The sequence below is a fragment of the Pinus tabuliformis genome, chromosome 8, assembly GCF_031772625.1.
Source record: "Pinus tabuliformis cultivar Carrire ecotype Pingquan chromosome 8, CPIR1, whole genome shotgun sequence".
Lineage (NCBI taxonomy): Eukaryota > Viridiplantae > Streptophyta > Pinopsida > Pinales > Pinaceae > Pinus > Pinus tabuliformis.
In genome coordinates this window covers 699,369,301-699,441,389 of record NC_142294.1, presented here as the reverse complement: position 1 = coordinate 699,441,389, position 72,089 = coordinate 699,369,301, and the positions used below count along the sequence as shown (strand labels likewise).

Below are 72,089 nucleotides of genomic sequence, written 5' to 3'. Positions count from 1 at the left end.
ATTAAATTAAAATAAAATATTTTGATTGTGAAATAAGTTCTATTTTTTGGGCATGTGGTATTGATAATCCATGGTATTGACCCATGGTATTGTAACAAAGCCTATTTGCATGTTAATAATATCCATGGTAAAGTGGGGTGAATATGGATGATTAAGAATCATGTCATATTGTTATAAATATTTTGAAAATGAAATAAGTTATGGTTTTTGGGCATGTGATATTGATAAGCCATGCTATTAACCCATGATATTGTAAGGAAGCCTATTCATAAGTTAATAAGAAAATCAAAATATAAAAAATTGATTTTAACTTTAATTCTTTATTATTAATTAAGCCAACATTTACATGTTTACACACATGGGGTTTTATATTACTTTCAACTTTTTATTTATTTCTTTTTAATATTATAATTTTTTGTTTATTACTTTCTTCTTTTAAAGATTATTTAGATTCATAATATTTAAAAAAAAAATTAATTGAATTTCCTAAATCTTTCTAAGTCATTCATCTATGACCATTTACATGAGAGGTAGTAGTAATGACTAATTTTCTCATGATTTTTGAATATTCCACTTAGCACTCGAGGGGTAAAGAAGTGGGATTGAAACTAGTGAAATGAATCACATAGTGTCCATCATCACTTGTGGGGCTTTCTTTTCCCTACAATCAAGCCCACTTAGTTTGCTACCCGATTTGCAAAACCCTAGCAAGTATTGTGCCTCTTGAACCATTCAAGTAGAGTTCCCCTCAACACTTAAACTATTTTCATTATTAATGTAACACTAAATTATAACGAACTTGATTACTATTAATAAATTCATATTAAAAATTATTATATTTTTCAAAAACATAATTTTTAATTCTAAAAATGATTTAAACAAAATTAATAATTCATATAAACTTTTAATATTTATAACAACCTAGATCCATCTTAACCATGGATCTCTCAAGTAGAGGGATTAAATCTCTTTAGATACAAACCTCAAATAGATTTGATCCCTCTCGACACTTGTTAAGATGGATCTAGGTTGGTTTATATATACACACATACTATATCTAGGCTACGTCCATCTCTCTCTCTCTCTCTCTCTCTCTCTCTCTCTCTTCCTTCCTTTCTCTCCCACCTCCCTTTTTCTCTCCCCCAAATCTCTCTCTATTTACCTTCCATCTCCATCACTATCTCTCCCCCATCCTTCTCTTTGTCCCTCTCTCTCCCACCCCCATCTTGATGTCCCCCCCTCTCTTCCCCTTCTCTTCCTCCCTCTATATGTTGTCCTCCTCTGTGTCTTCCCTCCTCCCCTCTCCCTCCTCGATTCTCCCATGCCACTCCCTCTCTATCTACCTCAATCTATATGTCTTCATTCTTTCCTCCCTTTCTCTATCCCCGCCCCTCCCCTCTCTTCATTCCTCTCTCTCCCTCTCTCTTACACCTCCCCGTCTCTCTCTCCTCCCCATTACTCTCTCTCTCTCTCCACCTCCATCTCCCTCACTATCTTCCTCCCTCTATTCTCTCTCCCCCCTCTACTCTCACTCTCTCTCTCCATCCATATGATGGATAATTTTCACTCTATGTAATCAATGATATATGTAATATCTAAAATATTTTACTTTTTAAATTTTTTATTGTGAAATGAGTTAGCATTGACCAATGCAAATTATAATGTTTAAATTTTAAAAATAAATATTTATTTTTCAATATTTAAGAAAAAAAAAATTCAAACATTTGATTGGACCATACTTTGAATGAGTTATTGCAGCCTTTGCATAACATAATACCATGTGGATAATTTTCTTACATATTTTATGCCATTACTTATGGATATGTTTGTAATATTCATGCATGTTTTTTTAGATATTTGTGTAGTGATTTTCTTGTTCTTAAGCTTTGTAGGAAAACCATCAAAAAATAAAATATTTGAAAATAACTTATACTCAAGTAAATAACATATCTACCTTCAATTATTTCCCATCATAATTTAAAAATCTTTACATAAAAAATGAATATGAATAAGATGCAAAAAATATATTTGTGTAGAAATACTAGTGGTTACTAGCCACCAAAATTTATGTTATATCTTCTCATTGAACAAACAATTTACTTATCCACTTCACATCTCAATTGATTAGTTAGTGCCAAAACAACACTATAGGGTAATTTATCTATCAACCAATGTTAATTTAGTATAATTTCTAACTTGAGTAAACACAATTAAAATATAACAAATTTAATTTAATTATTTTTATTATGAATTGAGCCAAAATCTAAATATGTATATTCTACCCTCTCCACTATACTCAACTCTATATTAATTTTAAATTTTTATTATTTTTTAATTAAACAACATATAAATATTAAATGTTTATATAAATATTTACACATAATGCAATAATTTATTTATATTTATTATTTAAAAAATAAAATAATAATTATATTAAAGTTTATTTCAAAATAAAATGAATTTATTATCAAGCTTGAGCTGTTTGTACACCATAATGTTGCATACTTGAATCTGAGACGACATCAACTAAACATAATGAAACTTAGAGCGATAACCTTAAATATGATATATTATATTTTAAATAATTTAACAATGTTTTGTTTGAATATAAAACTGGATCATAAATATCTCCTTTCATTACATAAATTTGGAAGAAATATATTTTCCTTTTCTGTGCATTGTATAGATTTAATTAAAATATTTTACTTAGACACACAGTCTAGTCTCGAACATAATTATTTTGCAGTTGTTATTATCTTAATTTTATTCATTCAAAATATAAAATTACATTTTGGATATGTGTATTTTTTTTTAATTAAAATAATTGTATTTCATAATCAAAACAAATTTACATGGTTTTCAATACATATCACACTTAACGATTCATAACCTAAACTGAAATATTTTAAAATCTCATTTATTTTAAATTAAAATAATTATATTTCATAATCAAAACAAATTTACATAAGTTTCCATACATATCACACCTCGCAATTCATGATATAAACTGAAATACCCTAAAATCCCAATTACAAAGTTCAAATGCTATAATTAAAAAAAGAAGCTACAGCCAGCTTGCCATGGTTTTCAATACATATCACACCAGCTTGCCGTGATATAAACAGAAATACCCTAAAATCCCAATTACAAAATTCAAACGCCATAAAAAATAAGCTTACCAGCTACAAAGCAGATAGCTACAACCACCTTACCATGCGAAACATAATTGCTAGCTTGCCATGGTTTTCAATACATATCACACCAGCGTGCCATGGTTTTCAATACATATCACACCTAACAATTCATGATATAAACAGAAATACCCTAAAATCCCAATTACAAAGTTCAAACGCCATTAAAAAAACTAAGCTTACCAGCTACAAAGCAGATAGCTACAGCCACCTTACCGTGCGAAACATAATTGCTAGCTTGCCATGGTTTTCAATACATATTACACCAGCTTGCCATGGTTTTCAATACATATCACACCTAACAATTCATGATATAAACAGAAATACCCTAATATCCCAATTACAAAGTTCAAACGCCATAAAAAAAAAATAAGCTTACCATCTACAAAGCAGATAGCTACAACCACCTTACCATGCGAAACATTGCTATGTCACCCAGCAATTCTGTTATCAACTGAAATACCCTTAGAATCCCAATTACATACCTCCAATTGTTAACGTGTGAAACTTTGTATTAAAATAAAATAAAAATTAATTTAAATGTTTCCATACATTTGAAAAGATTCGTGAAGCAACCGCTGAAGCACAGCTTCCCTTAATATGACAATAATTAACTATAAACTTCTCACCTCTTTACATAGATTTGAATAGATTTGGGTTAAATAACTTTCAAATCCGCACAAATTGAACCTGGGTCTTATAGTTCGCTGGAAGGGTTCGATGTTTATACAGCATGACTTTATAACTGCTTAAGCTTTTATAACAAATATCTTACTTTCTTAGCTTAAATGTTCAGGCTGCTAAAGAGGCTATTTGGCCACCAGCTGGATTACGCAGCGACAGATCACGGTACAAACAACATATTAATTCTACGTAACATTATTGGATGCTGAAAAAACAGAACACTAGGTCAATTAACAATGTAAAACAGATTCATTGCACTGAAATGGGCAGAAGAATTCATATATAGACAAATGTTGGAATGTGCCGACATCCTAAAAGACGAGAGATCGAATTAACGGTGGAAAACACAGTGACAGCATTAAAATAAGAATCGATGCGATATATTTATAGAGATGTTCGAAGGAAGCCCCGAGATAAATAGAAAAACTAAACATTACGAAGATAAAGATGAACTATAAATATAGAACAAAAAAATATAGATAATATTGATCTGGAAGAGTTTTCTTTAAACATTAGGAATCACAAAAACTTAAAACCAAACATAAACTAAAGTTTTCCAGAAATAAAGTGTGAGCTGGCATGAAATCAAAAGAAGATATCTTTGAAGACATTGCACCATTATTTACTTATAAAAAACCCACAACTCTCCCCCATAAGCAGTACCTGCATACTATGGCTTGCTGGTGGCTATGCCCCTTCAACCTCACAATGTACAGCTGGAAAATGGTCAGCGCGAGCCACTTCTTGTCGCTTGGCACCAGGAGCAGAGAGCTGTGTCTGGACACTTGAGAGACCACAATTGAAATGACCCACAATGGAACTCTGAGTAACCATCGCATCTCGGGGGTTAAAATTTATCATTTGAGACTTCCGACCCTTTCTATGACTGTGACAACGCCAAATGACACTCATCTTGGGTAGCAGGCTGGCTTTCTCTCTTCTCGAAATCAACTCACCTCAACTCATTAATTACAAAGATTTCTCAGTATCGTTGCAAGCAAACTACAACTCACACTCATGGCTCTGTTTTGTCCCGGTATATATAGAGCCTCCGAACATAACATTATCAGAGCTTGATAAGTTATATATATGCGGTCATGCTCTCTCTGTAACATAATACCTTACCATAAGCGACACCTAGCCCTGGAACTTGATGAGATGCAGCATATTTTATTTTATTCCTCCAAACCGGTATTTGACAAGTGAATAAAGGTACCCGTTATACATAATTGTATGTATTAATATGGTATTTTTAAGCCCATATCTACAGTGTCTACGTTAGGCTATAATGAACCACAGAAGAGGTGCACAACACTGTTGATGGTGAGACCTTCATTGGAGTTTTGTTATTCAACTGCCATTCACATACACTGTATTTAGAATCTGGATCGCTAATATCTATGGATTATTATTTTTTTATTGTTCAAATAGAATCCGGATTCCTAACATCTATGGATTATGATTTATTTATTATTCAACTTTGCTCAATGAGTTTGTTCAATATCGGGTTTGCATCAATTTTTTCCTTGGATTTCCGTCAACTTTTCATTATGATTTCGCATAGTGCTCAAATTCCCAATGCCCTTCATTATAATTCATTCATTATTGAACATTGCTTCACTATATTGTTCATTCATTATTGAACATTGCTTTACCAGATTGTTGAGTCATTATAATTGATTTATTATTGAACATTGGAATACAATTGTTAATTTATTATTGAACATTATTTTATTAAATTTTTTAGTCTAAAGGTTTATTCTATATCATAAGGGGTATGTGTAAGTTTGTCATTAAATTTGTGCCCATCTTAAATAAAGATTTAACATTTTAAATACTAATCTAATATGAGCAGAGAAGGATCAAATTTCTTCACATGCAATTTTTTTATGAGACAACATTATTTAAATGTTTTGTATAGGTTTTTTTTTTTTTTTTTTTTTTTTAATATTGTTTAACTTTGATGGACTTCTACTATGATGACCCACCTACATAGTTACACATTGTACTGAGATGTAGAATGAACCTTTAGGCTCAATAAAAATTATATTCTAAATATAAAAATTATGTGGCTATAATTAAAAAAAAATATGTTGTTAAGTAATTAGAAGTAAAATAAAAAAGTGTGAATTAGATGTATCTTATATTTTTCAAAAATATTTCAACAAAAGATTTAAATAAACTATTTGAATATCTATTTTAACTAATTTATATCGATATCAACTATATATATATTTATATATAGAAGAAAAAAATTAAGTTTTTATGTTAAATTTTTTATTTGGTCATGAAGAAATTTGATTCATCTACTTATGTTAGATGGGTAATTAAGATGGATCTAAATTGGTTTTGTAAATTAGGTCAATATGTCTGCTTATGTTGATTTAGTGTCACTCCAATTTTACTTTAATTTGACTAGTACTAAATCAATATCAACTTTTCTATGCAAATTTGCTTAGTGCCATATTTTCTTCATTATTGTGAGTTGGCAACTCCTTTCGGTTCTTTACTTTAGAACTTTCCAACTTTCTATTGTTTGCAAGTTGTTAGAAATTTTGTTGAATAATTTACAGACATATTGATGGCTATTCCCTACGAGAATTGCTATTATGCCATATAAGAAAATATCATCCTGATTTCAACCTCTTTCTCCTATTGCACCTATGGAAAAAGAGGGTGGGTTGAGGTGGACACACGAGGTCTCAAATATTTTATCTTCTGCTTGATTGCGACACTCATCACCATTTTTTAGTGGATTCCACACAAATAATATTATTGCATTTGTGCAATATTATTGCATTTGTGCAATATTATTGCATTTGTACAATGATTTTGCACAATAGATTTTCTGAATAATTTAAGATATAAAGAACATGAAAACACATTTTCAGAGGGACTTTGTACAATGAGAATGCACAATAGATTTTCTAAATAATTTAAGATATGAAGAACACGAAAATACATTTTTAGAGTGACTTATCAAGTGGCAAATTGTATTTTTTTTTTTTTATTTTATTTGGATGATTATATGGACTGCTGATTGAGAAGGCAAATTGAATTTTTTTTTTTTTTTGATGATTATATGAATTACTGATTTTCAATATGAATGTTCGTAATTTGATTTCTTTATATAGGATTAGAACAGGGGTTGAGAATGATTCTTACAGTATGAGAAAGATGTTATTTTTTGAAGTTTAAAAAATGTATTTTTTATTTTTACAGTTAAATTTATATGTATAAAATAAACAATTACAAATAACTAATAACACCAAAAATTACATGAAATAAGTAAGACTAACATATATGTCATATTATTATAATGTTTTTAAAATTAAATAAAATCATGAAATAAAAAAAAAAATCCCACTCCTTATCTTTAAGTGTTATCTTCCTCAATTTAGAGAATGTCCTAATTTGCACCCATCTCCCACATTGTCATTGCTTCCACATTTTCTTAGTGCTATCTAACTACACCATTGAATTAGCATATTTTACTCTAAAGTGCTACTTTTGAGACTCGCCCTTGTTTTTAAAATTTGACATATAATAACCTAATAAATTTTAACGCTCACAAATCTGCATCTAATGCAAAACAACAAGCGTAGAGAACAAATTACCATCATAAAATTTTCACTTAGACAAACGAAGTAAATTTTAAATTCCAAACGTGATGTTATCATTAGAGCACAGAGACATGTTTTTATTCCCTCAATAAAATCCAAGATATCATCAAAACATACGATTTTGTAGATTTGCTATGATTAATCAATCCGACCGCTCTGCCACCACTGGACTTGCCTTCAAGCTTTGATATGATGTCTTTCAGTGTCGCAAAATTTCCAAGGCCTCAACTACGAGTTAGCAAAAGATTCGAAGGATTCTTTATTCAATTCAATATGATTATTCAGATGAATATATGTTTTTGTAAAATTGTTATGATTATCAATCCGGCAATTCTGTCACCACCGTGCTTAGCACAAAAATATTGACATGATGATTTATACGCGCTCTCGCTGTACCAAAGAAAATGGCGCAATCTTCGTCATTATGGTTTAGAGAGCTCAAAGTGCAACTTTTGTGTCATTTCTGTCGGAGAATCTTGGGTAGGATCACGAGGCTATGGCTGCACCCACATATTATTTTACAAAGTCTTCGCCATAATATTTTACCCGGATCAGGGTGCGCTTTTCAAATCACGTGAGGTTTTCCGGCAAGCATGTTATCCATCCAATTGAACGCATATGCAGAATGTCAATCGTCGTAGAGCCCTGAATTTAAATTTATGTGATAGTAGATGTTGAGATAATTTCTCAGTTTGATGATGACATCTCTTTTGACTTTCAGATTTTAGAATATTTTGAAATCTAAACTTACATAAAAATGACCATTACACAACACTATACGCATTATACCAACCTAAAAATGACCATTACACAACACTATACGCATTATACCAACCTTACTGGTCCTATTCCAATATTCCTTTCCAATATGTATGGATATGGATACCAATGAACCAAATAGAATTTTGTCATGATCTTAAATATTTCATAAACCTTATATTTAAATTTATAATTTATAGCTTTTAAACGGATTGAATAAAATTTACTATTAACTCAGTGTCAAGCTAGTTATTAAATTTTTTTGCTGTACGTTGAAAAAAAATGAAACATATTACAAGCACTCATAATAACAAAGACAATGTCATAAGCATCTCTGGAATTTCTCTTCCCTAAAAGTCATTGGAAATGCAATCGGGAAATTTTACTTTGGATATGCCACAACCACATATGCTCGAAATGGACTTCAACAAGTCCTAGGTGAAATACACCTAACAAGTAAATACTATGTGGGAAACCACAAACTCAATTATGAAAGTGTCCTTCTGAGATGTTGATATGTTGATCCTCCTTTGAGACACGCCACCTAGCCAAAAATTGCCCAAAAGCCTCCGAGAAAATTTTGCTAAAAAAATCACCACAGATCTACGTGGTGGGGAAGGAGCACAAAAAGAACACTACACTATCATCAAAGAAGAATACTCTCGAGAAAACTCTGAATCACAAGAAATCGAGCAAGAAAGAAACAACTCTCAACACAAGGAGGGGGAAAGCCCCGCCCAACAACAAAAGAGTGAACTTGACAATTATGAGGATTCGAATACCACACAAAATAAATCTTCATTTAACATCAAATCAGATCTCCTAGACCAAACTTCTTCTCCGACTATCTTCAAAAGGACGAACACAATAGATCCCAAGAACAGAAGAGATGAAGGAGATGCAAGATAAAGAAAGTTGGAAGACTGTAGAGAAAAAAAAGAAAGCTACAACATCAATCTCGCTAAGAAATACGAGGAGCGAGACAATTAAAACTAAGAAAATTATAGGTCCGATAGACCAATTTGGTCTCAGTGGATGTTAACCACCACCATCATCATCATCATAATGTGGTTAATATATGTTAATAGGTTTATATGAAACATGTATTACTATATTAGTAAATGCTATTGAAATATTTAGGTTTTTACATGAATTATTATTAAATGTTTAATTTAAAGGTCATTATTAAAATCATAAATTTATTAAATGTATAATTTAAAGGTGATTATTAAAATTGATTATTTGTCATTATTATTAATTATATAAATAATAACAATTATAGATATATAGTTATTATATTAATGTTATACTATATCAATATAATATTATGTAATTATATAATATAATATTAATATTATATTTTTAACTATAAAAAAATTAACATAATATAATAATAGCATATGGTTATTATTAATAATACTTATTTATTTCTTATATATATATATATATAGACATTAACCCTATATACACCGAAGGGGGTGGAAGAACGTGGCGTTATCAACGAGGGGATGTGACCCTCCCACATGTTAATAGGTGACACATGATGAAAGTCACGGACAAGTGGCATAGAGGGCTTAGAACGTTTGAGAGACCAGACAATGATTTTATAGCCTCAATGATGGTTTTTTTTTGGCAATTATTTTTTCTCGTCATGGGCAATTGGGAAGGTGGTAGGGAAAATGTTGAGAATACACAGGCTACAAACTTGTGCATGATCATTGGACTAATCATTTCAGAGCGTAAGGCTACTACAGGCTGAGGGGTTCATGCTTGTACTTATTTGGTGTGTTAGTCCGCAGGGTTTGGGACCTGCAAGAGTCGAAGGGTGGTGAACTAGGTTGTTGTTGGTCATAAGTGGGGAGGATGTGTAATCTTCAACACTATCTCACAACAAACTTGAAATAGCTGTGGGTGCTTTCTTTGACTAGTATTGTATGTAATACGACCTTGCATCTACACCCTAAGAACGTCTTTGAAATTGGAAGTCTAGGTGTGGTGCACATCTTCTCCTTCTGTGATTCTTTAGCTTTGTGCTTGGTGAATTTCACTCGGATCTTTGTAATCTTCAATGGTATTTGCTAGATTGCTTTATTTCCAGGTTGTCTTGGGGATGGAGGGGAGTTTGAGGTCTTGGACTTTCTACCTCTATCCTTTGGAATATACATCCTTGGATGCTCAGGGTACCATGCCCAAGAGGCAACCTTGGGCTCTTGGGGGTGTTCGTTTGGCGACTTTGATGGAGGAATCTAGGGTGCTAGTCAATTTTCATCTCACTGGGACTCGAAGCTAGATTCTATTACTGAGCCACCACAGTTGGGTGTTTGAATTAAACTGACCTTGGAGGTTTGGCATATTCGGAGCGTTTTTTAGGCAAAAGGGGCGTGCCTATTGAGGTGGGCGACCTCGTGGAGATCCGGCAAGACATGGTGGATAGGTGGGTAAAGTGGAGGGTGACGGGGGCGTTGAAGTTGTTTCCAAGGGTGAATTGGCTCATGAACATGTTCCCTCACCCAGTCATGCAGATGCATCACCTTCTTTGGAATGTTTAGACATGCAGCTTTGGCGTTTTGCTGCAATTTTTGTGGAGTTGAGGCAGCATAGGCATGATGATCAGAACGAGGTGATAGCCTTCATGAATGACTTACAACATAAAAAATGGGAAATTCTGGATAGGCTAACATCTCTTAGACGAAGGCAAAGTCATGAGTGGCTAGATCAAATTGAGGGTTAGATTGATCACTTGGAGTTTCATGTTCATGTGGGCTCTAAACCCCTAGACATTTTTTATGTCGGAGAGGCACCAACAATTCCTCCAAATCCTTAATGGTGGTGGGATGCATATGTATTATCCTTATGCTTTGGATGTTTTGTGTATTTTGTTTTTGGACACGCTCTAAATTTTGGCATTTCTGTGTCATTTTTTGTATCTCTTTTCTCACCAATAAATCTGGTGAAAGTGAGGCTAGGAGAGAACTTGATCACAAGAAAATATTTTGTAATATGTCAAAGAATAATAAAAATTGTTTGACCAACAAAAATAAAAATATTAGCCCTATATAAAAATAATGTATTATATTAATAATATTAACTATATTACAATACTATATAATAAAAATAATGATAGTAACAATTATAGTATAATAGAGTAGATCTAGGAGCTTTGCAACTTGAGGAGAAAGGTGGGAAACTAATTGTCCATAAGCTTCTGAAGAAACATGTCAACAAGAGGAGGGGGGAGCTCTGCTCCCTCCTATCAGAATGTTCTGGTTAACAGAGGGAAGGGTATCCAAGGAGGAGCTAGAAAACTTTCCCAGAAGGTTCAAGGGATTGGCTCTAGAATTAGTAAGGTTCCGATGAAAAATATGTAGGCAGTTGAAACCAATCTCGATGCAGGAAAAGTGGTAGAGTCAGTGGAGGAGAAACTATCTGAGAACTGTGTACTTAAAGGAGGATGCGATCTTAAGTCAACAAAGACAACAAAGTTAACCCTGACTGACCTACAAACCCAGGCCCATAGCATCCACATGAAGACATCTGTTGTAATCTGTAAATTTATTGAGATCTGGCCCAATGAGAAGCTCCTCAGATCATGGATTTCATATGTTTGGAAGCCTAAAGGTGAAGTGGGCCTTCACCTAGGATCTAAGAGTTTTTTCACAACAATATTTGCTAACCTTGAAGATAGACATAGAATATTTGAAGGAGGCCCCTATTTCCTGTCATCAACATGATCATACATGAGGTTATGGAAGGATAACTTCACACCATAACAAGAGACCTTCACCTTTGTGCCGGTATGGATAAGACTATAATCACTTCCATTGGAATATTGGCTCCCAAAAACCTAGAGGCCATTGGTAACTCCTTGGGATGCTTTCTCAAAATATCAGAGGCAACCCAATAAGGAAAACATATGGTGTACGATCAAATTTGTGTGGAAATGGACATCTCTAGAGCCCTTCTTGAAATAGTCGAACTCGAATTGCAGAAGGAGAGCTGGAATTAGAGCATTAACTATGAAAAAATCTCATTTGAGTGTTGTCAATGCAATGAAAATGGGCACCTTATCTAGGATTTCCCATTAAATGCCAAACTTGAGCAACCTATACCTAATCTTGACAAAGATGGTGATGGTTTCACAAAATTTGGTACAATGGGGAAGCCTAGAAGGAGACAAAAACAACGAAACCATCATGAGAAGAAAGAGTCACAAAACCTCTTTGAAGTGTTGACTAAAGAAATTACTTAGACAAAGCCAGAACAATAGCTTGAGTAGGAGATCTTGGAGAAAGAAACAACAAAGAGAGATCTCTCAACAAAAGAAGAGACATTGAAGTCAAACACAGAGCCCCAATAGAAGGAAGGTGATCTTAACATATCTCCACATCTAGATGAGGATTTGGATATGACACCTAGTGGGACTAGGACTAAAGAACCAAATATTTCAGAAATAATGAAGTGGGAAGGCCTGGACCTCATGCAACATCTAAAACAATGGAAAAATCAAGGGATGGAAATGATCCAAAAGGACTAGATTGACCAGGTGGAATACTTGTTTTTAACAAGAAAAGAACACTAGACGAAAGTTTCTAAATGACCACATGGAGAAGAAAAGGGTCTTGGAGTCAAACTAAAGATCTAGAAGAGCTAGATCCCAAAGATCCCAAAGCAGACCCAACATAAAAGAGGTCAGAAAACAAACAACTTTGCATGTAAGGAACTAGGAGCTCTATTGATAAATTCAGGTAAGATGAAACCTTGAAGTCAAAATTCCCCTCCTCCTCTTTTCCAATTAAAATTCTAACGTGGAATATAAGGGGCATGAATATTCCCAAAAAACAAAAAAAATTGAAGGGAACAATGAAGAAAGAAAATCTAGATATCATGTTCATCCAGGTAACAAAATGTTCATTGGCCCATATGGAAAAAGGCAGTGGAAAATTTTGGTCTAAATATGATTTGTAGATATACAATCTAGAAATTTGGTACGAGGTCTCTTATCTTTATGGAATCCCCAAGCAATCCATGTGGTATCCTCTAAGGCTTCTCATCATGAGTTGACTCTGGTTATTCAATACATAGGATTGCTAGATCTAGTTCATTGCACTAATGTTTATGGCTCACATTAGACTGAAGAGAAGCTTGACTATATCCAATCCCTATAAGCCTTTCAAAGAAGGTACCCCACATCAAAATGGATCTTAGCAGTAGATTTCAAAATGATCCTTTCCCTAGTAGAAAAAAAGGAGGTACAAGGAAACTGGACAAAGTCACAGAATAGTTTCAAAATATGATTGGGGTCATGAGTCTGGTGGAATTAGAGACCTAAAATGGCATATTTACCTAGAAAAATTAAAGGGGGGGTCAATACCTACTGGCTTCAAGGCTTGATAGATACCTCATTTTAGAGGAATTGATTTTGCAAGGAATAACCATGGAAACTAGCATCATGTACAACATCAGTTTAGATTACTCGTCAGTGTCCGTGACTGTCCAAATCACGGGTACCCCTAAAAATTTACCCTTCTGATTTGAAGGATTCCAGTTGGACCACCCTAATTTTGTAAGTAAAGTGAAGAAATGGTGGCAAGAATCTAGATTCATAAAAAGTTCCAAGATGTTTTGGTTACAGAAAAACCTGAAGGTTATTAAAGAACATATAAATTTGTGGAACAAACATGAGTTTGGGAGTATTTTTCAAGCGTAGAATAACATAGAAGAAAAAATAAAAACGATACAAATATCAACAGTAGAAGAGGGCTTCATAGAGGGTAAAAAAAAACCCAAGAACTCTCATTGTAGAAAGAATGGGAAGAGCAATGCAACCAAGAAGAAAAACTATCACTACAACAAAACAGGAAATTTGCGCCAGATTTAGCACCAGATTCTAGTGCATTTTTTTCTCAATTGGGATGAGCAACCTGGCGCTAAATCTGGCTCTATTGTACAATTTTTAAAGCGTCATTTTTTGCACCAAATTTTGCATCTTTTTTACGCCAAATTTTCCATCATTTTCTGCATCATATTTTGCACCAAGATTTTCATTTGGTTTTACAACAGGTTTTGCTTCTAGTTTTGTGCCTTTTTTTGCATCTATTTTTTCATCATTTTTTGCTTCCTCTTTTGTGGAATTCTTTGCTTCTATTTTTGTGTCATAATTTGCATCGATTTTTACACCATCTTTGACATCTTATTTAGTGCCTTTTTTTACATCCAATTTGTGCCAATTTTTGTGCCTTTTTTTACACCATCTTTTCCATCCAATTTTGCACCATATGTTGAATCTGATTTAGTGCCAAATTTCGCATGCATTTTTGCACCATTTTTTGCATCCACTTTTGCATTTTATTTATCTCCCTATTTTGCACCATATTTTGCATTTAATTTTGCATCATTTGTTGCATCCAATTTAGCATCATTTTTAACACCATTTCTTGCATCCAATTTTTCATCTTTTTGAGCATCTAAATTTGCATCCTATGTTGAACCATATATTGCATCCACCTTTGCATCCCATTTTGTGTCTATTGTTACGTTCACTTTTGAACCATTTTTTCGTCTACTTTTGCATTTGTTTTTGCACCAAGTTTTGAATGATTTGTTGCATCATTTTACATCCAATGTTGCATCAAAAATTGAGCCATTTTATGCCAATTTTTGCACCATTTTTTCTTCTTTTGTGTCCAAATTTGCACCATTTTTTATGTCCAAATTTGCATCCTTTTTGGTATCTAGATTTTCATCCTTTTTGGCTTCCAAATTTGCATCCTTTTTTCTGCCACATTTTGTGTCCACATTTGCATCTCATTTTGCACCTACATTTTAGTTGGAATTTTCATCTAGTTATGCATCATCTTTGACATCCTTGGTTTCACCATTTTTTAGTCCCATTTTGAATCTTGTTTTGTGTCTTTTCTTACATCCTTTTTGCATCCTAATTTTACACCATTCTTTGCATCCTCATTTTGGTGTCCATTTTTGCATCCTTGTTTGCACCCAAATCGGTATCCTTTCATATGCCCTATTTTGTTCCCTTCTTTGTGTCTAGTGTTGCACCATTTTTTAATTTTACTTTAAAAACCTTTTTGTGTCATTGTTTGCATATTGTTTTGATGGCTAGTTTAACATCCAATTCTACTCCCAATTTTTCATCCATGGTTAAATCCACTTTTGGCTTCTTGTTTAGAGTTTTACTTTTATTTCCATTTATGACCACCTCTATGGGTTCATTTTACTAAGTTCATTTACATAGTGAAATATATTAAATTTTCTAAATATCATTTTGTTGTAGGATTTAATGCATGGTTAGATGAAAACAAAACCCTCTCAGTTTATCTCAGAAACCTAGGAAAAACCAATTAAGAGAAAGGTTGTTCTAAGGCTTAGGATTCTTAGTAGATCAAGATGTAGAGTATAGATTAAGAAAAATAGAATGAATTCTTGTGAGTCCTCGCATGCATGTCTTCTTGGAGTTTTTCGTATAGCCAAGAAGTGCTCCTAGCTAGCTCCAAAGCTTGGTCCTACACATAAGAGAGAGAATAAAGCAACCTTCACAACATAATATCTTAATAATCAAAACTATAAAAAACATATAAATATTATTGAATAAATAAATATAAACCAAAAACCCATGCATACATTAGTTAAATAGAAGAATTAAAGAATGAATAGAAACATATGGAAGGAAGAACAACTGATCTATATGAATAAAGGAGTTGGAGGAAAGTTACAACAATCAGATATAGTTGCAACATCACCTCCCGCAACTCATAGCTCCAAAACTCTCCCTCTCAAGACAGATCTCAAGAGCGTGACAATACAAAATTCCCATCATTTTTTCAATGGCCAAGCCTCTAATATATAGGAAAGTGGAGGCTATGAAGATTTCCAAAATTCCTCATTAGTTCAATTTGGGAAAAATCTTTTGGGTGAATAATGTTTCCTCATATAAAAAAGGAATTTTCCACTTTTTAGATGCTTTTGTGCTTAGGAAAAAGCTTCCCCATGCTTTATGGCTCTTTCCCACTTTTGTATGCTTTTATTTTTTAGGAAAAAGCTAAATATGAGGATAAAGGGATTACATTCCACCATATGTTTCCGAAAGTGACCAAGAATGTCAAATTCAAATTCTAGTTTTCTTATGTTTTAGTTTTTTTTTAAATATATATATTTAGTTTTAGTATTTTTTTTTTTCTAGAAAAATATATTTAGTTTTTGGTATATTTTTCTATAAGAAAAATTATATTTTGTTTTTATAAAAATGGATTTTAAACATTCCATTCATGCTAAATTTGTGATTTTATGATAGGAGTTTAAATTATATATAGTAAAGTAACTTAATGTCATGTGTCGTGTTGCTGAGATGGTTGCTATACATCTCTTGCTTGCTAAGTTATAGAATGTGCTTGGGTTTTCTTAATGCAATAAAACTAATTATGTTCTTCATGATATCTTGAAATGTTCATCTTGAACCAGGCTAATAAAACAATAAAGTTAAAATAGGTTTTCCTTTGTCCTTTGTAGATCTTTGTCCCCATTAATCTTGGTCTTAATAGATTAATTGTCTTGTGGTGACCTTGAGTGGTCACTTCCATTACTTGCATGCTTTGTAGTTTTCAGTTAGTGACATTTTTTAGGCTTGATAATATGTTATTTAATTTATCAAAATGTGTTATTTTCCATATTATTGTTAAATATTAATATTAAATATGCTGATTTTTAAGCATGTTTTAGCAAAACTTTCCCAAAATGTTTATAGATTGTATTTTATAATGCAATGATCCTTTGCTTGATGAAATTGTTTTGGATATTTTTTTTAATGATTCATTGATTGATGAAATTGTTATGGATATTTTCTTTTAGTATATTAAATTGTATGTGATAAAGTCAAAAATCACCTCTTTTTTAGATTTTCATTGATCAAATTCCCTTAAGGCCATCAAGTTCACCATTTGGTCCCAGGTTAAGGAAATATAGGAGTCATGAAGTGGAATTGTCCAAGCACTTAAATCTTGAGACATGTTTCTTTTTAGTCACTTTATACTTTCTTTCTATGTAAATTTTTGATGAAAATAGTCTTGGAACATGAGGGGCGTCAATAGTAAGCGAAAACAAACTCCTAAAAGAAAAATGGTATGCAAAGCACCCATAAATAATGTTGATATAAGAAGCAAAAATATTAAGTGAGGTTCAACCTCATATAATTAGAAAATGGGGGAGGAATTTCCAAGTAGTAGTGATTGATGCTTAGAGATACTTGGGTGGAATGGTTATTATTTGAAATGATTAAGACATCAAGGTTACCAATATGTTTACCTCTTTTCGCATTATGACAATACAATTTTAGTTAATTGACATTGAGGACTACTACCATGTATCCAATGTCTATGACTCCAATATCGCAAATGGAAAACCTCTATTTCTCAATTCTATTTCTAGCACAAGTAATTTATACTCCCCATCTCCATGGATTGTTGGGAGTGACTTCAATATTATAAGTGTCTCGATGAAAAGAAAGAATGAATCAAAATGTTTAACAAGATATTTTGTAAGCTATACCATTAAAGCCACAAAGTAGTCTCCATTAAAGTTGTCAAGAAATGAGTCTCCAACCCACACATGTGGATCAATGAGATGTAATACATGTGTGTGTGGTTACGAACTCAATACACCTCTATAATAACTCCACAAACTTATGTATTTCACTCTGTCACATAAATTGACAGTAGTGTGACATAAGTAAACCAAGAGTAGACATGAAAGCCTTAGGAAACAAACATTCCTTAGATCCTCAATTATGTGATTAAATGATGAAGTGATAATGCAAGGAGAAAAGAAGAATTCATGATTTAACCATCACATACATGTGATCAAGTGTGACTAGGAGTGTATATATTCATATATTTTCCAAAGAGGGAGTGAATACATGAGTTACCATTTATTGGCCCTTATTTTTCTTTCTTTTTCATTTTCTTATATATAGGACTTAGGGAATAAGGTTTTCATAAGTTTGGCACAACTCATAGATATAAGATTTACATGAATTTTCACTTCAACCTTAGAGTTTAGACTTAGATAAATCAATATACTGTATGTTTAATGATTTTGGCTTTCACTTTTTTATTGTATTTCATCACAAATACAAAAGGGGAAATATTTTGCCACAAATCTATGAATGTTTAATCATAAAGTCGTGATGTGATGAAAAAAAATTAATGATGTTATTCTCTACGAAAATGATGGGTATTCTTGAGAAAATCTTATGCTTGTGGATGTTTCCTCCCTAGTTGAGAGGGAGTGAGGGTAGACACCATGTTATCCATGTGTCATGTACTATGGCTAGGATTAAAAATCGTAAGCCTAGTAAAGGCACTAGTAGGGATAATGGTGGATTGGATAAACATCTCGGACCAGTATTCTTTGAGAATTTGGACATTGACTAGTACTAATCGCCATAAGTGAAGTACATTAATCCAAGATAAGAATAGTCATGAGGATTGAGATTTTCTGGTGTCAAATATTATGATAGTGGATTAGGAAATGATCATGTGAGGACATACCTGGTAAACATCTTGGTGGGGTAAGTGCCTTGAAAGGCAGTGGTGTCCAAATTTATGCCTCCCAACATTGTGCTCTGATCTAATGGAGAGATAAACTTGTTAGTCAAGGCCTTACTATTTTGAAAATTTTGGCTATGATGATGTAAATCATCATTGATGCTTATCAATCTAGATCCCTTCTTATATGAATATTTCAACTTGAGAGTACTTTTTTGTCTCATTATGAGTACCTCGCTAGTTTAGAGGGAGGGTCATCATCTTCATTATTGCCATCATCACCACCATCAGTGTGATCATTATTGTCATCATTTCATTATCATCATAATCACCATTCATGTCTTCTTCATGATCATCATCATCCTCATGATTTTGTATATTGTCGTCAATTGTTCATAATTATAGGTATCATAAGAAATATCACAAACCTTAGGACACATGATATATGAAAGAAAAATAACCAGTTTATTTTTTAGAAATGATTGATGATCATCAACATCACTACCATTATCATAGTCATTATAATTGTCATCATCCCCATCATCATAACTAATATAAGTTTTATCATAATTTTTGTCATCTTCATAATGAACATCATAATCATCATTCATGCCATTATTGTTCTTGATTATGACCAAGATGAAAATAATGATAACGATGATGAGATGATGATGACTTGGAAGATGACGCCAAAGCTAATTATTATGATTTTTACCATGATAACATTTAAAAATTGGGAGGAATGGCCAAGGTCATTAGCATCATCATCATTGTCATTGTAACTCCCATCGTCTTTATCATCATTGTCATTATCATAACAATCGCAATTCATGTCATCATCGTCATCTTCATTATCATCATCGTTATAATTATTGACATTGTCATCAGTTGTTCATAATTTTCAATGTCATAAGAAATATAATCAATGCAAAAGATATAATGTGTGTTGGAAAATGGATGCAAAAGTAAACAAAAAAATGGAGGTAAAAATAGACGTAAATTTGGATGAAGAGTGGACACAACATAAGTAGATGTAGAACAAGACAGAAAAATTGAACAAAAGTGGATGAAAAAGTAGATGCAATAGTTCATACAAACTTGAACACAAAATAGGACTCAAACATGGATGAAAAAGTGGAAGAAAACATGGGCACAATAGTAGGCATAAAACTTAACATGAATTGTGGTGAAACAAATGTGGATACTCCAATGAATGTTAAAAAAAAGGGACACAAACTTGAATGCAAAAAGGAGGAAAACTTGGATGAAAAAATGGATGTAAACATGGCCCAAACATGGGTGCAATAGTGAACACAAAATTAGTTGCAAAACTAGACAAATCAAAAGTGGATGTAAAAGTAAATTCGAAATGGGATGCAAAAAACATAAACAATATTTGATGCAAACTTGGACACAAAAGAGGATGCAAATATGGATGCAATAGTGGAAGAAAATGTGGGTTGCAATGATAGGCATAAGATATGGCACAAATAATAACACAAAAAAGGTGGATGTAATAATAGACACAAAAAATTATGCAAACTTAGATGCAAGACAAGATGCTATAAGGGATGTAAAAGTGGATGCAAACACGGGTGCAACATGAGAAACAAAATTGGATGCAAAATATGGATGAAATGGAAGTACATGTAAAAGAAGATACAAAATGAGATGCAAAACCCAACACAAAAGTGGATGCAAAAATAGATGAAATATTTTATGCAAAAGAGGATGTGAAGATGGATGAAAAATTGGAAGCAAACGTGGGTACACCAGTATGTGCAAAACATGGAACAAATTTTGTCACAACAAAAGTAGATGTAATGATAGATGCAAAAAAAGAAGCAAATGAAGATGAAAAATAGGATGCAAAAAGGGATGTAAAGGTGGGTGTAAACATGGGTGCAACAATGGATGTAAAATAGCTTTTGCAACTTATTTGAAAGAGCAATTTTGTCCCAACAATTAGACTTGTAGCATAAACAACATGGTTAATACATATGATTCGACCAAAAACTAGTTACTACCAAAATTCAACCAAAAAAATATTACTGCATAAAAATAGAATTAAAAACAAAAATTTCCCAAATTAAAAATAAATAAATGATAAAAAAAAATTTACCAAAATTTAGTGATTTTTTTAGTGCTAATACTAACATCACCATTACAACAACATATTTTTTTAGTGCTAATACGGCCATTACAACAAGATATAAGAGGGATATAATGCAAAAAGTTTAATAATAATATGTATGTAGAAGATGGTCTTCGGACTGGTGAATTCATGATAATCAATGGGACTACAGTCAAAATAATTGGATGTTATTTACTTTTTTACATAGATTGTCAAAATAATTGCATAAATCGATTTTTTTTAACCAAAATTTAACAAAAACTTTTCTAGTGCTAACATTAGAACCACCATTACAACAAGATATCTTTCTAGTGTTGACAACACCATTATAGTAACATACCTCAAGAGATACAGAAAATTTAAAAAGTATGATAGTAATATGTATCCAGAAGATGGTAGTGAAACTAGTAATTGTTCATTCTCATTATCATAATCATTGTCATCATCACCACCATCATCCTTTTCATCGTTATTGACATCATTACATTATCATCATAATCACCATTCATGCCATCATCATCAGCTCCATCATCATCATCATTATGGACATTGTTTGCAATTGTTTATAATTATAGACGTTGTAAGAAATATCATCAACCCAAAAAATGTGATTAGTGCTAGAAAAGGGTTGTTTAGGACACATTGATATACGTAAGAGAAATAACAACTCTATTTTTGAGAGATGATCGATGATCATCATCATCACCACCATTATCATCGTCATTGTCATTTTTATCATCCCCATCATCATCATTAATGTAATTTCCATCAACATTGTTGTAATCATCATCATCATTCATGCCATTATTGTTTTTGATGATGCCCTAGATGAAAATGATGATGATGACACCAAATATAATGCTTATGATTATGACAATGACAACATCTAAAATTGGGAAGATTCGCCAAGGTCATTAGCGTTGTCATCATCATAATCATTGCCATCATCATCATTAATGTCATTGTAACCACTATCGTCTTTATCATCATAATCACAATTCATGTCATCGCCATCATATTCATTTTCATCATTGTCAATATTATTGACATTGTCATCAATTGTTCATAATTGTCAATGCCATAAGGAATATCATCAATGCAGAAAATATGATGAGTGTTGGAAAAGGGATGCAAAAGCGAACATAGAAATGGGGGCAACAATAGAAGTAAAATTGGATGAAAAGTGGATACAACATAAGTAGATGCACAACAACATCAAAAACCTAACACAAAAGTGGATGCAAAAGTAGATGCAGTTGTCAACGCAAACTTGGATGCAAACATGAAGGCAAAAGTGGAAGCAAACATGGGTCCAATGGTAGGTGTAAAACTTGGCACAAACTGTGGTGAAACAAATGTGGATGCAACAACGAACACAAATTTAGATGCAAAAATGGATGAAACAAAAGTGGATACAATAGGGGATGCAAAAAAATACACAATATCTGATGCAAACTTGAACACAAAAGAGGATGCAAATGTGGATGCAAACGTGGAAGCAAATGTGGTTGCAATGGTAGGCGCAAGATATGGTGCAACAAAAGTGGATGTAACAATAGACAAAAATTATGCAAAATAAGATGCAAAAATGGATGTAAAAGTGGAAGCAAACATTGATGCAACAGGCAAAACAAAATTGGATGAAAAAAATGGATACAATGGAAGTAGATGCAAAAGTAGATAGAAAACGAGATGCAAAACCCAATGCATAAACCTGACACAAAAGTGGATGCAAAAATAGATGCAATATTTGATACAAAAGAGGATGTGAACATGGATGCAAAATTGGAAGCAAACATGGATACAATAGTGAGTGCAAAACATGGTGCAAATTATGGCATAGCAAAAGTGGATGTAATGATAGATGAAAAAAAAGAATCAAAGTATGATGCAAATGAAGATGTAAAAAGGGATGCAAAAAGTGAAATTTAAAATGGGTGTAATAGTGGATGCAAAATTCTATGCAAAAGTGGATGCAATAGAAGTCGATGCAAAAGTAGATGCAAAACGAGACATAAAACCAGATGCAAATCCTGGTCCAAAATTGGATACAAAAAGGGATGCAAAAATAGATGTAGTAGTTGATGAAAACCTAGATGCAAATGAGGATGCAAACGTGGATGCAAAATTATAATCAAAAGTGGGTGCAAAAGGAGGTGCCAAACTAGGCGCCAATTGTGGCACAAAAATATTAGATGCAATAGTGGGTACAATAATAGATGCAAAAGAGGATGTAAATATGGATTCCAAACAAGATGGAAAAGTGGATGCAACAAAAGTAGATGAAAAATTATATGTAAAACTAGACACAAAGCTCGATGTAAAACGTGGCGCAAAAGTGATGCACAAATGGATGAAAAAATGGATGAAAAAAATGATTTAAAAAAGGATGCAAAAAAGGATGCAAAAGTCGATGTAAAAGTTGATGCAAGTGTAGGTGCAAAAAGTGGATGAAAATGAGGATGCAAAAGTATGTCAAACAAAAATAGATGGAAAAATTGATGCAAAACGTGGAACAAAACCTGGTGCAAAGGATGACACAAAACTTGGCATAAAATTTGGTGCAAAACGTGGTGCAAAACGTGGTGAAAAACCTATTGCAATACCTGGTGCTAAACTTGGTGTAAGATTTGGTGCAAAACTTGATGCAAATTTTGTGTCAAGTTTTGAACCATATTTGATAAATGGATGCAAATAGCACCAAAAATGGGCTCTAGATGCAAAAAAAGAAGTAAAAAGGGACGCTAATCGTTGGTTTTGTTGTAGTGTACGGAGACAAAAATCTAGAGTTTGGTGGATTTAAGATGGGGAGAAGAATACCAAATTATTCCACCGTACCATGATCACTCATAGAAATCATAACATGATTCTAAAACTGAAAGATTAGGTGGGGAAGGAGGTACACTCCCATTGAGAGATCGATCAAACACTAATCTAACACCTTCAGGACATTACCTGAGAACCACCAGGAGATACATCAGAAGCTATAAGGAAAATCCTCAAATATATCCCCAAATGAATCACAACTAATGAATTGCAACCACAACTATCCCCCTTGAGGCTTAGGTTTCTTAATTATTAACAACTTGTTTTCATTTTGTTGGTATGTTTCCTCCTCCCTTACACAGACTCTAACAATGTGCTACTTTATCCAACTCTAGACTTTCTTTTCTACATCTAGAATATTTATAGGAATCTTCTCTTTCTTTATTTTCTTTGAAGTTACCTTTCTCTCCTGCTATGTTCTCATTTCCCCACCCAGCATAACATTTATCTCTAGTTATGCTATCTCTTTGGTGGTGGTAATTCTCTCTAAAATATTTGGGAATTAGTGGAGGTTATAACTGTGACAACCGCCACCTTTGCTTGTCCACTACTGAGACACCAATCACTTAAAGAGTTACTGAGAAAAAAGTAACCTAACTACATACATATTGGTTCCCATAATATCTCCAAAAAAGCAACATTTTATTTATTATTGCACATAAACATTTACACATGTCATTCAAATGTTCAAATTTATTGTTGACTCCCTGGGGAATGTTTTTATCTTAAATTATTAAGAGTGTACATAAAATCATAAAGTCATGTAAAATTAATTGCAACAACGATATTACACATGACTCAATAGTACTAGCAATTGTCCCAAAAGTTACAAAGAGAGGCCGATAGGATTATTAAATTGGAATTGTTGAATTTTTTTAGAAGAGTTAATTGGTTTGTGGAAAATTTTATTTTCTTGGACTGGATCATTGTGCAATTACTTTTCTTTAGATGTTTTGTTTATATCTATATTACAAGGAACACATTGAATGTCTTATTTCATCTTAGAGTAAGTTAATTACCCATAATCAAGAGGTTAAGTTAATTACCCAAAATCAAGAAACCTCTATAGATGGCCAAGCATATACGAAGCTTGCTAGTGACCAAGGCAATAACCACCATGACTATCCCTTACCAATATACTTCATTGAAAACCATAATTGTATATTGCATTTAGAAAGTCAAAACATAATATTAGAAAACATGTTGATATATTGCTATTAAAAAATTAATTCCATTAGAAACCATGATATTATTATTATATTTTATAAAGAATAATATACATATATAGAATGATACTACATTGAAAACCATAATTGTATATTGCGATTAGAAAGTCAAAATATAATATTAGAAACCATGCTAAATATGACATTACAAACCTTAAATGTCAAAGGGAGAACTTAGAAGTTGGAAATTAAATGACCATAGCCATTCCGAAGACCATGTCTATAGAGGCGTTAAAAAACCATGGTCAATGCCAAATTAAGAGGCAGAAGGCAAAAACAAAAATAAGAAAATACCAAATCGTTGCTAACATTACATGTAGCAAGAATAAAAGAAGCACTTCTTCCCCATGGATGACTTCTTGATTGTGATCTCACGCTCGCCTGAAGACAACCATGCTTGAAGACGACCATTTAAACATGAACACGCACGCTCGCCTGAAGACAACCATCACTGAAGATGACCATCTAAACATGAACATGCACGCTTGAAAGGAGGAACAACACATTGGACACTATTCAGATCAGCTAATAAAGTATTATAAATTCTTGAAAATTTTGATATATATATCTATCAAAGTAATGCCAAAAAAATTATAATTCTAGAAATATTGAAAATATTCTTCACACAATTAAAGTTTTTATATATATAATATTAAAATTAATGTCAAAAAAATTGTAATTCCAGAAATGTTGAGAATATTCTTTCACAAAATTAAGTTTTATCGAACAAATGAGTAGAACACCAATAGGCAATATTATCAATATTAAAGGAGAACGACAGAAGGCATATCGCGAACAAAACCATTGATGAAATATATATGTAAATATAAGAACGTAGGTAGAAAATAGGGTTGAGAAACCTATTTTACACAAACAGAAATATATTATAACACATGACGTAGTAAAAAAGAGTTTTACTGAGCATAGTCTGTGTTAACATCATTAAACTTTTTCAACCATACGGAGTTCAAGTGGAAAATATTATACCAATGGCATCACCCATGTATGAGTGTGCTAAATGCTAGAATTATCGCCATAATTGTCATGAATTAGCTCTGTTTTCATGACTGCGTAAACCTGTCGAAGTATTAATTGTATTAATAAAGACTCATACCTGTGACAATTAGAGTATATTGGTGATGGAAGCTTCTAAACAAATGAAAGGAAGCTTAGAAGTTAGCCTGTAACAGATAGCGACTGAACTTTGTTAATTTGCAATAGAATGCTTAAGTAAATATTTCAAAGCTACACTCAGGAAACTCAAAGTTACCTGGAGAGACTTCTGAGGAACATTTTTGTGTTTTAGAATGCTCGAGGGATTGTTACGTCGAGAGATTGTTACGTCGGCACCGCATCAGAAAGAGCTATTACTTCAAGATGCACCACGGCTTTGGGGGTTTGGAGATTAAGTCTGTGGAGATACAGCTAAAGAGTTGGCTGCATGTAGTTTTAATTGGTGTATGGGGTATATAATTTAATACTAATCAGTGCTTGCCAAAAGCTAGGGAAGAAGAACAGCGCTTGCTAAAAGCCAGGGAAGAAAAACAGCAACAACAACACGTAAACAATTAACTCTGAGGCTAAGAGTGACATAAAAGGATGGGAAAAAGTAGTAAAAATATCTTCAAGAGTGACATAAAAGAATGGGAAAAAGCAGTTTAAAAAGCACAACAAAAATCTGAGGTGAAAAGAATAACTCAATGGATATTTGGAAAAAACAGTCACACTTCAAATCAACAATGGAAAGTGTCTCACCTGATTGATTGAACAGAACAAAGTAAAAGTATAGACGATTGTTGATTCATAAGAGAGCCTATCAGCGTAAACATATAAAATCTTTTTGAATGAAATAAAAAACAAACATTTGTAGTATGAACGACACAGTTTCCCCTGCACTTACTTTATCATACTTTTTCAGAATCTTTCGAATCACAATGGCATTCATGGCCACATAGTTGAATAAGTCCCGGCCTTCTCGAATCATTGCCTCATGATCATCAACAAAGAAATTTTTAATACGCCATAGATACCTTTGAAAACCAGATGCAACATGTAGATGTAACAAACGTCTCGCATGAGAACTGAAGCAACCCACTATAGCCGATACTTCTTTTGTAGGCTCGTAAAAGAAAATTTTGTCACAGACTGCAAGAAGACGTGTCCGAAAAAGCAAAGTTAGACACGCTTAAAGCGAATCAGCGAGCCAATTCGGTAAGTTTCTGGCTATTAGATATTGCATAACAAACTAAAAGAGGAAGGTAACAATAAGAATTAAACACCTGGACAAGTTTTCGGAGAACATGTATGGTTGGATGGATCAGATGATTTGGAAATGCTTTTGGCTGTTTGTGAACTGGAGAGCCGTCCTTCAGACTCAGATGTGGTCCCGTCATGCAAGTATCCAACCCGGCACTTTTTCAGAACCTTTTTCAACCGTTTGTATTCGACGTTTGTACATTTGTCCAGAAAATGCTCGTCCTCTCCGTGTAGATACTCGGAAAACCTCTCCCCAAACTTCATGATCAATACCTTTAAAGCAATAGTAAAACACACTCAAAAAGAAGAAATCGCATAGCAATCCTGCAATTAAAAATAATTGTCTAAGGCCTTACTACATACGAAGCTGATACTTATCTTCTGCGTTAAGATCGGTAAGGACGATGCTCTGCAGGCGGGAAATTATATATGGGACTTGTAAAAACCGGAAAAGTCGCATGAAAATCTTGTGGACTTTTTCAGGCGGTAAAAGATGCAATAGATCGCACAGCAGAAGATATTGAAAGCATCGCAGAGTCATTTATAAAGAAAATGTAAATGTTCCTGAAATATGAGCAGCTATGGAACTCTGAGATCTTAAAGATAACGCCAGAACTAAAATATACTTATGACCCGCTATGGAATTTTGAGATCTTAAAGATAACGCCTAAATTGCAAAATTCCACATAGCTACATTAAAGACTTCATCGGGGACTTGGAATGTTTTCAATCCTTGGAAACTCAGATGAAACAGCTTTCTCTCTGCCCAACATAGGCTTAACATGGAAACACGTTAAATCCTTGTAATAAATTTCCAGAAGCATTGGTGCCCGCGTACCCCACTGGAAAGCTTTCAATAGTTACGTCGAGAGATTGTTACGTCGACACCGCATCAAAAAGAGCTATTACTTCAAGATGCACCACAGCTTTGGGGGTTTGGAGATTAAGTCTGTGGAGATACAGCTAAAGAGTTGGCTGCATGTAGTTTTAATTGGTGTATGGGGTATATAATTTAATACTAATCAGTGCTTGCCAAAAGTTAGGGAAGAATAACAGCGCTTGCTAAAAGCCAGGGAAGAAAAACAGCAACAACAACACGTAAACAATTAACTCTGAGGCTAAGAGTGACATAAAAGGATGGGAAAAAGCAGTAAAAATATCTTCAAGAGTGACATAAAAGAATGGGAAAAAGCAGTTTAAAAAGCACAACAAAAATCTGAGGTGAAAAGAACAACTCAACCGATATTTGGAAAAAACAGTCACACTTCAAATCAACAATGGAAAGTGTCTCACCTGATTGATTGAACAGAACAAAGTAAAAGTATAGACGATTGTTGATTCATATGAGAGCCTATCAGCGTAAAGATATAAAATCTTTTTGAATGAAATAAAAAACAAACATTTGTACTATGAACAACAAAGTTTCCCTTGAACTTACTTTGTCATACTTTTTCAGAATCTTTCGAATCGCAATGGCATTCATGGCCACATAGCTGACTAAGTCCCGGCCTTCTTGAATCATTGCCTCATGATCATCAAGAAAGAAATGTTTAATACGCCATAGATACCTTTGAAAACCCGATGCAACATGTAGATGTAACAACCGTCTCGCACGAGAACCGAAGCAACCCACTATAGCCGATACTTCTTTTGTAGGCTCGTAAAAGAAAATTTTGTCACAGACTGCAAGAAGACGTGTCCGAAAAAGAAAAGTTAGACACTCTTAAAGTGAATTAGCGAGCCAATTTGGTAAGTTTCTCGCTATTAGATATTGCATAACAAACTAAAAGAGGAAGGTAACAATAAGAATTAAACACCTGGACAAGTTTTCGGAGAACATGTATGGTTGGATGGATCTGATGATTTCGAAATGCTATTGGCTGTTTTTGAACTGGAGAGCCGTCCTTCATACTCAGATGTGGTCCCGTCATGCAAGTATCCAACCCGACACTTTTTCAGAACCTTTTTCAACCGTTTGTATTCGACGTTTGTACATTTGTCCAGAAAATGCTCGTCCTCTTCGTGTAGATACTCGGAAAACCTCTCCCCAAACTTCATGATCAATACCTTTAAGCAATAGTAAAACACACTGAAAAAGAAGAAATCACATAGCAATCCTGCAATTAAAAATAATTGTGTAAGACCTTACTACATACGAAGCTGATACTTATCTTCTGCGTTAAGATCAGTAAGGACGATGCTCTGCAGGCTGGAAATTATATATGGGACTTGTAAAAACCGGAAAAGTCGCATGAAAATCTTGTGGACTTTTTCAGGCGGTAAAAGACGCAATAGATCGCACAGCAGAAGATATTGAAAGCGTCGCAGAGTCATTTATAAATAAATGTAAATGTTCCTGAAATATGAGGAGCTATGGAACTCTGAGATCTTAAAGATAACACTAGAACTAAAATATACATATGACCCGCTATGGAATTTTGAGATCTTAAAGATAACGCCTAAATTACAAAATTCCACATAGCTACATTAAAGACTTCATCGGGGACTTGGAATGTTTTCAATCCTTGGAAACTCAGATGAAACAGCTTTCTCTCTACCCAACATAGGCTTAACATGGAAACGCGTTAAATCCTTGTAATAAATTTCGAGAAGCATTGGTGCCCGCGTACCCCGCTGGAAAGCTTTCAATAGTTACGTCGAGAGATTGTTACGTCGGCACCGCATCAAAAAGAGCTATTACTTCAAGATGCACCACGGCTTTGGGGGTTTGGAGATTAAGTCTGTGGAGATATAGCTAAAGAGTTGGCTGCATGTAGTTTTAATTGGTGTATGGGGTATATAATTTAATACTAATCAGTGCTTGCCAAAAGTTAGGGAAGAAGAACAGCGTTTGCTAAAAGCCAGGGAAGAAAAACAACAACAACATGTAAACAATTAACTCTGAGGCTAAGAGTGACATAAAAGAATGGGAAAAACCAGTAAAAATATCTTCAAGAGTGACATAAAATTATGGGAAAAAGCAGTTTAAAAAGCACAACAAAATCTGAGGTGAAAAGAACAACTCAACGGATATTTGGAAAAAATAGTCACACTTCAAATCAACAATGGAAAGTGTCTCACCTGATTGATTGAACAAAACAAAGTAAAAGTATAGACGATTGTTGATTCATAGGAGAGCCTATCAGCGTAAACATATAAAATCTTTTTGAATGAAATAAAAAACAAACATTTGTAGTATGAACGACACAGTTTCCCCTGAACTTACTTTGTCATACTTTTTCAGAATCTTTCGAATCGCAATGGCATTCATGGCCACATAGCTGACTAAGTCCCGGCCTTCTCGAATCATTGCCTCATGATCATCAGCAAAGAAATGTTTAATACGCCATAGATACCTTTGAAAACCAGATGCAACATGTAGATGTAACAAACGTCTCGCACGAGAACTGAAGCAACCCACTATAGCCGATACTTCTTTTGTAGGCTCATAAAAGAAAATTTTGTCACAGACTGCAAGAAGACGTGTCCGAAAAAGCAAAGTTAGACATGCTTAAAGCGAATCAGTGAGCCAATTTGGTAAGTTTCTGGCTATTATATATTGCATAACAAACTAAAATAGGAAGGTAATAATAAGAATTAAACACCTAGACAAGTTTTCAGAGAACATATATGGTTGGATGGATCAGATGATTTCGAAATGCTATTGGCTGTTTGTGAACTGGAGAGCCGTCCTTCATACTCAGATGTGGTCCCGTCATGCAAGTATCCAACCCGGCACTTTTTCAAAACCTTTTTCAACCGTTTGTATTCGACGTTTGTACATTTTTCCAGAAAATGCTCGTCCTCTTCATGTAGATACTCGGAAAACCTCTCCCAAAACTTCATAATCAATACCTTTAAAGCAATAGTAAAACACACTGAAAAAGAAGAAATCGCATAGCAATCCTGCAATTAAAAATAATTGTCTAAGGCCTTACTACATACGAAGCTGATACTTATCTTCTGCATTAAGATCGGTAAGGACGATGCTCTACAGGCGGGAAATTATATATGGGACTTGTAAAAACCGGAAAAGTCGCATGAAAATCTTGTGGACTTTTTTAGGCGGTAAAAGACGCAATAGATCGCACAGCAGAAGATATTGAAAGCATCGCAGAGTCATTTATAAAGAAAATGTAAATGTTCCTGAAATATGAGCAGCTATGGAACTCTGAGATCTTAAAGATAACGCCAGAACTAAAATATACATATGACCCGCTATGGAATTTTGAGATCTTAAAGATAACGCCTAAATTGCAAAATTCCACATAGCTACATTAAAGACTTCATCGGGGACTTGGAATGTTTTCAATCCTTGGAAACTCAGATGAAACAGCTTTCTCTCTGCCCAACATAGGCTTAACATGGAAACGCGTTAAATCCTTGTAATAAATTTCCAGAAGCATTGGTGCCCGCGTACCCCGCTGGAAAGCTTTCAATAGAAAGAAAATATGACATTCATATATTTAAACGGTCAAAAGCCAAACGCAGGGAAGATATCGACAATTTCGTATTACAGAGGAAAAACACGCATCACCTTAAGCCTTCAACGGATCGTGAATCTACAAAACGAATCAAACTAAATTTTCAGAAATTCAAAGCACAGAGCAATAGATGTTGAAATATTATTGAGTTTTCCTCTAAAGATTATTGAGTTTCCTTTAAAGATTCTCGTGAGGAGCAAAGACCGGAAAAATCCAGTCAGAAGGTCGCTAGAAAGTATGAGAATGACGATAATTTCACAGATGTGACCTAAAGAGGAGAAAAAGCAGTAAAAATATTATCAAGAGTGACATAAAAGAAAGGGAAAAGCAGTAAAAATATCTTGCCATGCTAAGAAGGCAACTTAAAAGAAAGGGAAAAGCAGTAAAAATATCTTGCCATGCTAAGAAGGCAACTCAACAGATATTTAGAAAAAGCAGTTACACTTCAAATCAATGGTTGAAAGTGTTTCCCTTGATCTAACGGCGTAGGGTAAAAGTGTTGACGATTGTTGATGCATAGGAAAGCCTATCGGCTCATTGCAACAAATTGCTCATGGTTCCATCATTCCGTCGAAAATGATGGGATGCCTTTGTAGGGTAATGTTGGTAGCTAAATAAGACATACATGCCACAAAGATATATCGCATTGTGATTAATAATTGACCTTGTATTAAAAGTATTATAAATGTATTTGGGATACTAAACCTCCATATTATATTATATTCATTATACTTCTTTGCAGTAAAATTATCAATTACATTATAATATAAATAATAAAACATACTTATTTTATATTGGAAAGGGATAGAGGGCATTTCTTAAGTAGCCACCAATACTAAAACTATAGAGCCTAGCATTATTTTTCCATTATAAATAAAGATAACAAAATATCATGTAAACTTATAATGATGGGTCACAAAATGGAAATGTTATTAAATTAAATTCGAATTATAAATTTAATGATAGAATTTTTTTGAAAAATAATGAATTTTTGGATAATAAAAATGAATTGTAATTTTCCTTTATATATTTGTTAAATTATGAATTTAACAATTTTAATATTAAAATTTAGATTAATAATTTAATGGTTTGAATATTATTTTTATTTAATGTATAAAGAATTTTTTGGAAGAAATCATATTAAAGATTTTGGTCGACACATTTCGAATCAACAAGTGTGGTTCATTTTCATGACACGATGAAGAAACATATCTAGGAAGAAGGTTAAATAGGGAGAGAGGTCAACCTAACAACTAGAAGAAAATAACTATATTTGACTCATGAAAGGAAAAGGAAAATGTCTAATAATATTTAGATAAATTTTATAAATTGTTTATTATATTTCTATTTCATATATATAAACGTATTAACCACTATATTTGATAAAAATGTTAATGATATTTAATTCATATATATATATATATATATATGAGAGATTAAAAACTAATAATAAAATTAAAATATATAATAATATGTATATTATATTATATTATACTATACTATACTATATTATATTATATTATATTATATTATATTATATTATATTATATTATATTATATTATAATATAATATACTAATAAATAATATTTAAATATATAAATATTATATAGTTATTTATATCAATAAATACATAAATATATAATATAGTTATTTTTCTATCGATATATATAAATAACTAAAGATTAGAGTTTTAATATTATATATATATAGATATAACTAAAGATTAAAAACTAATAATAAAAATTACATATATAATAATATTTATATTATATTAGATAATATATATATATATATATATATATATATAACCAATAATAAAGTGATTCTAATATTATTAAACACTAGTATTAATATTAATAATATTTATATTTATATTATTAATAATAAAAATATTGATAATAATAATAATAATCTTAAAAAAAAAGAGGAAATAAAGGGCCTAGACAAATATGGAGAAAACTAAGAAGAGAGGGCAAGAATCCAACAACTACTAAATTTCCAACTGTCATCCCTATTAATATTACTGGAGGACCTCTCAATTTCAATGGCTTCCCTAAACTTACGCTGATGGAAATGAGGAATCTTAGCGATAACCCTAGCCTCGTCAATGCATATATGATGCTTGGTATTCTCTGCATGTTCGGCCAAAGCTAAACATTTGGTCCTCCCGTGCTTGATATCAACAACATATTCCTTAATCCTCTAGTTAATAGAATGACCTGTTTCACCGATGTATGAGGTTCCACATGAACAAGGGATGATATAAAAACCTTTCATATCCATAGGGTTCACACGGTCTTTAATGGATTTAAGGGAACTTCTAATCGTGCTAAGGGGTCTAAAGGTTGAGGAAATATTATGCTTCTTCAGGGTTCTTACAATCTTGTCTATCATCCCTTGGATGAAGGGGAGGTGGACTCGTGAACTGCGATCAATGGGTTATTTCTTGACCTTTGGAATGTTGCTTGCTTTGAGGAAAGCTTTGACACCCTGCTGCCTATTATAGCCATTATGGACAAAAACATTAAGGAGATGGGACTTTCCCTTAGAAAGGTGGTCTTCATCAGAAATTCTCAGAGAACGAGTGGCTAACGTGCTAAGAACACCTATCTTCTGAGCAGGAAAATGGTGGGAATTGGTATGAAGATGCTAGTCAATATGAGTCTCTTTTTCATATACCTCATAGGAGAAAGATCCATCAACTTTCCTAGAAATGAGGATATCAAGAAAAGGAAGGCAACCATTGACCTCACGCTCCATCGTAAACTAGATGGAGTTAGACTGATTATTGAGATGTTGGAAAAAGAGATATAATTTATCAGGCTTGCGCTGCCATATGGTGCAGGTGTCATCAACAAATCTTCTCCAAAGCTTATGCTTAAATATAGCTGAGGATAAAGCCTTGGATTCAAAATCTTCCATTAACAGGTTAGCAAAGATAGGGGACATGGGGGAACCCATGGAAACCCCACAAGTTTGTTCATAGAACTCACCTTCAAAACAGAAAAAAGTAGAAGTGAGGCAGATCTCAACTAATTTAGTTGTGTCGAGATCAGTAAGGCGAAAGATGACATCAAGGGCTTCCTTAATGGGGATGCTAGTGTACAGGGAAACTACATCAAAACTGACAATATTGTCACCTGGTTCAAATCTCATATCTTCTAATTCTTTAACAAAAGAAGAGGAGTCTTTGACAAAGGACTCCGTCCACCCCACCAGGGGTTTCAACTTCATGGCTAAATATTTAGCTAAAAGGTAGGTTGGCCCACCAATGGTGTTGACAATGGGTCTAAGGGGGACTCCCTCTTTATGGATTTTGGGAAGCCCATAAATCCTGGGAGTGATAGGGCTACTTTCAATCAGCTTATGGCTAAAGGAGCCAACTGTGCTGCTAGATTTAATAGCAAGAGAAATTGTCTTAGAATTTTTTTTCAAGAGATTCTTGTCAAGATTTTTGTAGCTTCCACTGTTAATCAAATGGTCCAATACCTTCTTCTGATAATCTTCCTTATCAAGGATAACAATAGCCCCACCTTTGTCAGCTTTTGAGGGATTATTCTTACTATCAGGGATAACAATAGCCCCACCAATGTCTGAGTTCCTATTCAGGGATTATTCTTACTATCTAATTGAAAATATAAGAAATAGTGCACTCAAGGATCATGATATTGAAAACATCAAATCATAATGCACTCTAGTTAGAAAAAGAGTTAGAAAATGATGCAGGAGCATCTAACACCCTTAGATGAAGGGAGCAATCAAAGCGGAAAAAGAAAGCGGACGTGGACCAGGGAAGCAAAACAAGGAAAAATCTGTTTTAAAACAGATTTAAAGATGGGAAACGATGGATAAAAGTCTTGAGGAGACTTATCAATATGTATTCTACCACATATGCATGCATTATGGAGCTTTAAGGCTTTTGTTGGAGTAAATCAAGGAGGGGATGTGATCGGATCCTTCATAGTGATCCAATCCAACACTTCTATTATATATATCTATATATATATATATATATATATATATATATATATATATATATATATATATATATATATATCTGAACCTGTGTGTTCAAGTGGATAGAGAGAGTGAGATAGACCCAATGTAGTCGAGAGGAGACTCTATTCTAAGGCTGAAATGCCTCAGTTGTAATCCTGCTACATATATTATAATATGTATGTGTTTTTTGGTTACAGCGTGTCTGTGTAATATGTCTCCTTTCAATTCTATTTCATATGTGTGTGCGAGGGTTTAAATCCCAATTTTGATTGGTTTGATCAACCATCGACTACAATAGGATCGCTGGCGATCCAATAGATTATTGTTATATATATACATGTCACGTGTGAATGGTGTATGGTAGAATTGTTGCTTTAATGCTGAATTCTAATCACACTAAAAACGAACGCAAACATAATCCGATCCGAGAATCTGAACTTGAAACCTTATAAAGTATGGCCTATAGCTTATCAGGTCCGGAAGTTGATCGTGAATCAACCAGTCAAAAGACCCATGACAACGGAATGTCGGAAGGCCAAGTGCAATAGTGTGACGTAATGTAGACCGTTGGACCGGAAATGATCAAATATCGGAGGATTGATCGCATATGGCAAGATAGGAGTATTGATGGACAGAGTATCATGACGTCGATATAGTGATCGCCAATAAATCAGAGATAATCGATCGATCAAGAGGAGTTATTAGAGATCGGGTGTATCAGGTGCCTAAAGGAACAATGCTTATAGTGGCAATTGTATGGTGGACCCGACAATGTATAGAATCGGGTATATATATTTAAAGTCCAGTATAAAGGTTCGGAGCAGGATTTCCATGACTTTCCCTTATTTTGATAGTTAATGGTTGAAAGGGGTTTAAGGCTTAACGCCCATATGTATGCTTCCAATGGAAATAAAAGCCCTGATAGTGTGGAAAAAGGCTTCGATATGTGTTGTGGCCCATCATTTTTAAGGGCTTATAGCCTCAAGGTTCTTCCGATAGGCTTTCTGGACCCATAACCCACAAGCCTCAAGATTGATATTTTTTAGGAAAAGGGATTTTAATTAACCCCCAAAATCTCATTCCCATCATTTGGTATCAGAGCAGGGAAAGTTTTCCTATGGGGAGAAGGAAGAAGATTATGTGTGCAAGAGAAGGGAAAGGATTCTAGAGAGAAAGAAGAAGGGGCAGGAGGTACAGTTGATAAAGCTGGAGAGTTTTTGGTCTTACTGTCATGCACAGAACAACAATCAAAGTTGAGAAGATTGCAGCAAACCTAGAGCATTGAATGCTCATATGGTTCCAAAGGATAGAACTTGAAGGATGCCAAAAGACCGAGTGAGGAGGGCTTGGTGAGGTATCATGTAGCAGAAGGAGACTGTTACTGCAGAGGTTTGGTTGCAGCTCACAGAAGACCATGAAGGCAGTTCCACTGAAGAAATGCAATGGGTAGAATTGCTAAGAACAAGGAGAAGCATATGACCAGGAGGTCATAAATTTTTGTGCCTCGGGAGTCTGATGCAGGAACATCCAGCACCCTTAGACAAAGGGAGGAATCGAAGCGGAAAAAGAAAGCAGACGTGGACCAGGGGAGAAAAACAGGGAAATTTTTTTTTTTTTTTAATTTGAAGATGGGAAAAGATGGATAAAAGTCTCAAGGAGACTTATCAATATCTATTTTGCCACATATGCATGCAATATGGAGCTTTAGGGCTTTTGTGGGAGCAAATCAAGGAGGGGATGTTATCAGATCCTTCATAGTGATCCGATCCAACGCTTCTATTATATATATATATATATATATATATACGAACCTGCGTGTTCAAGTAGATGGAGAGAGTGAGATAGATCCAATGTAGTCAAGAGGAGACTCTGTTCTAAGGCTGAAATGCCTTAGTTGTAATCCTGCTGCGTATATTATAATATATATGTGTTTTGTGGTTCTAGCATGTCTGTGTAATATGCCTCCTTTCAATTCTGTTTGATATGTGTGTGCGAGGGTTTAAATCCCAATTTTGAGTGGTTTGATCAACCATCGACCACAATAGGATCGCTAGCAATCCAATAGATTATTGTTATATATATACATGTCGCATGTGAATGGTGTATGGAAGAATTGTTGCTTTAACGCTGAATTCTAATCACACTAAAAATGAACGCAAACATAGTCCGATCCGAGAATCCGAACTTGAACCCTTATAAAGTATGACCTATAGCGTATCGGGTCCAGAAGATTGATCGCAAATCAACCAGTCAAAAGATCCATGACAACGGAATGGCGGAAGGCCGAGTGTGATAGTGCAACGTAATGTAGACCATTGGATCAGAGATGATCGAATGACGGAGGATTGATCACATATCACAGGATAGGAGTATCGATGGACAGAGTATCGGGACGCCGATATAGCGATCGCTGATAAATCGGAGATCGACGATCGGGCCAAGAGGAGTTATCAAAGATCGGGTGTATGGGGGGCCTAAAGGAACATCTCTTATAGTGGCAATTGTATGGCGGACCCAACAATGTATAGAATCGAGTATATATATTTTAAAGTCCAGTATAAAGGTTCAGAGTGGGATTTCTATGACTTTCCCGTATTCCGATAGTTAATGGTTGAAAGGAGTTTAAGGCTTAACCCCATATGTATGCTTCCAATGGAAATAAAAACCCCGATAGTGTGGAGAAAAGCTCCGATATGTGTAGTGGTCCATGATTTTTAAGGGTTTATAGCTTCAAGGCACTTCTGATAGGCTTTGTGGGCCCATAACCCATAAGCCTCAAGATTGATAATTTTTTTTAGGAAAAAAGATTTTGATTAACCCCAAAATCTCATTCCCATCCGAAAAAGATTATAATTCTCAATTATGTGAACTAATCTAAACCTATAGCCTAGTTAACAACTTAAAACATCAAATAATAACCATTATTTAACCCCTTTACCCAAAGGACAAATTTCAAGTTATTTATATGATTAATGTTATACGTATATCAAAACTTCTATTTGGATAATATTTTGCTATACATAATTTACATCTACATTTTATTTTTAATAGTTTAAATTTACATTAATATTTAACCATTCATTATAATGGTAATGCTTTTCATTTTTTAAAGAATCTCTAATTCTTAATTCAATTTTGATTACTCTCATGTTCGATATTCAAATAAATTTTTGTTTAAATTGTTTTGATAATGTGGTTTGATATAACACTTTTAGAGTAGGGATAACTTTTTAAGTGCGGTTATTAAGTGTTTTAGTTTCTTATATATAATATTTATTTATATATATATAAAGTGATACATTTATATATTTTAAAATACAAATTTTATAATTTTAATTCAGTTATTAAATTAATTTTAAAAATTTCAGTAATATTTTAAAATATGATTAATAATAGTTACATGTTTAAGATTGAAATTTATTTTAAAAGTAGTTATATTATTTTTATCATTTTAATTAAATTGATTAATTAAAAGAAAATGTTTTTTATGACATGTGGTATTAATAATCTATGGTATTGATTCATGGTATTCTAACAAAACCTATTTACACGGTAAGAATGATAAAATGAAGATAAATATACATAATTAATAATCTTGTTACATGTTTTTTTTAAATGTATATATGTTTAAATCACATATTAATTAGTTTTATAATAATAATAATAAAATTCAATTTTAATTAATTTATGTTTTTCTTTAACATTGGCCATATGAAATGTATTATGAGAAAATTATTTTGATTCTTATGGGTGTTTAACCACCATTTAATTTATATGTCTACCTTATTTATTGGGTGGATGATAAGAATTTAACCTCCATACTATATTTTAGAAAATTCTTAGTAGTAGTGACAAATCAAAAGTTGATATTTATGTCAAAAGTAGTTATAACCTTTCTAATTTTTTTGTTAAATTGATTAATTAAGGGGAAAAAAGTTATATGAACAAGTGTTATCTGAAATGAGTTATGGTTTTTGGAACATGTGGTATTAGTAAACCATGGTATTGACTCACAATATTGTAACAAAGTTTATTTAGAAGTTAAGAATATTGTTAGATATTTTTTTAAATGCATATGTCTTTAACTCATACATTAATTCTCTTTATAATTAATTATCATTATAATAATAATAATTTAAAATAAAATAAAAATTATTAGACATAGTTACCAGAGAATCCACAGTAAAACTTATTTTTCCGTCAACGTTTCAAATCCCAACTCGGATCCATCATCATGACTTTCTTGAATGCTGATAGAAGAGGAGCTTAATTGAGGGATTTAAATAGTTGTGAGGAGAGTGGATTTTAGGATGAGGATGATCCATCATCACGACTTTCTTGAATGTTGATAGAAGAAGAACTTAATTGAGGGATTTAAATAGTTGGGATTTAAATAGGTGTGAGGAGAGTGGATTTTTTCTTGAATGTTGATAGAAGAAGAACTTAATTGAGGGATTTAAATAGTTGGGATTTAAATAGTTGTGAGGAGAGTGGATTTTAGGATGAGATGAATGTCGGCTTTGTTTTTTAAGAATTTTAATTGCAGATTTTTAATTTTTTAAATTATTATTATAATTTTTTATCTTAATATTATTAAATCTTAATGATGAACTCAATAAGTATTAATAATATTAACAATTATTAATAATATTAAACCTTAATAATGAACTTAAAAAATAATATTAATAATTATTAAATATTATTAATAATTTTAATAATGTGAAATACATATTTATTTTTATATATATTAGAATCTAATGAATAGTAATATTTTATAAAAAATTTAAAATTTTTCATTAATATTAATAATAGTTAATGTATTAAAATTAATTAGTAAATTAAATTAATATTAAATTTTAATATATTAATATTAATAATAGTTAAAATTAATACATTGTAGAAATATTATTAATAAATTATTAGTAATAATATTATTAATAATAATTAATATATTAATATTGGTAATATTAGAAATCAACATTCATAATTAATAATCACTTAATAAAAAATATTATTTATTATTATTTTTTAATCTTGATATTTTTTCATATTTATTGTAAATTGATACTTATTTTATGTTACAATTATTTAATTTATATGACTTTGTTATTTTTACTTAAAAAAAAATTAATATGATTGAGACAATTTGATCAACCATAAGTAGTTCTAATATTCTCCTCAGCTATGTTCGCGTCTCTATTGGAATTTTGGCCCATAGTAATAAGGTTTTAAGGATAAACATCTCGTGAGAAGAAGATGTATATTTAGATGGTTTGGTCTTTTTTGAATCACTAAATAGTGGTTTGTATTTCTTAACATTAACTTAGAGATTATACATGAACATAATTTTATTTAGATAATCGTTATTCTAACCATTTTTTTTAAATAGAAAAAAATATATTCCTTTCTATTTTCTCCTCTTATTTAATTTTTGGATATTTTTTTTAAATTAATATTTTATTTAATTAAAAAAAATCAAATAGATTTATAAATATTCCATTTTTTAAGATATTTCTGGGTTTGTGATAGAACAAAATATTATTTAATTTTTATTATTTTTTGAAAATTAATATTTTATTTAATTAAAAAATTCAAATAGATTAATACATATTCCATGATTTAAGATATTTCTAAGTTTGGCATAGAACTAAATAGGATTATTAACGATCATTTGGGTAGGAAAGTGGGACAACTTTTTCAAATTATACACATTATATATATAGATATTTAAAAATGTTATATTTAATTAGTAAATTAACCAAAAAAAAATTGATGAATAAAAGCATTCAAATATGTTTTTGGGATGACTATTTTTAATCTATTTGGGTTTCATCTTCATTATTAACTAACACAATTATATTAATAAATGTGGTTGATATATGCCAATAAGCTTATATGAATGAGATGTATAACCATATTAGTAAATGTGGTTGAATAATTAATAATTATATTAATAATAAATAATTCATTCATATAATTAAAGATTAACAATAATTAATTAATAATATAATTAATTGTTATTTTATTTTCAATTAATAATGAGTTGTTATTTTATTTTCTGTTTTTTTGGTAGGTACCCATGGGGGATTTGAACCAATGACCTATCGCAAAGAGTGCCTTAACAGTGCACCCACTGTCAATCCAAAGCCCCGTGAGCAATTGCTATTTTATTTTAAATTAATTAATTATTGTGAATTAATCAATTAAAAATAAAGAAAATTAATTAATATATTTATATTAAATAATCAATTAATTAAGTAATTAATTCACAATAATTAACTAATCATTACTTTTATATATATATATATACATTATCGCTAATAAAAATTTAAAATTATTCTAACAGTCAAAATTACAGTGAGCCCTGGAGGCTTCTCTCTAAGCTTTTTGAGCATAGGAATAAAACCTTAAATCAAACTAAATAATTCATTTTTTTAGATCCGATAGACCAAAGTTTGGTCCTAGTGGACGTTAACCATCATCATCATCATAAAATAATTAATTAATTAATTAATTGAAAATAAAATAACAATTAAGTAATACACCTATATTAAATAAATATTTGATTAATTAAACCCAAAGGAGGAATATAAAGCCTAGAATTAATATTAAACCATAGAAAAATAAATGGTAAGGTTAATATTATAAATTCAAGAGATTATAAACCTAAAACATTAATATTGAACTCCAATACTAGTATTGCAAGCCCTAAGACTAATATATCAAACTTAACGTTAATATAAAAACTCTAAGATTATAAACTCTAATATATTATTATACATATCAAGAATTAATATTATAAACTAAAGCAAATAATATTAAAGCAAAGATATTAATATTTTAAAGTAAAAGAATTATAAACCATGCTTGACCATGGTTGAACCCTTAGATTGATAAATCCGAGGGATTGATATTATAAACCCAATGGATTAAACCAAAACCCCAAGGGATTATGAACCTAAGAGAATGATATAAAACCCAAGGGACTAATATTATAAACCCAAGGTATATAAAGCCTAAGATAAATATTATAAACATTAAAATAAACATGGTTGACTATGGTTGGCCATGGTTGAGCGTGATTGACGATGGTTGACTATGGTTGATCATCATTGGCCATAGTTGACCATGATAGATAATATAAAACCAAGGGATAAATAATAAAAACCCAAGGGATTATGAACCCAAGGGAATAATATTAAACCCAAGAGAATAATAGAGACCCAAGGTATATAAAATCCTAAGAAAAATATTATAAACCCTTAAATAAACATGGTTTACCATGATTGATTTTATAAAATATCATCGACCGTGGCTTCCATGGTTGACCATGATTGACCATAGTTGACCATGATTGATATTATAAACCCAAGGGATCAATACTAAAAACCCAAGGGATCTTGAACCCGAGGGAATAATATTAAACCCAAAGGAATAATATTAAACCCAAGGCAATAATATAGACCCAAGACATATAAACACTGAGATAAATATTATAAACCCTTAAATAAACATGGTTGATTTTCATAGTGAGACAGTTTTGTCACAATGCACATTAGACCATGCTTTACCATGGTTGAACCCTTAGATTAATAAACCTAAGGGATTGATATTATAAACCCAAGGGATTAATACTAAAACCACAAGGTATTATGAACCCAAGGGAATAATATTAAACCCAAGTCATTAATATTATAAACCCAAGGTATATAAACCCTAAGATAAATATTATAAACCATAAAATAAACATGGTTGACCACAGTTGATTTTCATATTGAGACAACCTTTGTCACAATGTGACATTCGACCATGGTTAACCATGCTTCATCATGATTGATTTTCATATCAAGACAATCTTTGTCACAATGCGACGTTAGACCATGTTTGACCAAAATCCTACGAATATGAACCCTTAGATTAATAAATCCCAAGGATTGATATTACAAACCCAAAGAAATAATAAACTGAAGGGAATAATATTAAATCCTAGGAATATGAACCCTTAGATTAATAAACCCAAGGGATTGATATTACAAACCCAAGGGAATAATAAACCGAAGGGATTGATATTACAAACCCGAGGGACTAATACTAAAACCCCAACGGATTATGAACCCAAGGGAATATATTAAACCCAAGGTATATAAACACTAGGATGAACATTATAAACCCTAAAATAAACATGGTTGATCATGGTTGATTTTCATATTGAGACATTGTTTGTCACAGTGCAATGTTGGACCATGTTCGAACATGGTTGAACCCTTAGATTAATAAATCCAAGGGATTGATATTATAAACCCAAGTGACTAATACTAAAAATCCAATAGAATAATATAAACATAAGGTATATAAATTCTTAGATAAATATTATAAACCCTTAAATAAACATGGTTGAAAATGGTTGAATTTATATTGAGACATTGTTTGTCACAATGTGATGTTGGACTATGCTCGAACATGGTTGAACCCTTAGACTAATAAACCCAATGGATTGATATTATAAACCGAAGGGAATAATAAACTCAAGAGATTAATACTAAATCCTCAAGAGATTTTGAACCTAAGGGAATAATATTAAACCCAAGTCATTAATATTATAATCCCAAGGTATATAAACCCTATGATAAATATTATAAGCCCTAAAATAAACATTGTTGACAATGGTTGAACCCTTACATAAATAAACCCAAGGAATTGATATTATAAATCCAAGGGATTAATACTAAAACTGCAATGGATATGAACCCAAAGGGATAATATTAAACCAAAGGGATTAATATTATAATCCCAAGACATATAAACCCTAAGATAAATATTATAAACCCTAAAATATACATGAATGACCATGGTTGATTTCCATATTAACACAATCCTTGTTAGAATGTGATGTTGGACTATGGTTGATGATGCTTGACCATGACTAAATTTCATATCGAAAGAATCTTTGTCACAATGTGATGTTGAACCATGGTTGACCATGGTCAATTTTCATATTGAGCTTTGTAACAATGTGACATTGGACCATGATTGATTTTATAAAACATGGTTGAGCATGATTGATATTATAAACCCATGGGAATATTAAAACCCAAGAGAATAATACTAAAACCCCAAGAGGTTATGAACCCAAGGATTAATATTATAAACCCAAGGTATATAAACCCTAAGATAAATGTTATAAACCCCAAAATAACAACGATTGACCATGGTTGATTTTCATATTGAGACAATCTTGGTTTGAATGTGACATTGGACCATGGCTGATGATGTTTGACTATGATAAAATTTCATATCGAGAGAATCTTTCTCAGAATGTGATGTTGAGCATGGTTGACCATGGTTGACCATGATTGATATTATAAACCCAAGAGATTAATACTCAAACCAAATGGATTATAAACCCACGGGAATAATATTAAAGCCTAGGAATATGAACCCTTAGATTAATAAACCCAAGGGATTTATACTATAAACCTAAGGGAATAATAAACCCAACATATTAATATTAAAGCCCCAAAGGGATCATGAAACCATGGAAATAATATAAACCCGAGGTATATAAACCCTAAGATAACTATTATAAACACTTAAATAAACATGGTTGACCATGGTTGATTTTATATTGAAACAATGTTTGTCAGAACGCAACATTGAACCATGCTTGACCATACGTGAACCCGTAAATTAATAAATATGAAATTGATAAATATTTATTTTTACTTTGTACTATTTATGTTTTGTTTTAGTTTGAGTAAGCTGATATTATTTTAATAAAATTGTAGTTTGTAATTTAAATTATTTTCTTGAATTCAATATTACCTAAAAAAAACTAAACATTTAAGAAAATTTTGAAAATTATGATAGTCAATTAAATTTAGGTCGAATTTCATTTGGGTTATTGGATTTCTAGGATTTTATTTTGGAAGTTTCTAAACTTGTGACATTTACAAAGACACACTAAAAAATCCTAAAATGTTAGAATGTAGATTTTTTGAGTTCCAATTTATTTTGGAGTTAAAATTTGGAGACACTACAATGTCAATCATGTTAAGAGTTGGTGTGACCCAGAATAACTTAAATACCATTGAGTAACAATTTCTTAAACCACAAATTAGTTCCCCAAATCACAAATATTTTAATAAAAAAAATATATAATAAATATTTAAAGTATGAAATAAATATAAATATAAATAATTAAAAAACAAATTGAATGACTCAAAATGCATCAACAAAACTTTCTCTGAACATAAATTAGAAATAAGAAAAGCTTGAATTTACTTATTAAACACATTATTATTTTTATTAAAACTTAAAATTATATTTTAATTTTCTTTATAAATTAATTATTTATTAAAAAATCACTTTAATATATTATTTCTGAAATTCATTATAATTTAATTCAACGTAGTAATAGAAAAGAGGATTATGGTATTATTATTTTGTAACACTAAGCCCCATAAAAAACGATATATTAAGTATGTGAACCATGGTTTGGAGTAAAAGTTCACGACGGTATAAAAACGTAAGACAATTGTAATTAATCGGGAGACATATTCAAATATTAAAGGTTAACTTGCTCTTTCAATAGATACAATTAATTATTAATTGTAATTTAGTGGGCTATGGTTTTATTATTTTGATATTACTTGTAATTAAGTAGCATTTCTTTTATTGGAATTGGTCACTCTAGTGTTTTTGTTAATTAAATTTTTTTATAGGATTATCTAAATTGAAAGATGTTAGTGTATGGTTGTTATTTTATCAATGAATAAAATTGAAATCCATAATTTCTTTGCATATCTAAATTATCTCTTTAAACCTTGTTTAAATTATTTTTTTACTAAACCAAGATTAAAAATTTACTGGGAATTAGAGAAAATGAAATTCAAAATTTAATTTCAAATATCACTATGAAACAAATGTATGTTTATATTCTGAAACATTTGCATACTAAAACGTGGAAGAATATATGACAAAGTAGAGGAATAAGAGCAAGGTTGAGCAAGGTTTCTTGGTTGAGCATTTGAAATTATCATCACCATGTAGTTGTCAAATTGTGATTAAAAGTTAAAACTTTTCACATTCTCTAATAGTTTTGTCGAATTCATGAGGTAAGTGGTGTGTAATCACTTTGGCCTCCAAGGTATGGCCACTTGGCAAAACATTTAAGTAAAATGAATTAAAAGTTTGTTGTGGCTGGTAGGTAGGTATGTTAATTAATGAGAAAAAATAAAATTAAAATTAAAATTAAAAAATATGGATTTTAACATCCCCACTCCATTTAATGGGTTGTAATATGCATTCTACTACTCCATCTAGGATTGTAACAGCCACCACTCCATGTAGAATTGTAACAGCTACCACTCCATCTATTAAAATGCATTTCTTAAGTGGGTGGGTTATTAGAACAATTGAAGCCAAGCCATGCTTGAATGAGTCCTGGAACGATTTGAAGGGGTGTTTGTAGGCTTCTATCTGCTAAGAAAGGTGCACAATTCTTTGTTCTGCAATATTTTTCAAATAAATATTCTATTTAAAATATAGTTTCAATATATAATTTCACCTAGGTTGAAATCTGGGTTTAACCTTAAATTTTAGAAATCTAAATTACAACTATAAAACTTGTCTATCCAAACATTCAATTTGTTAGTAAATATTTATAATTTCCTAAATTATTAAAATAAATAAAATCCATTTTAAGAAATTTAATTATATTTGATGCTTGGTTCTTATAATTGCTAGTCGAAAGAATTGTGGAGACAACACCCTCTTAACATGGTATTCATTTGGAATTTCATCGTCTTGCAATTTTAGGCTTGAGTTGAAGGGGTATTGAGTTTGTTTAGAATAAGTGTAATGCTTAGGTCACATTATTTATTAAGAAAATTGAAAATGACCGACATTAATACCCTATTTTTTTACCAGGAGCCGTATTCGGTTGTTGAAAGTCTATGTTTATGAGAGAAAGACGCTCAGCAGCATAATACAATGCCTCGTCAAAACATATGACATGATGCTGGTCATTTCTAATTTTCTTAATAAATAATAATATGAGCTTTGCATTACCAACGGGTATTGAGTTTGCAGTTGAAGGGTTTTCTTAGAGCAGCGGTAATGAAAGATGCACGCTTTAGAGGTGCGGATCTAGATGCGATCTCTAAACTTTCGGTGTCTGCACCACAGTTATATTAATATATAACACTAACTGAAAAACTAGTTTGGTCTCAGTCGCTCAGACAACTAAACCCACCGGCTATAAAATAATACAAGTACTTGTTGACAGTGTCGACAGTGTTATATGAACGCATTAAATTAAATTCAATAACAGTTTCCTGCCACGAGATACAAAACCCATGTATACCTAGATTTAAAAAAACTCGGGAAATCAAACCCACTCGTTGGAAATTTTCGAATATAGTCTCTCCTCTCTCCCGATGTTAAGAGAGGAGAGAGCGAGTTAATAAGTGAAAATATGTCAATTATTTTTTATGAATTCAATCATAATTTTTTATCATTTTACTGTGTAGATTTGGATTATTTCACTGGTTAAAAATTATCTTAATCAAAATTTTAGGATTAATTTTTTTATTTGATTATAATTATGAAAATAAGTTGGGCACTTTAATGATTTTACTAATAAAAAAATTGATCGTATTGTTTCAATTAAGAGATCTAGTATATTCTATTAGTTGCCACAATATCAATGGATTGAATTCACACTACTAACTTCTCTCCATATCTAAATCTTATCATTAAAACTTGTTTAAATTAATTTTTTACAAAGCTCCATTAAAAATTTACCATGCCATTTGTTAATTGACAACTATAAGGATCAACCATAATGGGAAGAATACAAAATATAACACACACCTTACACACACTTGACATAGTAGTGGAAAGGTGTATTTCAGAATCCATTTCAAACCATTGGTAAAGTATGTGCAATTCTAAATAACAGTGTGTTGGCAAAAAACAACAGTGTCCCTATAACTCCAAAAAATAGGTGTCCATCAATTTCACCATTCCACCCATTGTTCCATTAATCTGCAATGGAAATAATAACTCTAAAAGACAGGTGTCCATCAATTTCACCATGCTCTTAATAATAACTCTGTTACTACATCTTTGATTGTAAAGTAGAAGAATAATAGAATAACTCTCCCACTGCATGCCCCATTGTAACCTTGAGCAATAATAGAATAACACTGCCACACCATCTTGAGCTTTTCAAATTGTCATTAAATATTTATTGTACTTATTATTCATTACCATTCCATATATTATAATTAAAGGCTCAGTAGATACATGCATTTCTTTGTTACCACTTGGGTTGCTGGAATTGTTGATGGTTTAACTGGAAGGATTACTCTAAAGATTTGAAGGGCTTCTCTAGGCTTCTATCTGGTAAAAAAGGTGAAAAATCTTTCATAGCCTTCCTTTTCTCTACCTCTTATTTCTTCAGTTTAGCATTGGAAAAACCCTTTTTTAGTGATTGCCTTGTTGTAATTGTTGAAGGAACACTTTGAAGGGGCTTCTCTCTGAGTCTATCTCCTAAGAAAGGTGCACAATTTGTTACCTAGATTTGTTTTCAATGGCCACTCTTAATTAGATTTCTCAATACTCTAATGTGAAATGGCTTTGTTCATTATAACTGAAGTATTGTTAAAAAATTGATCTAGCTGTTGTTTGTCAAATTCTGAAATATTTTGGAATTGAGAAAAGTTAAGTGCTGTACCTCAAACAGTACAAACAATTAACCTTTTCTGATAGTCACATTTTAAGATATTCCTAAAATTTGCAATCAACATAAACCCAGTACCAAAACCTTACCCTATTAAAAAAAAAACTAATGCAAAACCATCGAATTGAAAACCTTACCCTATTAAAAAAAAAAAAACTAGATGCAAAACCATCGAATTGATGATGGGAATCGATCAATTAATAAATAGACATTCAGTTTACAATGAAACAGCTTTAGAACTAGGAAATAACTAAGTAGCACGGAGAAAAGTTTATCGTAGATTGTACTTCTAAAATGCGGAAGGGGACAACTCACAGGGCCCAAATGTTGGGCAACATCTTACTTTTCAAGACATAATGCCATGCATGTCTGATTGGTTTTCTGCCAGTACCAGAGTCGCCTTTTCAATTAAAAACATCAAGAATCGATATGGTCCATGCTGTCATGAATACTTTCTTGTCAACTATTCAATCAATTGCCTGGATAATGCGTTTCAGTTATTCAAAATCCCAATCAATACTCCACCGAATCCTATTGTGCTCATTTCATGCATAATCATGACTATATTAACCCACGAACGCCTAAAGCGATCTAATCGATGGCTTTTGAGTAGATCTAACGGATTCTCCTCCGCAGTCACGCTTGGCTCTGAAAGGCGTAAGATGGGTTTTTAGTAGATCTAATGGATTCGCCTCCGCAGTTATGCTTCGCTCTCCGAAAGAACACAAGAACGAACAGAATAATTGTCCAAATCGATGTGAGAGATAGGTTTGAGTATATATATTTGTGGGAGATTTCTTTTTAGGGTTGGGTTTACCCTAAAATGAATTTATTGCTGTCCCTCAAACTCTGAAAGGAGAAATGGATGCAGTCCTCCAGTGCCCTCCACCTCCTCAGCTACGCCTGAAAATCCTGTACTGTCTTACACTGTAAATAGTCACCCTGCACTCATGAGACAGTTTTTCTTGTCAAAAGGTGTCTTGCCTTTTCTTTCTCTGTTATTGTTTTTATCATACTAATTTGATTATCATGATGAAACCGTAAAAAATGTAAATTGAAATGAATTGAGAAATATGAAAAGAGCTATCTTGAATTCATGGGGCTAAGGAAAATCCCTTTGTAATCCCCTCCACGTCCATTAACGCAGAAACAGAAGCTCTGAAAGCAGAGAAGGCATTCCATTGCTCCACCTTGGTTTCATAAATAAGTCAGAAACAAGAAAGCAAAATAGGGGTAAAGCTGCCTAGACCGAAATACATAGAGAGAGCGTAAAAGTTCTTTATAATGAAACTAAACTACTCACGCCATCTTTTATAAAATGGGTGAGTAAAACCATAATATAACCAGAGGTGGAAAGACCATCGAGCAATTAAACAGCATAATGGAGCAACGCATGACTTCAGTTCATATGGAGTGAATCAAACAATTGCACAAAATATTTCGCAACAAACTGAATCAGCGGTCAACCGTGATGCATTACCAAAGAGAAAAGAAGATGACTACGATTTTTTTTTTGAAAATGAAAAAAATGAAATAAATAGAGATTGTTTTGGGAAGCTTCAATGAAAAGACTAAATATTTTGCAACAAACTAAATCAGTGGTCAACCGTGATGCATGATCAAAGAGAAAAGAAGATGACTACGAATTCTTTTTTGAAAATGAAATAAAATAGAGATTGTTTTGGAAATCTTCATTGAAAAACATGTGGACTAGCTACATTGCAGAGAGCAGACCGCTAGATCTCAGGTTATTCACTCTATAAGCAGATCCCGGTCGTAAATAATTATAATGGTGAATACATAATCTATTAGAGAAAAACAACTGTGAGGCCCAACCAGCCATTGACTCAAAACTACGCCATAAATTATTTCATATAAGCTGCTTTACATCAGTGGGTGGAGAAGAGTTATGCTAAATGAGAAAACAGACACTAAGATATGAGTCTATAGGTATTTTGTAGAGGTATCGACTTTGTCAAAAGATTGAGGTTGTTATTTTGATGCAATTTGGGTCGTTATTTTGATGAAATTTTAATCCACTTCCAAGCAAGTAACTGGGTTGGTGAGACTAGTAATAGAATAGGTGATCAAGAAAGTTTTAAGTAAAAATCACATTCAGACTTAACCAAGAAAGGTTTAAGTAAAAATCACATTCAGATTGTTAAGTTTACTGGTATCAACTACTTAGCCGATTGTTAAATTTACTGGTAGCCGATTGATCTTTGTATTTTGGTTTTGGTAATTGTTTAATAAAGTAATTTCATAATTGAGAAATAAACAAGAAACAAAACAGGGGTAAAGCTACCCAGATCTTCTAGCAAATTTCATTCCGGTGAAGGCCTCCTTAGGTCTTGGTTTATATCTTTGATCTTTGTATTTTGGTTTTGGTAATTGTTTAATAAAGTAATATAAAAAAGAACTTAAAAATATTCGAATTCAAAAATATCACAAATAATTATTTTGATATATGATCTATTATTATTATGAATAATTATAATATGATAGCTAAATGATCTCAAGGTAGCCACCTGCCAGCAGCCAACAATTAACAAAATATTTTGGAACTGGAGTCAATTTAATGGAACCAAGAAAATTGATCAAGTTGTTTTCTGGTCATTTCAAATTTATTCTAACATCATTCATCATATCTTTCTCATTGTAGATTAGGTTGCATTCACTTTTGCAAGGATTTTTATTTACAATTTATGAGGTGTATTGTTGAAATTTTTTAATAAATTTATGACAGTAAAGCTGTAGTTTCATCATTTTCATAAGTTAATAAGTTATTAAAATAAAACATAATAAATTTTTTTTTTTAATTAAAGGTTTTTGGTAAAAAAAAATAAAAATTATTAGTTATTTGATTTATATAATTAAACTAATTTCAATTTTAATAGTTAAACTAATGTGATACCAATTATTTTTTTTAAAAGTGGAAGTGATTTACTATCAAATATTCTTAAATTTATTCAACTTTTGTTTTCCAAGTAAAAAAAATATATAATTATTGATTTATTTAAATTTATTTAAATTACTATTTTTTGTTTTTAATAAATATTTTAATATTATAATTATTTATACTAATTTTAATGAAATTAATTAAGCTTTGTAATAATGGTTAAAAAAGTATTTATTAAATGAGAAATTGTTTAAATTCTAAATAATTAATAAATATTTATATCAAAATTATTTATTAAATCAGAAATTGTTTATTCACATACCTAAATTAGTATAAATTACTCCTAAAGCTGAAAACTAAAACATACAATTAGTCAATTACTCATAAGCTAAATAACTCATAGTTAATGATAATTAGTGAGGAATCTAAGTTAGTTATAATTCATGATTTAATTTGACAATGATCTTTATGTTTATACTAATGAAATGAGACAACTTTTGCAATAATGATTAAAACTATATTTATTAAATGAGAAATTGTTTAAATCACAAATAATTAATAAATATTTAAATCATAACTATTTATTAATTAACTTATTTAATGGTGTATACCTGAAATTACTAGAAATTACTCATAAACCTAAAAACTGAAACACAGAATTAGTATATTACTCATAAACCTAAACAACACATAGAATTAGTCAATTACTCATAAACTTAGAATTAGTATATTACTCATAAACCTAAATAACACATATAATTAGTCAATTACTCATAAACTTAAATAAACCATAGTTACTTATAATTAATCATAATTATTCATTAATCTAAATTACTCATAATTAACCTAACCTAATTATTTGTTCACTATAAATTAACTATGTGGCGCTATAAATTAACTTTGGCATCCAAACAAGTGGAATATGTTGTTCTATTAAATGTTCATTGTAAATAATGTCACACCATTTTCTACTTGTTTAAAAGCCTTGTAAAATATTTTTTTGAAAAAAATAGATATAGCTCTTAAATACTATTCTATTCAATTGGATGGATGTCTTACTCCTGAAATTATGACATTGCATCTATTAGCAAGCCATCATTATATTTCAATTTAACCTCCATATACCCTATAATCATAATCAAGTGGATAGAGAAACCCAACTTTTGTGCTAATTGATAATGTCAAATCTTATGTGTGTGTGGTTGCTTGAGGAAATTTTGTTGGATTCAAAAAAAGGGTGTGAGGTATAACTATGAATATTTACATGTGTATTTAAATGTAATTGGTTGTCATCAATATTGTAGGAATTTCCATGATGTATATCTGTAATATGTGTAATGTATAATGTATATGTCTTTAGCTCGAATGTATTAATTTAAAGAATAGATTAATTTGTATAAGAATAGATTAATTCAATAAAAAAAATCTTTTCATTTTTTTTAGAGAAGCTTTAAACACATTTTTTTTTTCTTTCATAAATTATAATTACAAAAAAAACATTGTATAATAAAAATATGTATAAGAATAGATTAATTCAATAAAACAAATCTTTTCAATTTTTTTTAAAAGAAACTTTAAACACCTTACTTAATATATGTTTAAATTCATGTGTTTTTAGATTTTCTATTGTTTTTAATTTGGCCAAAATTCTTTGGAATTACAAGTAAATTTGATTCAAAAAAAAAAAATTACAAGTAAATTTGAGTAAAGATTGTTTGGAATCACAAGTAAAATGTAGTTAGTTCCAACCAAAAATTCGTTAACATCTACTTGTTAGACAACCCATTAAAAATATTTATAAACACATAAAATAAAAATAATAATTCAGTTTTAAGATTAAGATCAAGTTATATATCATTATTTTTTTTAAACAATGGAGACATATAGAATTAATTGTTTTAGAAAACACATTTTCTTAATGGTTAAGAACATTTAAATTATAACTATTATGATTAGTGTATCGTTAAAAATTACATTATTAAGTAAGAAATACTATTTTAATAAATATTAAGAAATTCAAATAATTAAAAAAAGTTATAAATATATAAAATTATGTTGAAAAATCTCACAAACATAAAACATATTACATTTTTTATTATTTAAATTTCCTAATATTTATTAATTTAAGCTCCGTATACCACATAATCATAATCATGTAGATATTAATGTAGTCCATTAGAATTCTTAGGTTGTGATATTAATGCACTCCATTACAAGGATTATCTTATCATATTAACAATCTATTGTTTTATTAATAAATAAGTAAAGTGATTTTAGATTAATTCTAAATATGGAAAAAAATATATATATACTAATATGTTGTTTTAGAAATTTAGTAATATAATTTTAATTTGATATTTTTGGATTCATTATGATTGAGTCATTTTTTCTTGTCAAATTCCAACCATAAATTATTTAAGTCATTCACATTACATACATAATTAAAACATATAACTAAAAAAAAATTCACTACTATACAAAACAGGTAGCCATGTGATCTTGAATTTAGAAAAAAAAAACCAAGTTGTTCACCAACTATTTTTTATTAGTTCAAATTTCACTCTTACACAACCATTAACATTTCTTATCCTTAACAAAATGGAAAATTGTGTATGGTAAATTATGTATTTATGTTAATTTTAATTTTATTCAACATTAAATTGTTTTGTTCATATCAAATGCCTTTTTTTTTTTTTACTGTTAGGTGATTTCACTGTTTCATCATGGATCCAACTATTTGGAGTTGTCTTCCATTCAAAGTTCTTGAACTTGTCTTCCTGTGGCTCCCTTTATAAGTTGTGATAAAGTTTGTCACTGTTTGTAAAAAATGGAAGCATGCTTTGTAAAACCATTCTTTCTTTTTACGTTGCAAGAATGTCTCTACGAACAAATTTCGATTTCTGGTTCCTTTCATCAATAGTGAAGACAATTTTTTTTCTTCTCAATACCTTAATCTGAATGGCCACATATATCAATTTCATTTGGGATTCATAGATTCAAGATACAGAGTAGAGTGTATTGTTGGACCAATGGTGGTTTTATCCTTACCAACAGAATGCTCCAAAACACACAACTATTTTGTAACGAATCCATTTACAAAGGTATTTAAAAACATAGGGCCAATATGAATTGGAGACTCACGATTCTTTTCATTATTGGAAAATGTAAGCAGTAGAAAATATGACTAGGTTGTTTTAAAACATTTCTATCACAGAATGTAGTCTAAATTTTATGTTTGTAGTAGTCTTGATAGGGTATGGCAAAGGGCTGTTGTTCCATTTGGTGGCACTTCACACCCTAAGAATGTAGTGTTTTATAAAACTAAATTGTTTTAGCTCTATCGCGACAAGGAGTATGAGGATTATCCTAGGTACAGGTATGCAATCTACTAGTTTGACGTAATAAAAAATGAGTGGGGTTTTTCATTTGTTCTTATCAGTGACATACGTTGTATGTCGTTAGCAAGATACATGAATCAGGTTATATGCCTTGTCAATGATGGCTCCACTTTTGTATGTTCAATTGAAGAATAAGATCATTTCCAATTTGATCAAACGTGTGTTGAATGAAGAATTGACTACTTTGAAGATGATTGGGGTTTCAGATGGAAGTTGTTGGAAGAAAGTTCTGCAGATATAAATAGCAAATGTCCTAGCTATCTTCCATTCCAAACAGTCCATGATCTGGTTCTTATGTGCAACTGCAGTGAAGTTCCTTTCCTATTATATGACATGGTAACTTGCATCTGTTTTCCAATAGATATTGATAATTCAACTAATGAGCAGATGTCTCGATTTTGGTACCCAAAATTGGAGGATTGCAATGATTTGATTGAGTATGGAGATGTTTTTGCAATTGCTCCCCGTATGGATTCTGTTGATGAGATTCCACCATTGGATATGGCTATGGATTCTTAGGATATTAGTATTCTTAGGAGTTCTTATAAATATTTCCATTTTATATACTCTCTATGGTTGTGGAAAATATTTCCATTTTTGTCTCTATACATACTATGTGTCTTTATGGTAATACTTTAAAATTATGTTTGTATCGATCTTTGTGATGTAAAATATTTAATATTGTTTCCCCTAAAGTTTTCTTATTTACATGTAAATTTTTCTCGATGTTATGCATTTTTCTTTGTTTGTATAATTATAATTTCTATGATTTATGTTATACATATTATTTGTATTGGTTTTTGTCATTGATTCTCAAACAATGTTATATGTTTATGTTCATTTTAATATTTATATTTATATTTTGATAGTATATATAGTTCCAAATTTTTAGATATACTTCCAATTCATATAATTCTTAGATTATTGTGTCCCAATAGTATGGGTTTCATTTTGATTATAATATGATACATGGAAATTTAGACTTTTTTGTTTAAGCCATTTGGAAGAATTCATTTCTTTTTTTTTCCATTTTGAAATTTTTTGTTTTTGTTTTTAGCCATTTGGAAAAAGCCTTATACATTTTGATAAGTTTATATGGTTGGAAAAAAATAACATATACACTTTTTATGTTCCATGTTTATGATTCCATAATGAATATTTTATTATTCATTGTAGACATGTCATCTGAAGGCACAAGCAAGCATACAAGAAAAAGAAATTTGTCACCAAAATCACGTGAGAGGTCTAATGAAAGTCGTCGTTTATGGTATCAACAAAATAAGGATGCCATAAATGAGCATAGGAGAGCTACATATAACAGAAAAATGAGTGAAGCCACTCTTCAAAATGATTTTATAATTCCTCGTAAGTATCATACTATGGATGATATAATGGAAAGAACATTTCCTGTTGATAGTTCATTATCAGGATATGCTCCTCCTCAGCATAATCTTGTTGTTTGATGTTCTTCTGAAAATTTTCATAACATTGGGGAAACATCTTGCAATCAGGAAGAATGCCATATCGATATTGTGGATGCAAATGTCCACCCTAACCCTTCCGTGTGTCCAATTGCATGTTTTGATGGCCAAAGGTTGCAAAACATCCATGGTGGAGGTAATGATGACATTTTGTGTGATGATTTGGATGATAGTTTACTTGGCCATTTGTTTGATAATTTGGATCCAGTTGCTCGAAACATTAGATCTTCAAATCTCGCTTCTCAAAGTAATGTGGTCCCCCCAAGAGAAGCAGTCATCCCTAATGGCATTTCATGTGGAACAATGTAGGTAACACAATTATATTTTGATTTTCGCTACAATAGTGTTTGTTCTATTACATTCCTATATTTACAAAGTTTTGTTTACTAAACTTATGTTATTTTATTCTCTTCGAATAGGATACAACTTGTTTTAATAGAGGTCTAGAAATTAACTCCTAAAGTGTTCCATCTAGTAATCTGAGAAGTGAAGATGAAGCATGTCATAATCTTCCTATGCATTCTCCTCGATGATCAAATTGCCAGACTAATGTAAATTTTCAATGTTTTTTATTTGCTTTTCATTTTTAAAATTTCTAGTTTCTTAGACATTGAATTTTATGGCATATTTTATTTTCTTTGAACAAGACACAAGTAATTTCAATAGAGGCATACAAATTAACTTCGTAGATGTTCCATCTACTAATGTTAGAAGTGAAGAGGAACCATCTCATAGCGTTCATCCACATCGCCAAACAAATGTAAATGTTGAGTGCATTTGATATTTTTCTCATTTTTTCATTTACAATTTCCAAGAAATTGTGTTTTGTAACCTTTCATGGAGAAACCATGATCTCATCTCATTAGGTTGGAGAATTGGAATCCAAAACATCAAATTATAAAACTAGTATAGATGTTCAATGTATTTGATTTATTTTCATTTCTGAATATTTCTTTTTTGGACATTTAGTTTTATAACGTATTTTATTTTTTTGAAACATGAAACAACTCATCTGAATAGAGGCAAAGAAACTACATCCAAGAATGTTCGATCCACTGATTTTAGAATCCAAGAGCAACCATCTCATAACCCTCATCCACATGAAGGCACAAACGTAAATTTTGAATGCATTTGATTCTTTTTCATTTTCTTCATTTCCAATCAGTTGGAAATTAAATTTTAGAGTCTTTTATGACAAAGAGACCTTCACATCCTCTCAGGTTCACAAAATGCACACCATAAATTTGGAAATACATTCTCCTCGATCCATTCCACATCCTTCAAATTTGCGAAGGGAATCTCATGTTCTTGAAGATGAAGTAAATTTTAGAAGAGATTTTAATCATCCAAATGGTTTTCAACATGGTTTGGTGAGTAGAGATCATATTCATTTTGATGAAAACATGATTGCAGTGCATAAAAGGTTTCGAGCAAAGATAGATAGCTTTTCAGTTGTCCAAATGTGCCACATTTGCCAAGAATCATATCCCGGAATCCATGTTGTGAGATATTCTGAAGGACCTGTTTGTAGACAATGTAAGAGTGAAAGAGGAGCCCATCATTTTTGTCGATATAATAACATGGATCCTGGTGAGCAACCTCATATTTTAAGAGTTCTTACTCAAGTTGAAGAAATTCTAATAGCACGTGTGAATCCTATTTTGCAAGTGACACATGCTCAAGGTGGGAAATATAAGTATAGTGGTCATACAATTAGCTTTCCTCAAGATATTTCTACAATTGTACAAAGCCTTCCCCGACATGTTGAAGATATTGACTTTCTAATTGTGAGGAGACATGGCACTGAGTCTAAATATTATGAATGTTATGTCAAAATATCTCGAGTGATGGCTGCATTGCTTTTCAAAATCCAACATGATCAATATTATTGAGATGTTGTAATTGATTATGATTCATTGAATGCTCTGCCCAAAAGATCAATAGATGTCTCCTCCAGGCTTAAATTTTTTGATTGTGATATTGAAGAATCTGAGATCAATGAAACTAATAATGAAGGGTTTCATGCTGAGCATTTGCCCTCTCATCCTTCTTCCTTTATTTCTCACCTACCAAATGAATGAAGAGAAGTGGAAGAAATTAGAGCATTTCTTGATAATGTTGATTCTTCACATGTTCAAGACATGGATTGGCTCAGTATTGGAACCTCTCCAGTGAATGAATATAATACATAGGGGTTATTAGATATGGCATTCCCAACATTTTTCCCCATTGGTGATGTTGATTGGTTGCAACCACATATTTGTAGTGTTGAACTTCATGTGTATGCATTGCATCTTCTTAGGTACTATGATCAAGATTTGGAAGCCATCCTCATTTTTTATATTACCTATTAAACATGATAATGTGGCATTGGAGCCAAGCAACTGCTGCAATTTTTGCAAAGAAACATTTACATGATAACTCACCTACAACAATTGAGGAGTTGCATCACCAACTATCTAATTTACTAGATAATAAGTTGGTTGAGCATATTATGCGGTTTGGTTCTTCTCTGAGAGGTAAAAGGGCATACTGGACTAAGTGTCGATCTGAATTAACGGACATGATTACTCAGTTAGGATGTCCATCTTTATTTTTTACTTTGAGTGCAGCTAACACAAAGTGGCCAGAGTTGCATAACCTCATGCCCATACATTCACATTCTCGTTCTTCAAATGAGCATCGTATGAAAATTGAGAATGTTATCCAGTACCCTCATATTGTTGTGACATTTATGCACCACAAATTCAATATTTTTCGAGAGGAAGTTATCCAAAAATATCTTAAAGCTAAATACTTTTGGTACAGGTTTGTGTTCAATTTTTTTCTATACTTTTTCAACTTTTATTATGATTCTATTTATATTTTTTGTAGTAACTATATCTTCATTTATTTTAGATATGAGTGGAAACATAAAGGTTCAGCACATATCCATGGTTTCCTATGGTTAGAAGGTGCTCCTCACATGGAAATACTTGATTGGTCAATGTACAACTTGCAAAGATATTCTTTGACAAATATGTAACTGCATGGAATCCGCGTGACATACATCGTCGCAACATAATGGTTCCACGAAGCCTCAATGATGACCCTTTCCTATTGAATACTGGTAAGATTTTCTCTTCTAATCCTCATAATGATTACGAAGAATTGTTAAACAATGTCCAAAGGCACACAAAGTGTACTGTAGATTCTTGTTTGTGCAAAAATGGCACTATTCTAACGTGTCGGTACAATGCTCCATGGGATCCTTGTGATGAATCAAGTTTGTTCATAGATGATCAAGGAAGAAAAAAATATGAGCCAGCAAGAAATGATGACAGACTTCATGTACATAAAATTGACCTTCTAACAATGTGGTGTGCAAATGTTGATTGCCAGCCAGTGCTTTCTCACTATGCTGTGTTGAAATACATTGCTAAGTATGCATCGAAAGCAAAAAAAAGTATGAAAGTTATCATCATATGTTAACTAGAATTTCAAATTCTATTAGCTATGAGGATCATGCTTTGTGGGCATATAGAAAGTTTCTTGCAGAAACGATTGTTGACCATGACATTGGAGCACAAGAAACATGCTTAAGCTACCTCTTGTTGATTGTAGTCGGAAATTTTTTTCCTTAAATGTTGGAAGAAAGGTTTTTAGGAAAATATCAAGGGATGGCTTGCAATGTTCATCTGAGAATACTTTTGTTCAACATCATGAGAAGAAATTTTTTTTCCTTGAACATCTATCTTTGATAGAAACAACAAGATATTGGACATTTGATAGCAAGAATAAACAAGATCCATGGAAGCCTAGAGATGTTCATGCTATTGTTTGGGTTTGGCCACGGTTTTATTCTATTCCTAGTGAGGCTTTAGAGGAATTTGAAACCTTTTGCTGGACAAAATTGCTATTGTACAAGCCATTTCGTGACATTCCTGCAGAAATTGGCCTTTCAGCTGAAATTATTATTGAAAGTTGGAGGAATTTTCAATATCGACCATGGCACGTTGATCAACATCCATCAATTATAAACAATATTGAAGATGAAGAAGATGGTGATTTTTCTAACCAGGAAATGAATCTTGAAGATGATTTTCAAGAATGGCAGATTTTCTCTTGTTTGGTTCCACCAAATGATGTGAATGTTTCTGATCTTCACACCCTTGGTCGAAGGGACTTTGATATATCGTTTGACTAGGAAAGTACAACTATTTCTGATGATTTTGCAGAAGAAGCTATTAATTTTATAAGGAATACAAAATCAACGGGTGATATTGTTGACCTTTCAAATAGAACATTTGCATCTCCAGATTCTTTGTCGAAAAAAAAACGACTTGCTTTTGAAATTGTCTTAAGGCACTTTGCTGAATATGAGATTCGTGAAGCTCTTCTTATGATTATTCAGGGCACTACGAGCACTAGGAAGTCTTTCCTTATCCATTGTATTTTTGAAGCTCTTTCTAATTTGTCATGTAATGGAAGAAGCCCTTTGCTTCTTCTTGCCCCAATAGGAATAGTTGCTTTTAATATACATGCAAAAAAATACACTCAGCTCTAAAAATTCCAATTAAAGATATGTAGCCACTACAGGGGAAATCACTTGCAGTATTCCAAGAAGAAATGTGACATGTTAGATATATATTGATTGATGAAATGAGCTTTCTAGGATCAAGGTTGTTTATGCAAATAGATGCTCGATTACAAGAAGCATTTCCAGAGAAAAAGAATTGTCCTTTTGGTGGCAGATCCATCATCCTTGTGGGTGACCTTGGCCAAATGCCTACTATCAGAGATAAGCCTTTGTATGCAAGTAATACAGCAGGGAAAGTGTTGTCAAACAAATTCAACATTGTTGACACTCTTGACACAATATTTTTCCAACAAGGGAATAATGAGAAAAAATATTGTTTTCGTAGAGTCCTCAATAACATAAGAAACGTAGAACCTGTTCTTGAAGATTGGGAGTTTCTTATGTCACGGGCTGATATGAGGTTACATCCTAGAGAAAGAGATTTATTTAATGCAGTAGTTCACATGTTTCCAACAAATAATTTGGTCTCCTTCCATAATAGGCATATGTTAAAATCATTAAATTCTCCAATTGCACGATGTGTTGCTAAGCATTCAAGGCGTTCAGAAATCAATGGTGTTGATGATGATCAATTAGATCGTGAAGTTTTGTTGTGTTGTGGTGTTATGGAACCAGCTCAAGAAAAGATAGAAAAGATAGATCAACACCTTAGAATTCAGCCTCTTCGAGGGGGAAACCTCCTTTACATTACATAAATGAACAATTCTTATTTTGGGTCATGGGGTTTCCACATAAAAACGCCAAAACCCATCGGACCCGATAAGTTATACAGGCCCTCTTTATTTTATTTCGGGTCCGACCCATCAGCGGGACCCAAATCGGCGGTTTTAACAGTGGAATGGGTCCGCGGACCCGAAAACCCTTAACACTGCATTTGATAACTCATCGGCTCTGCCAAATCGGAGCAGTATATGGGGCGATGCGAAGAGGGGGACTACGCGACAAGATCTGGGCCATCAGATCTGGGGCCCAAAAATGGATGGCTGCGATTATATCGGGACTTCGGCAATCGGCGGGGCAAAGGGTTGACATATATGTGATCACCGAACTGCACGAACCTGATATACTATTACTGGTCCACTTTATATGTTTTCAGGTCCAGCCCATCAGCGCTATGGCCCATGCCTTGAGACTTAGCCATTTTCGCTTATAGATGCCACTGCCCCCTCCCGATAGCGATATCGCATCGGAGGGGGATCAAACAGATCTTTATCTCATCGGAGCAAGATTTTTATGAAAAGGCAAGGCAAATGAATTCGGAGGGGTTATATATGATGTCTTAAACATATGATTGCCCCCTCCCGATAGTGATATCGCATCGGAGGGGGTCCAAATGAATCTTTATTATATCAGACCCATGTTTTTGTGAACTGCCAAGCCTTTTGGGAAATCAGAAGGGTTCCTTTATAGTTTGGCATGGATTTTAATGCATCGGAAGGGGTCCGATAGCCAAAAAGGGAGGATTTTATCCTTTTTTGAAGGTTTTTCATGGTTTTTGCATGGTTTTTGTATTCTTATGTCTTGGAAGGAGTCCAAAGGCACTTGGGGGGAAAGTGATGTGATTTTGAGAGGGGTTTAGTGGCCAAAGAGGGTTTCATGCCTTATAAAGGCAAACCAAGGCCAAAGAGATGATTTTTATACATATGAAGGGAAACTATGCAAAGGAATGAGTCCTTATGCATTTGGAAGATGGTCAAAGGGGTCAATGAGGGTTGTTGCTGAGTTTCAGATAAACTTAGCAATTCCCAAGGATGTATATGGTTATTTTTCAACCAAGGGGAGGGGATAAGTATATAGGGGAGTTATAGAGATAGTTTTAGTAGGGGAAGGGAAAAGAGATAGGGAGTTACATAATAAAGTTACTAGTTAATATGATAATGATGAGAAAAAGCGCTAAGAATGAAGTCTTAGGCTATCAATGGGGGGAAATGACTGATAGAAGAAGTGTGAACATTCCTTTAGTGAAGCAGATCTTCACCAAGGCAGATGATATGGAGAATGATGAATCTAAGAGGTATCAAGCAGATCTTGACGTCTTTAGGGGAAGTTAGTGAGTGATTTGGGAAAGAGGGAGAAGGGGTAAGTTAGACATGCATTTATTGAAGTCCTCCAACTGAAAAATCACCTTCAACTTGTGATATGATAGATATAACACTTGACAATATGAAATGGATCACAAGCCATGATTCTGCAACCACAAAGCTACCTACCCTGCCTATTCACCTAGCTTTTTCTCTTCTTTTTGGTTTGGGTGCACTTGAACTAGCATACCCAGCTTTTTGTTCTTTTCTTCTTGCTGTCCTCCTATCTACAACTACACATTGCATCCAGGGGTTCAAATTAAGCTGTTGAGCACCCTTGTTTCTCTACCTATCTACAAATCTGCCAAGATTAAGCTGTTTGGACAGATGTTCATTCTCTATATTCTACAACAGGAAATTGAAACCTAGGGAAGCCAAGAATAAGCTGTTTGGACCTCCCTTAGCTGAAAACTCATCAAAAATGGATCAACCCATCAAAAATGGAACACAACAGTGGCATTTAGACTAGCACACTCTCATGGATACTTCTCTAGCCATCTGTAGCAAATATGGAGCATTGCAGCAAGCAAAGTATGACATATTTGGCATCTAAAAATGTCGATCATGAAAGATGATTAACTTGCTGTAGCAGGAGGCTAACACTATCAATACTTGGTCCTCTAATCAATCCCAATTGAGAGGTGTTTTGCAAGGTCTCCCATACAAGAACTCAAATGACGTTATCTTGATGTAACTTTGATAACTGTTGCTGTAAGAAAAAACTAGTGGTAAAAACTCCTCCCATCTCTTTTGTTGGTCCATCACAACATCCATAGCATGTGCTCAAGGATTTGATTAGTCCTCTCTGTCTGACCTTTGTCTCAGGGTGATAAGAATAGTTTAAGTTCAACTAAGTTCCCAAGGCTTCTTGAAAACTGGTCAAAAACCTTATTGTAAACACTTCTGCCCTATCTGATATGATCTTCCTAGGCACCCCGTGTAATCTCACAGTCTCATTAACAAATACTCTGGCTATCTATAGTGCCTTATATGTAGTCTTGACTAGTATAAAATGGGCATTATTGGTCAATGTTTCCACCACTGCAAATATGGCATCATGTATTATTGAGGTCATTGGTAGTCCCACAATGAAGTCCTTTGATGTAACTTCCCATTTAAATTCTGGTATTTCATGGGGTTGTAGTAATCATGTTGGATGTCGGTGTTTAGCCTTCACTCATTAACACTATAAGAATATTTATACAAAGTTTACAATTTCCTTCTTCATCCATTTCCAAAATAATAGTGGTTTCAGATTGACACTCATCTTCTTAACACTAGGGTCTGCCATGTATATTTCTCGATGTGCTTTGCTAGGAATTAGTTGGCATATATTTTCATTTGGTGGCACATATATCCTCACTCGAAATCGTAGTAGCCCATACCTATCAAGGGAGTATCCCTCATAATTTTGTATTATCATTTCATCCTCCCTCAAACTCTTACTAACCTCCCAGTACTAATTGTCCTCAATTTGTAAACCAAGCAACATCTCCCTCAAGTTGGTCCTTATGGGAATCACTGAAAATATTCAAGGTCTCCTACCTAAAGCATCAACCATCCTATTTACCATTCATTTTATGTAAATAATATCAAAATCATATGCACTGATTAGGTCAGACCATCATCTTTGTCTTGCATTTATATTGTCTTGAGTGAATATGTGTTGTATCCCACAATGGTCAGTCCTAAGTTTAAACTTCCTTCCTAGAAGGTAGTGTCTCCAAATATGTAGTGCTTAAACAACTTATTCCATTTCTAGATCATGGGTTCTATGTTTCCTTGGTGCATATGCTATTACTCTTCCTTATTGCATCAATACACAACCCAACCCTTCCTTGGAGGCATCATTGCAAACCAAAAATTCTTGCTCCATATCTGTCACCTTCAAAATTGGCATTGTTGTTAAGAACACCTTTAACCTTTGGAATGCATCTTCACATTTTTCATTCCAAATGAACTTCTTGTTCTTTCTTTGGAGCTTGGTAATGGGGTTTGATATCATAAAAAAACCCTTCCACAAATCTACAATAATACCCTGCCATGCCCATGAAACTTTGTATTTCATGAACATTGGTTCGTGTCGGCCATTCCATGATGGCCTCGATATTTTCTGGGTCTACCGTGACACCATCCCTCGAGATAATGTTCCCAAGATAATGAATCTTGGTTTGGTAAAAGGAACACTTTGACAAATTCCCATATAATTAGTTTTCTCTAAGAAATTATAGAACTAGCCTCAAGTGTTCATCATGCTCTTTTGGGGTCCTTGTGTAGATGAAAATTTCATCTATAAATACTTGTACAAAATTATCTAAGTAATCTCAAAAAATTCCAATCATCAAACTCATGAAAACAACCATGGAATTTGTCAATCCAAAGGGTAAAACTACAAATTCATAATGCCCAAATTTTGTCTTAAAGGTTTTCTTTAGGATATGTTCTTCCTTGATTCTCAACCTATGATATCGTGACCTCAGATCAATCTTTGAAAAAACACTTGCTCCCTTCATTTGATCGAACAAGTCATCTATCCTCAGTAGAGGATATTGATTTTTATAATGACCTTGTTCAACTAGTTGTAGTCAACACACAATCACCAAGACCCATCCTTATTCTTAAGAAAAATCACAGGCGCCCCACAGAGATATGTTAAGTCCTATGAACCCCAAGTCTAATAATTCCTTTAACTGGATTTGCAATTCCTTTAGTTCTAGAGCTAAGATATGATAGGGTGTCTTTGCAATAGGCTCAGTTCCTGGTTTAAGGTCGATGGTGAAATTGATTTCTCATTTTGGGGGTATCTCAGGTAGTTCTTTAGGAAATACATCCTTAAATTTCATAATAATTGGATGTTTATCGAGGTTTTTAGAATCACTCTTATCATTTAGAGCCATGAACATGAACACTTGACATCCCTTAAGTTTACATTTCATCAGTTGCATTGAGGAAATGAACCTTAGGGATACCCCTCAATGATATTCTTTAGCTGTAATCAACTGTGAAATGTAGTATCTTGTCTTTACAGTTTAGAACTACCTCATGTCATTCCAAAAAATCCATTCCTATGACTACTTCATAGACTCCTATGTTCGTAGAGTATAAGGACACCATATTCTTACATACTCCTAGATCCACCTCACAATCCCTTACCATCCTTACCACATTTCTTTTCACACCACACACCATTTCTACATGTCTAAATTCATGTTGCCTAATTGCTTCATGTTTAATATTTGATAATGCATTAAAAAAAATAAAAGAATCAATAGCTCCTAGATATATTAAAATGATCAAACTCATACCATCAATATTATCTGATGCTTCCAACACTATGTATTGGTGTTCTACCTCGTGATTGTTCACTACTGCATGGATGTGATGAGCTTTCCCTAGATCCCTAATCATAGCTTCTTTGTGACTTGAGTTGGTATTAATTGTCTTTTGAGGGAAATCCCTCTTATAGTGTGGACCTCCATAAGTCCAACAACCCCTCTTAGGAGCTTGGCTCCTACTACCAACTAAACTAGAAGTTGTTCTCGAACTTTGCTAGTACATGCCAGACTATTGGGATCGGTGCAGAGGTGGTGTGGCTTGGTGTTGTTGCATAGGATTGTGCTATTGTGGTTTACGAGTTTGTTGAGGAACCCTGTGTGACTGATGAGCTGGATGCCTATATGGTGTTCTTTGATTTCCTTATGATCATTTTTTATGATTGAGCACTGAACCATTTGAATTTTTTGTGTTCCATATTGTTTCCACTAGGAACTACTGATCTTGTGGCCTTATTGTCTTACTAGGTCTATTTTTCATGATCTCCTCCTTTGTGATGATCACCCATTGAACTACCTCACGCAAGGTGCAAGGAATTAAGATCTTAACATTGTTTCAAATTTTAAAATTTAGTTCGTAAACAAATTTATTTACCTTGTTTTTTTGTTTTTAAATGAGGGCCATAATAGAGAAACTCCATGAAATGAGCCTCATACTATAGTAAGGATTGAATCCCTATGATTTAGTGCATTGAATACATTTAATTGTCTCTCAAGGACCTCCTCTAACAAGTAGCATTCTCTAAAATTTGTTTCGAATAATTCCCAAGTTATTTTTGAGATATCTATCCCTGACTCGGGTAATAATGTTTTCCACCAAAGTAGTGTATTTCACTTTAGCTAGAATATACGCATCTTAGCCTTCATGTTTGAGGTATAACCTCTCAGGGTAAAGCACATAGCCATGTTTCTAAGCATGCCTCTACAGATTGACCATCCATTGACCCCCAAAACTCTAGAAATTGTACCTTTTCCAAATCTCAACAGACATCATTTCTTGCTGTGTTTCAAGGTTCTTCATTTTGTATGACAGGTCCTCCGAGCTCCCCTTTGAGATGGTTTATTAGTGCCTAGAACATGTGTTGGAATGATATCATTAAGTTCAACACTTATCCGACTGCTATCTGTTCTTGTGTCGTGATATTTTCCCCATTATTGGGTGGGGTGGCAGGAGTTGGTTTTTGTGGTGGCACCATGTTACACCCTCTAACTTTCCCACTCCTTCAAGTACCTCTTCTAACCATGGTTGACCAATGAATATTGTCATTATTTAACATGATTTTCCTTATAATATAAAAACTAATCAAACAAAAATTATAATAAACCTGAGTTGTTCTATAATTTACTGTTATTATTATATACTTCCATATGAAGAATTTATGAATGTATAAGTTCTTGATGATATGATTCACCTATCAATTTCAAACTTTCCTATAAGATTTAATCATAAGGATACAATCTATTTAACTCAGCATAGTAGGCTAAGATTTAATCATAAGGATACAATCAATTTAACTCAGCATAGTAGGCTGAGACAAGACTATAAATGGTAGTATAACTACTACATTATGTAATTACTAGAGTTAGTTGGTAGTATTATCAAAAGGTAGTATAACTACTACATTATGTAATTAGTAGAGGTAGTTGGTAGTATTATCAAAAGGTAGTATAACTACTACATTATGTAATTACTAGAGGTAGTTGGTAGCATTATCATAACATGCTTAGACAAAAATGTAAATGGTAGTATAACTATTGCATTATGTAATTAATGGAGGTAGTTGGTAGCATTATCATAACATAAATTGAGAATGCCATTAGAAAAAGAGAGAGAAAATAAGTTTCTAACATGTTATGATTTCAATAATGGAAGAAGAGAAAACTATAATATTAATAATAAGCATAGATAAATATTGTATTATATAGAATACGACTAAAATAGGATAATTATCATATTACATGCATGTATGATGAGAACACCAATTTCAAACAATGGATAATTTGGAATTACATTAATAATAACTTACATATGAGTTCTTGTATAGTTAAGTGTATGGCATGGTACAATGTTATACCTTAGTATATAAGATATTTATGAACAAGTATTAAGAAAGAAAGAATATATAATAATAAATTCCATTATTTATATGGAAAAATAATTAAATGAATGTAATGATTCTGAGAATGTTAAGCTAATACAACCATGTAATTTAAATGGCTGGAATGCCATAGGCATTACTACAAAGGTTATTTGGGACGTTATCCACCTTCAGGTAAATAAGCAGATCTACGAAGAGTTATTTCCCACTATTACTTATGCATTTCTTTGCATAAATGTAAATAGAAGTGAACAGGGGAATATTGTGATTTACCATGGTTAATGTCCACTAAAATTTATGCAAGTTGTTAAACAATTTTAAGTAGGAAAATTATTGAGGTAATATTTAAAAAGAATCCAACTAAATGACTTAATGTTAATATTAAATCATATGTCAAATTTAAATTTAATATTAATTTAGATTTAATTAACAACTTTACTTCGAGTAAGTATAAATCCTCAAATCACTTAACCCAATGACTTAATGTTAATATTAAATCATATATCAAATTTAAATTTAATATTAATTTAAATTTAATTAACAATTTTACTTCTAGTAAATATAAATCCTTAAATCACTCAATCTTTTTAACTTTAATGTAAAAATATTTTTATACGAGACATTGTTAGCATATTATAATATCTCAAATCTAATATATTGTCATTTATTGATAACTATAATTAACAATTTAATAAAATTAGAATCATTCAAAGTCTTTAAATTCAAGATACAACAATTTTAAATTCCAATCACACAAAATATATATAAATAAATATATAGATAATCTACTTTTAACTAGAAATATTCAAAATACATACCTAATAAATAAAAATATATATATATATATATATTCGTAATTAATAAATAAATAAATATAAATATATATCTATATATATATATTCATTCTCGTAATTAGAAATTAATAGTGCTTCCTATACCAAAATTTTCACCATCTAACAGGCATATTTAATGTGTGCCACTTAAGCATTACACATATGCCCACACTATCTAACCCTAGGACACTTATAAACTTGTAGATAATCTTTAATAATAATGTGTAGTGATATAATTAATTAGATGGCATATATACATATTTTATTCCTTTCTTATCTGTGTGATTCTCTTGGATTGATTCACATGCGGTTTGGTTTCTCATATATATATTATTATTATTTGATTTAATATTAATATCAACAGGGTCGTTGGGGAGGATGATGCTAGTTTCCTAAAAAAAACCCAAACCATGTGGAGAGTACATGATACGTAGTAATTGACACTCTATCCATTAGTAATAACTATACAGATCTACTCAAATAAATATATTAATTTCCAGTGGCGATTATAGTGTTGTGCGTTGCTCGTGTTACAACCAACTATCTAAGTCGACAGATGTATATGGAAAACGATTTCTATTAAAGACTTTAGTATAATATTTGAAAATCAAACGACAAATTTTATACGCAAAGTATTTCGTATAAACATTTTGTTTTGACTTTTATTAATATTTAGAAAAAAATATTTTAATAACATTATTATAATTTAAAATAATGTAAATTTTGAAATGGGTAGCAAAATAGTTAATTGATTTTGAAAAGTGGTGATGCAGAAAATATATATATATATATATATATATTTCGGAACATATTCTTGACATTTTAAATTTTCTTACGTATCAAATATAAATATTTGCTTTTAAATGTTAATGATTTTTACGCTAATTTTGAAACATGTTGATCATCAACCATTTTTTAAGTAATGATCATCATAAATTGTATTTTTCAATTGTTTTAAGAAAGAAAACTTTAAAATGGCGAAAAAAAATTGTGCTACTCGCCTTCACGTGTGGGCATGGCCGTGTCCCCACACGCGGCTATGTGAAAAAAAAAAAAAAACAAAAACATTTAAAATTAAGAAAAAAACATTTAAATTTTTTATAAAATGTATATTTTCGATTAAAAATAAAAACATATTTATATTTTATTTAAAAAAAACAAAACAAAACAAAATCTTTAAAAATAATTGTATTTTCTCATTGTTTTAAGAAAGAAACATTTAAACTCCTTAAATATATGTATATATTTTTTATTAAAAAAAAAAGAAAATTGTGTCGTTCCCAGTGGGGGTGCGGCCGCACCCCATAGGCAACTCGGCAACACAATGTTTTTTTTAATCAAAATATATATTTTCTAAAAAGCTCAAATGTTTTGTTTTTTTTTTTAAGTTTTTTATTTTATTTTTTTAAATGGAATATATATATATATATATATATATAATTAATTTAATATTTAATATATCCATATATATATGATTTCTTAAAAAAACCCTTTATTTTATTTTTTTATAAAAATGTATATATATATATATATATATATATATATATATATATAATTTTAATTTTAATTGTTTTTTGGTTTTTTATTTTTAATTTGAGTATATTTTGGTTTTTTTTTTATGTTTTTTTAAATGTTTTTAATCTTTATATATATATATATATATATATATATATATATATATATATATATATATAATCTTGTGCTTCTTCTTTTTTTTTTTTTATTTACTTAATCTTCTTCTTCTTTCTCTTTTTTTTTTTTATCCCAAATTTTCTTATTGTTTACGAGATATTTTTAATTTTTTTGGTTAAATATGTTTTTTTTAATTTTTTTTTATATTTCTTTTTTTTATTATTTTTTCAATTCCTATATTTTATAGGTTAATTTTGTTATTCTTTTTAAAC

At 31.9% G+C, this 72,089-nt stretch overlaps 2 pseudogenes; both read right to left on the bottom strand.

The window, feature by feature from the left end:
- Window positions 1-27,610: 27,610 nt before the first annotated feature.
- On the bottom strand, window positions 27,611-29,313 carry LOC149237539 (putative E3 ubiquitin-protein ligase BAH1-like 1 pseudogene; annotated as a pseudogene).
- Window positions 29,314-30,382: 1,069 nt separating this feature from the next.
- On the bottom strand, window positions 30,383-31,101 carry LOC149237538 (putative E3 ubiquitin-protein ligase BAH1-like 1 pseudogene; annotated as a pseudogene).
- Between the last annotated feature and the right edge of the window lie 40,988 nt (window positions 31,102-72,089).